Source organism: Scyliorhinus torazame, unplaced genomic scaffold (assembly GCF_047496885.1).
Source record: "Scyliorhinus torazame isolate Kashiwa2021f unplaced genomic scaffold, sScyTor2.1 scaffold_1083, whole genome shotgun sequence".
NCBI classification, from domain to species: domain Eukaryota; kingdom Metazoa; phylum Chordata; class Chondrichthyes; order Carcharhiniformes; family Scyliorhinidae; genus Scyliorhinus; species Scyliorhinus torazame.
Window position 1 is genome coordinate 746 of NW_027308810.1, and position 67,811 is coordinate 68,556.

The following is a 67,811-nucleotide window of genomic DNA, read 5'->3' on the forward strand; positions in this document are numbered from 1 at the left end:
CTAGTCCACCTCCAGGGGCCATTCTCCAGGCTGGAGAAGTCTTCCAATGGAGTCTCTAAGTAATAGTTTCTAATTTCATAAGTCACACTGAGGCGCATGGGGTAAACCACGCCAAATCTAACCTTACTCCAATGCAATGCAGCCTTGGCCTTATTAAATGCAGCCTGCCTCTTTGCCAGCTCCATTCCAACATCTTGGTAAATTCTCACTGCATGGTCTTCCCATCTGCAAACGCGATGATGCTTTGCCCACCATAAAACTCTTTCCTTGGCCTGAAAGCTATGGAAGCGCACGATGATTGCATGCGGTGGTTCACTTGCACGGGGTTTCTGCCTCATCAACATGTAGGCACGATACAACTCATGAGGGGTCACTATTTCCCCCCTCCCCCACCATCTTCCAAATCAACTGCGACATGAACTTTGTCAGGCTCGGGCACTCCAGGGCCTCTGGAAATTCAACCACCCTCAAGTTCTGTCTATAAGACAGACTTTCCATGTCATCCTCCTTGGCCCTTAATATTATATTACTGGCGGCACTCATGCCATCTCCCTTTCTAATGATCATTCTGCCTAGACAGAGCTACCCCCACCTCTTTCAGCTCCACACCCTGCACCTTTACCACCTCGTCCACCTGAGCCAAGGCTGTTCGACTCGAGGATATCGCCACCTCAGTCGCTTTTCATGGTCCCCCGACGTAATTTCTGTCGCCCCATCACTAAGATCTCAACAGTTAGTGCAGTGGACCCTGAAACTGCAGCACCTCCACCATTTTCTTTTTTCAGACCGGACTCTCAAACACTAATTCTTTCTTTTTCTGCTGCCTCGTCCGATAGTTATCACCTTGGTGTGGGATACTTAACCCATTGATAAAAACAACCCTGAGCCCAAATTTCCTGCAAATATTGGGTGAAAAGGTCTCAAATAAAGTTCTCTGGTGGGAGCCACTTCATGTGCGACTTCTCCCCCTAAATATTGTTACCAGAAATTAATTTTTATGAACTTCTTGAATCAAAGAGCTAAAGAATCAGAATTTTTGCATTTTCTCTATAATGCCCATGAATTTATACCGTCACATATTGCAATCTAATTTCGAGCATTTTGTTTACTTGTGTTAAATGCGATTTCAAACTTTTGAGTACAGTTGGATTAAGTGCAATATTGTAGTGCAACATCAGTATTTTGAACTAAAATGCAGTAGCAACAAACTGAAACGTGAGCCTGGAATTTATTGTAATGGCTGTATTGGCAAATGCCACACGTGAACTATGTTCCTTGATCCTCCAATGGTGAATAAATGCCACCATATGTTGGAAAATAATTAGAAACTGCTGCGATAAACATTGCAGTGGATCAGGAGTGACACAGTCAATGGTCAATTACTTTTGGATTTCTACAAGAATTTTGAGCAAAAATATTGTCTATCCATTTATGTTCTGTAGAATAGTGCTGAAAGAAATGAACAGGAAATTATTATTTAGGCTGGCAACACATGAACTACATCTTCATAGATGATATTTAGAACAAAATATAGTTTTCATTTGAGTTCATACATTTAATTAGCAATTGTAAAAATGGTTAAACCTAATGCAGCAGAATATGTTCTTTGTTTTAACTGCTATTATGTGAAAACCTACTGTAGAAATACAACAGAATTTTAAAAGGTGAAATAGCAATGGATATTGTCACAGGCAGAGTTGCGTGTTTTCTTATTGTCCGTGATCAATATATGTGTGGTATGCGTACTTTCTTACTCAGAGTAGTTGTCCCAATTTTAGCAGCAAGTTTAGAGTTTTAAAATAAAAGTTATTTGTTATCATATACTTTCCCCAGAGGTTTAGAAAAATGTGACATTTCTCACTCAACTCACCCACATTATCACCGTCAAAAATCACATACAAATGAAGAAAGAAATGCAATTACAATGCAGATTTTTCTGTCTTTCATGGCAGGCCGATAGTTTTGGATGAGTTGATGTTTTAAATGGAGCGAAGATCTTATAAGCTGAGTTTTTGTAGTGGAATTGCCAGAAGGTTGGATCTCAGGTGAACCTGAAGTTGGAGCAGATTGGGGAGAGTCCTTCTTCCACTTTCAAGGTATTGCTGCTCATTACCTTGGCTGCTTACTTGACTACAGCTGGTTTAATGACTTTCTGATTATCCACTCTCCAGAACAGTTTTGGGCTGTTTTAAAAGCAGACCAGAAACAGAGCCGACTCATCCATGTGATCTTTTACAAGTCCAAAATCCTTTTCCAAATAAGATAGGTGGCCAGTTCAATTATCCATCCTGTGTGATGATTTTCACACATTGAGAGTTCGTGACAGTTAGTGTTCTTACATTTGAATGATCCATTCAACTTGAAATTACCCTTTTGAACTAATTTCAGGTAAAAGTCATTAAGTCAACGTAGTCTGGAAAATTTATTTTGTCCCCTCGTGACAGGGAGTCTCAGGCAAGATAAGTCAGGTGATCTTTAGATGGCCATCTTTTTGCAGCCTTTTTACTGACAGAGTTCATACTATACAGAAACACGGCAATATCAACACAAAAATGGCACAAAAGGGCTTTATAAAATAGTCGAAGTAGCAATGATGATTGAAAAGGCATTACTTGAGCAAACATGCCATTAATTTTAGATTGTGGCGGAGTTATTTAAATTTAAACACAATTATTTAAATTCCTTGGAGGAAACAGCAGACCAGCACAGAATTTCTAAGAAATTATGTTGTAAAGTAGTAGTGTGAGTCACTTGCACTGTATCTTCATTTGACTTCTGGCAATAAAACAGGCCCCACGACATAGATGTGTCATTATAACAGTGCTGGTCTCCAGCAGTTTCTGAGCCACGGTTCGTTGCAGAACAGAACAGTCATGTCCAATGTTATAACCCTCAGTGAGGTCACAAGAAAAGGACAATTAGATTCCAGATGACCTCTCTGAATACCAGTTCCCCCTACAACGAGGGGGCGGGTTTCCCCCTCAACTGAGAGCTCAGCTCGCTGGTATAAAAACCCCTGGTCTGGGAACAGGTTGGGGAGGTGGCCCTTCGGGGAGTGGAGAGTGTAATATTGTGAACAAATAGAATCTTTGTTTTATGGCTGTCCATGTGTGCTGCTTTAGCGGATTCTACATCCAGCAATAAGAATTAATATTAAAAACAAAGTTTTAACTTCAAGGTGATTGGCAACATGAGGAAAACATGGTTAGAATCCAGAATGCACTGATTGAGAGTGTGGAGGAATCCGATTCAATTGCGGCTTTCAAAAGAAAGTTGGATAGTTAACAGAGAAAAAAAATGTAAGGCGATGGGGATAAACGCGGGGGAGTGAGACTAGATTTATTGTCTTTCAGAGATTTGACATGGACACGATAGGCCAAATAGCCTCCTTCCGTGCTGTACCAACGCTATGGTTCTGGGATTTATGGACAAAAGAGTTGAACTCCGGAAAGGTGAGAGTGACTGCCCTTGACATCAAGGCAGAATTTGATCAAATGTGGCATTAAAGAGCTCTCGCAAAACTGGAGTCAATGGAAATTGGGGAACGCCCCACTGGTTGGGACCACAAGAAGTGCAGTTCAGGCAAATAGCTTAGTTGCTTTAAGAAGGAAACTAGATGAATGCATGAGGGGGAAAAGGAGTAAAAAGGTATGCTGAAAGACTGAGTTGAGATAGATGGAAGGAGGAGACTTGTATGAAGCGTATTTTTCAGCACAGAATAGTTGGGTAAAATGAAGAGATTTATTAAAATGGTTTGAGGGATGAAAGATTACATTACAGAAAAGACTGTGAAAGCTGTGGCTGTTCTCCTTATAGTTGGGAAGGCGAAGAGGAAATTAGTTGGTGTCTAAAATCATAAATTGTTTCAACAAGAGTAAAAGAGGAACTGTTTCTACTGGCTTACGGTAGATAACTTGAGGTGATTTAAGGTAATCGACAGAAGAAACCGAGGTAACAGGAGGAAAAGTTTTATTGCGCAATGAATGGTTACAATTGGAATACATTGTCTGATAGGTTGGTGGATGAATACAGATTCAATAGTAGCTTTCAAAAGGGAATTGGAGAAATTCGAAAAAAAGATTGCAGGGATACTGGAAATCTGGGAAGTAGGACTAACTGGATTGCTCCTTGAAAGAACCAGAGCAGACTCAGTAGTCTTTAATGATTCTATGAATACCTATTTCTGTACAGTGTATCTTGCGTAATTTTATGTGATAAACTGTTGTTTAATACAAAATAGGGCGGCACGGTGGCACAGTGGTTAGCACTGCTGTCTCACAGCTCCAGGGTCCCGTTGCAGCCTTGGGCGACTGTCTGTGTGGAGTTTCCACTTTCTCCCAGTGTCTGCGTGGGTTTCCTCCGGGTGCTCAGGTTTCCTCCCAGTCCAAAAATGTGCAGGTTAGGTGGATTGGCGATGCTAAATTTCCCCTTACTGTCCAAAAAGGTTAGGGGATAAGGTGGAGGCGTGAGTTTAAGTAGTGTGTTCTTTCCAAGGGTCGGTGCAGACTTGATGGGCTGAATGGTCTCTTTCTGCACTGTAAATTCTATGATTCTAATGAGGTGGGGGTAGAAAATGTAAGTTACGTAACCTCGAATTTGAACAGTGGATCGGTCATTTGGACACATAGGCACAATGGATCAAATGTCTTCCTCTGTGCTGTACAATTCTGTGATCAAAAATTAATTTTGAGTAGGATCTTGTACACACTAACTTAATTACTGTAAATATGAATGGTTTGTTCAGGGAAGCCAATTTCTATTAAAGAGGTGGGTTACAAATTGTAAGTTTCATATTTCAGTATGACTCGCCCACCCAGTGGCATGCAGAGCTTGTTTCTACTTGATGTATCCCCAGTGTGATGGCAGACCAGAAATTCACAGAATTGGAGAAAAAGGGCTTGCACTTAAATAGTTGTCCTGTTTTACAGCTGTAAGCTGTTTTACAGGCAATTAAGTAACATTAAAGTGTGGTCACTGTTGTAACATAAGAAACAAAGCCAAGCAGTCAATTTGCATACAACAAACTCCCAAAAGCACCAAAGTGATAATGAATTTGCAAACAGATGCTAAATGGAAGTCAGGTGGGAGGAGTGGATAATGGGAAGAGAAAAAGTAAAAACATCAATGCATGTTTGCCGTGGCTACTTTGTGTGGGCATCATTTGATGTCTGGCTATTCAAAAGCACTAGGAATAGAACATCCTTTGCCCATTTTTCTGACAGAACATAACTCAAAGGAACACCAATTGATTAAAAAGGAGAAAAGGTAATCTCTGAGAAAATTAAAGAATTGCTCACGGTGTGATCTCGTCACTGATCGGGTCTCTATGGATTACTCATTCTAAACTGGATATAGAATGTTGTAAGATAAGATGGAAGGACTCGTTCCTACTTACCTCTTCAGTCTCTCAACATCTGGAGTTATGTGGTAGAGAAATCCATCTGGTTATGAAACATTTTTGCTTTCTTTTCAATAATTGCACTGTTAAGCATACTTTGGGTAGAGGATTCAGTCGGCAAAACAAGTCCTCAAACATATCAATATAAATGAATATAATTTCCACTTTGAAATGTCTATGTGGAGAAAAGATAACAGCTGAAGCAATTCCATACAAGTAGAAACTGGTGCAGTTACTTCAATGGGAAAGTGAATAAAAAATTTCGGTAAAAACAAACTAGAATAGAAAAATGTAAATGAGCAGAGTATTAATTAGTTTCAGTGAAAAGGAAACTTTCAGATGTTTCATTTAAGAATAATGAGCACCGCAACTACTTTTCAATATAGTCACAAATCTCCCAAGATACTGTACTTTTTTTAAACTATCTGCTCTTATCTTTTTTAATGAGCTTTTCTGTGCAATTACTTTGATCAGTTTGAGATACACAGATGATAAATGATGTATAAAAAAGTTGCATCTCTCTTTTGACATTTCAAAACTATCCATTGCTGTAAAGTAATTAAAATGGACCTTGCAATGAACTGTCAGGATTTGACTAACAATTAGTTCCCAGATTTCAAATGTCAACTGCACACACAAATCAAGAATCAACCAAAAGACTCCACTAATGGCTCACTGAGTTTATCCAATGAGTAATTAAACCATAGAGAGTAGTAAATTCCTCGGTTCAATCTGAATTAATGATCTCTGCCAGGTCAATGGTAAGGGTACTGAGAATGGGGAAGGGGCAGAAATCTGGCATGATGGTGGGCGGCACGGTGATGCATGGTTAGCACTGCTGCCTCACAGCAGCAAGGACCCAAGTTCGATCCTGGCCCTGGGTCACTGCCTGTGTGGCGTTTGCACATTCTCACTATGTCTGCGGGGGTCCAACCCCCACAACCCAAAGATTTGCACGAGGTGGATTGGCCAAGCTAAATTGCCCCTTCATTGGAATTTAAAAAAAAAAGAAATCTGGCACGATCCCTGTGGTGGCTCAAGGCAATACCAGGTAGACGGTAGTAAGGAAGAACAAGTGTTTATTGGCAACTAACAACGGTAAATTATACACAGGCACAGAGTTTCTATACAAGTATTAATACTCTGGCTCCTGAATTCACTCTGACCAGAACCCTGCCCCCCCCCCCCCCCCCCCCCCCCGGGCCTTGTGCTTCCTCCTCATTGGTCTGGCTTGCATGCTCCCACGTGATATGCCTCGAGTCATGTGGACTGCTACAACATGACCCTTAAAGGTCCACAATCCCCATTCCTGTTATGAATCAGCAAGTAATGCTGGAACGAAGTACACAAATATGAACATTGGATGAGGTCAGATTGGGCTAGGTTATGTTGCTTCCACAGTCAAATAGCCTGCCAATACTCATCAACAGGTGTACATTTAAGATGTGTAACATTTAAGAGAGGTTTAAGAATACTGTCAAGCACATACAGAGCTCTAACCCAGAGGGGCTGCAATCCTTCAAAGACAAAAAAACTTTCACAATTCCTATTTAAAAAAAAAACTATCCCATCCCCACGTCATGCATGTATCTCAAATACTTTTGGTTCCTCTTTCTGACAGTTTTCTGTCTCTCTCTTATTTCGCCTGCTGTACAGGCATGGTCTTGCTCCTCCTCGGCCATTTCAAGGGGTCTTTCCTCAAAGGGGATGAGGCATCTCCCGCATTATTCCGGATGGCCTTGCCTTCTCATGCCTGTTATGCCCAAATTTATCCTGCAATGAGACAGATGGGGAGAATGTAGGCCGGAGTCCTGCCAGTTCAGATGGTGATGAGGCGTGGCATGTGTGGGACTTAGTGGGAGCGGGGATGTGAGAAGCAGAGTAGATCCTGGGGGAGGCTCTTGTGGCTGGTGTTGGTAACCCACGAGGTGGTTGGATAAGAGATCACCTTGGAGGTGCAAGGGGGTACAGCGAGAGATTGGAGGTGGCAGACTTACACTGGCCGCAAGAAGGATGTCATTCATATTTATACTGCACTGCTGCCTCCTCCTCTTCTGCAGTGAGCTGGCACTGACTTGGGCTGCCACTGCCTCTCAGGCAGGTCTGGCCACCTTGCTGGATGGACGTCTGTACAACTGTGGATAGAGGGCATCCCGCTCTCCATCAAGGCCTCCGGTCAGGGTTCCCTTTGAGAAATGCAGTGCTGGCTTCCTCTCAGCCATCCCCTCGAATGGATCTGGAACAAATGCTGGGGATGCCTTTATATGGAACTCACCAATGATTGCAAAAATTAAGTTGCCCTGTGGGAGGCTGCTCAGCTGGAGTGTGCGTATTTGTTGGAGGTGCTGTGTCAGTTCGGGTTTGGCCAGGGGTTTGTGGAGTGGGTTCAGCTGCTGTGCAGGGTGCCGACAGCTAGTGTCCAGACAAAGGGGACAAGCTCGGGGTATTTTGTGCTGCATCGGGGGGAACGAGGCATGGATTCCTGCTCTCCCTGTTGCTTTTCGCTTTGGCAATAGAGCTGCTGGCAATGACACTCAGTGCGTCGATAGATTGGGCGGCGCGGGGGGGGGGGGGGGGGGGGGGGCTGAACACAGTCTCGCTGTATGCAGATGGTCTTTTGTTATATATCTTGGACACGAACCACCGGTGATGGCGGGCGGGAGGCGGCCGCACAATGGAGGGCTCCCGTTCGGGAACGTCATTTTCGGGGCTTTAAGACCGGTCCCAGGATCCACGGAGGCGGCAAAAGCAGGAAGAAAGAGTGAAGGCACAGTGAAGAAAAATGTTGAGGATGAGTAAAAAACGTCCGTAAAGAAAACAGCTGAAGGTCCATCGGGGAGTGGAAAGGTCACCGCGGGGTCCCCAAGGAAAATGGAGGCTGGAGCACCAGGGGAAGCCGCATTGCTTACGGCTGAAGAAATAACTAAGGTGATGGCTGCGGAATTCGAAAGGTAGTTTACAAGATACATGGAGACAATGAGGAAGGAGATGTGAGAGGTTTTGAGTGCGCTGGTGGAGGAGGCGATTTCCCCGGTGATGACGGCGGTGGCGAGCACAGTGGCGGAGTGCGAGAGCAAGGGGAGGCGCTGAAGGAAGTGGAGGAGACATTATTGCAGCACGGTGATCAACTTGCCTCGATGGGGAAGGAGATGCGGAAGGTGATGGACATTAACAAGGATCTGCAAGGAAAAATGGAAGACCTGGAAAACAGATCCAGGCGACAGAATTTGAGGATTGTGGGGCTGCCCGAAGGAGTTGAAGGACCGAGGCCGATTGAGTATTTTGCTGCGATGCTGGCGAAACTATTGGGGGAGGATCCCTCCCGATATGAACTGGATCGGGCTCATCGGTCGTGGAGGCCTGTACCAATGGCGAGTGAGCCGCCAAGGGTAGTGACTCTGTGCGTCCGTAGGTACAGTGTGAAGGAGAAGGTCCTGAGCTGGGCCAAGCAGAAGCGGGTGGTGCAGTGGGCTGGAGCTGGTATATGCGTATACCAGGACTTTACGGTGGAGCTGGCGAGGAGGCGGGCTGCCTTCAACCGGGTGAAGATGGCACTGTACATTAGCAAGGTGCAGTGCGGCATTGTATATCCAGCGAAGCTGAGGGTGACTTACAAGCTCAGGGACTTTTATTTTGGAACGGCGGAAGCAGCGGAGGAGTTTGCGAAGGCAGAAGAACTGTGGCAGAACTGAGAAATTGAGAAATGGCCATGTGCCGATGTGACCTCATGATTGACTAAATTTTCTTCTTTTTTGACTCGAAAGGTCAATGGTGACCATGGGCGGTCCCGGACTCCTTTTTCTTTTTTGTTTATTGTTTCCACCGTGGGGGGGTTTGTTTTATTGGATGCATATTTGACAGGTGGGCCGTTGTTTGGGGTGGTGGGAGGATGGGATCATTGGTATTGTTAAGGGGATTGATTTTGTATTTGTTACCGTTTACTGTTTGTGGGTGGGGTGTAAATTTTGAAGGAAAATGTGAAAATGGAGAATAAAAAAATTGAATAAAAAAATAAAATAAAAAATATCATGGACACAGCAGGCAGCTTTGAAAGAATCATGGCGATCTTGAAGGAATTTGGCCGGTTTTCGGGATATAAATTGAACATGAAAAAGAAAGAGGTGTTCCCAATTAATCCTAGAGGGCTGAGAGGAGGCTAGGGGAGTTGCCGTTACAGGTGGTGGGGGCCCGTTTTTGGTATCTAGGAATTCAAGTAGCGCAGAGATGGGCGCGGCTAAATAAATTGAATTGGCATGACTGATGGAGGGAATTAGCTGCCCAAGTTCTTGTTCGTGTTCCAGAACCTCACCAATCTTTGACCCCAAGTCCTTTTTTAGGAAGGTAAACAGAGTAATTTGGGGGTTTGTTTGGGCTGGGAAGACCCCGCGGGTAAGGAGGGTAGTTTTTTGGGGGGGAGGGGGGGTGCTGGCATTGCCAAGTTTGATGAATTATTATTGGGCGGCGAACATCGCAATGGTGAGCAAATGGGTAGTGGAGGAGGGATCGGTGTGGGGACGGATGGAGGCAGCATCGTGTAGGGAGACGCTTGAGGGCACTGTTGTTGGCGCCTTTTACATTCTCACTGGTCCAGTACTCCGGGTTCCCAGTGGTCGTTTCAGCGTTGTGGAGCCAGTGCAAGTTTATGTTGGCAGGGCTGGATGTGAGGTTCCGGGGGTGGCGGATAGAGTACTTCCAGAACTTGTTTTTCGGGAGCAAGTTTGCAGGTCTGGCAGCGTTGGAGGAACTGTATGATCTGCCTCAAGGGAATGGTTTCAGATACCTGCAGGTGAGGGCTTTTGTGAGGAGAGAGATGCCGTCCTTACCGGGGCAGCCGCCTCCGGTGTTGCAAGACAAGCTGCTATCAGAGGATGATATTGGGGTGGGGGAAAAAGTGTTGGACATCTGTCGAGAATTGATGGAGAGATAGGGCGTTCCAGTGGAGGAGACCCAAGTGTAAATAAGGGGGGGGGGGGTGCAAGATGTGGCAAGAGGCCCTGCTGAGGGTGAACGCGTCCTCGTTGTGTACGAGGTTAAACCTCATCCAATTTAAGGTGGTGCATAGGGCCAACATGACGATTGCGAGGATAAGCTGGTTCTTTTCAGGGGTGAAGGATCGGTGTGGGTGGTGTGCTGGGAGGCCTGCAAATCACATCCACAGTTCTGAACATGTCCGAAATTGAGGGGGTTCTGGCAGGGGTTCCCGGGCGTGATGTCCACGTTACTGAGTAAGGGGTGGCCTTGGGTCCGGAAGTGGCAATATTCAGCGTGTCAGAAGATCCGGGAGTTCAAGTGGGGGGAGAGGCCGACGTAGCTTAAGATGTAGCCTTTCCCTCCCTGATAGCCCAGAGACGGATCTTGTTGTGCTTGTTGAGACTGGACTTGGAGACGCCGAAGACGGCTATGGGACGGCAAAGGGGGGAATAGGTGAGCGATCTGGCAGAATTTCTGCATTTGGAGAATGTCAAGTTCGCCTTGCGGGGGGCGGAGGAGGGGGTTTAATATTCCGTGAGATTTCCTACCAATGGCGTCGGCGGGATTCACACTGATTTTTACACTGGAACCGAACTGCCAAATTTTGGTTAGATTCCGTCCATAAATTCCCTGACATATTTCAGTATGGGAAAGGGTAGATCTAAATTCAGTATTGAAAATCATTTCCTTTTCCCAAGCCCTAGACATCTGCACATTTCAGCAAATCCTACACTCATGCTTAAACAATACCAAATAAGTTAGAGAAAGAGCTACTATAAATAAGGAACAATTTATACATAATTTTGATCATAAGTGTCAATAGCAATGGAATAGACAAAAGCTGTGCTTTTTAGATAAAGTTGTTACGATCGACGGGAAGATCCCAGAATGGAACCGGGACTCAAAAGATGGCAACTCTTACTTCTTATTATAAAATATAAAGGAACAGGGTCGCAGGACCACTAATTAGTTTGAACAAGAATTAAATATGAAAACTTAGATGATACAGTACTCCTTTACTCCCTCCTTAGCTTCACAAATGTACACAGAGTTTAAGGTTAACAAGGCGTACAAAGTGAATTAAAAGCTACAATGGTCTCAGTAACACAAAGTCCCTTTAAGCACACAGACTGGCTGTGGTACCAAAAACACTCACCACTCTGACTCCAAGTGAACGTCTACGGATTTCTCCTCAAAATTCCCCCACGTGATCTTTATACCATGATCCACTTTGTCTTGCTGAACTCTGGCTTCCAAACAAGTGAGTTCAAATTTCACTTTCAAAAAGACACACTTGGAAGTCTTCTTTTAAACAATGCCTACTCTCAACTACGTCCATCAAGGATTCAGTTACAGGTTTTACACCTTCCCTCTTCAGGATTTCTTCACAGCTGCTTTAATTAAATGATTTCCAAATTGTATTAAAGTTCCATCAGATTTTTGATTTACTTCTGAAGTCTGCTTCCCCACTTTAAATCTGGTTACGATAGCGGTCTCTTTCACTCACACTTTGCCTTCTTTTCCCGTGAGCTCTCTTGCACAATACCTTGGTCTCTGTTCTCTTAACTTCAGTCTTCCTAAGACATTCTTTCTGTCCCAATTCTCTGGTTATCTGGTTCTTTGGGAAGTTTGCCTCTTTGCAATTCCCTTGTCCTGTCCGGCTTGTCTGTTCCTGGCAGAGTTGGAGGATGTTCATTCAAAAGGTGTCCCATCTCCAACTGCAAACAAATTCAGCTAAAACTAAATTCAAAAGGCCTTTCTATACTAAAAAGGGCCCCCAATTGCTAAGCAACAACCACACGCCACTACTAGCTTATTTACTTTACATGCCGTAACTCTCTCTAAGCACAATAAAAACAGTCTGAACTGAACAAACCCCCGCACATACAAACATGTTTGCCCAGCATGAATCTAACTATAGGTTCACCCATCTTTACAGAAGCATGAAATTAAATCCACTTAAAATTATACCTTATTTTCGATGTTTACAATGCAAATATAAATCCCTTAAAACTACCTTTGTTTTCCTAACAAGCTGATATTGGATCATTTTAATACTATTCTCTAAATAAAAGATTAGATGACTTCACTCTTCCCTATAATTGAAGCAATGGAGATTTTGGAGGGTTCAGTACATCATTTGGCCTTCAATATTAGTTAATGAAACCCAATGACCTTTGGATCTTATTTCTTCATGATTTCCCAAAAATCAACCAATCTACACAATTTTGGTCAAATATTTGCTGGCCTAACCAATGATGCCCACATCCCTTGAAAGAACCTAAAAAAACAAATCCCATTCTTACAGTTCTTTTATTCAATCCTGGCAGTCATTTTAATTCTATGCCCGTCACAAGATAAAACACCATGAGCGCAATTTACCGGCCATACTGCACCCAAAAAGCAGCGCTCTGCAGTGTGATGTGGCCTGTAACTGCTGAGAGACCCCGCTCCCGGGATCTACACCCTTACCACGCCTCATGAGATCGAACACGATCTCACGAGAAGTCGCCCATTATGGATGGGATCACTTTTTGACAAATCCACATATTAGAGGGAGGCAGCAGTCATTGTAATAATAATCTTTATTATTGTCACAAGTAGGCTTACATTAACACTGCAATGAAGTTACTGTGAAAAGGCCCTAGTCGCCTCACTCCGGCGCCTGTTTCAGTACACCGAGGGAAAACTCAGAATGTCCAATTCACCTAACAAGCATGTCTTTCGGGACTTGTGGGAGGAAACCGGAACACCCGGAGGAAACCCACATAGACACGGGGAGAACATACATACTCCGCAGATAGTGACCCAAGCCGGAATAAAACCTGGGTGCCAGGCTGGCAGAAGGTGCCATTAGCATTTTTGCACTGCGGTGATCGGACCCAGGGTTGCCTTGTGCACGAAAGGTGGGGTGCGGGGTGGTTCAAGGACCCCCTTATAGGTGAGTCCAGCTTTGGGGGTCATGTCTGGGGTTCGAGAGATTGAGATGCCATTTAAAATGGTGTCCCAACCTCTCCCTGCACTGAGGAGTTTTGGCAAATGGATTTCTCAGTGCAGGAAACGGAACTAACTAGGGCCTCGACCCTGCGTTCCCCACTGAGGCCCCTTATCTAAACAGAGTTGCGTTAGATTGCATTGTGTTTCTCAGTAAGCTCGCTATGGGACATAGTTCCCATTTGGTTTGATCGCACGCCATGTTTCAGGAAATATTTTATTAGTTCTGCCTATGTTTGCCTGTGATTTCATATAGAATCTAATCATACTCTATGTTGAAGGGAAGAAAAAGTTAGATATTAGATTTGGATCCAACCTTTCCATCAAATCATTTTAAGTGTCAGTTATTAGAGTTGAAAATTCTAGGAAAGTGCATAAAATATAAACAATATGGGGCATTTTCACCTTCACCACTGGTGACTAATCTAATACTGCATATCTTCTTCTCCCTGTAGAACCTGCCCGATTTGCATTCTATTGATTACCCAGTAAGTGCAAACGTGTCATTTTTCCATTCTAGAAATAAATTAATATCCTTCACTATTGTATATTAATAACAATCACGGCATATCTTCGATAAACAGATTCTAAATCCGGTTTAGGTATCAGGTATTTTAACCATGAAAGTGCTTAGAATTCATCCATGTCAAATAAATCCTCGATACGTTGGATACCATTCCGGTTCTTTTCTCTGGAATTTAGCCTGTTTTGTGAAGATGGGATTTATCCTATTGAATGCCTTTAGGAATTTAAATAGATTTCTTCAAGTGACTTAATCCTGAAAACGTGCCAGTATGGTCTGACAACAGAGTGCCTTGCAGTAATGCAGGATGTTCCCCAAAAATAAGGTATGGAGAGAGTAGAGTAGTAGAGCGTATAACATAGAACATAGAACATAGAAAAATACAGCACAGAACAGGCCCTTCGGCCCACGATGTTGTGCCGAACCTTTGTCCTAGATTAATCATAGATTAACATTGAATTTACAGTGCAGAAGGAGGCCATTCGGCCCTTTGGGTCTGCACCAGCTCTTAGAAAGAGCACCCTACCCAAACTCAACACCTCCACCCAACACCAAGGGCAATTTGGACATTAAGGGCAATTTATCATTGGCCAATTCACCTAACCCGCACATCTTTGGACTGTGGGAGGAAACTGGAGCACCCGGAGGAAACCCACACAGACAAGGGGAGGACGTGCAGACTCCGCACAGACAGTGACCCAAGCCGGAATCGAACCTGGGACCCTGGAGCTGTGAAGCAATTGTGCTATCCACAATGCTACCGTGCTGCCCTTGAGAACAAATAAATCTACACTATCATTTTACTGTAATCCATATACCTATCCAATAGCTGCTTGAAGGTCCCTAATGTTTCCGACTCAACTACTTCCACAGGCAGTGCATTCCATGCCCCCACTACTCTCTGGGTAAAGAACCTACCTCTGATATCCCTCCTATATCTTCCACCTTTCACCTTAAATTTATGTCCCCTTGTAATGGTTTGTTCCACCAGGAGAAAAAGTCTCTGACTGTCTACTCTATCTATTCCCCTGATCATCTTATAAACCTCTATCAAGTCGTCCCTCATCCTTCTCCGTTCTAATGAGAAAAGGCCTAGCACCCTCAACCTTTCCTCGTAAGACCTACTCTCCATTCCAGGCAACATCCTGGTAAATCTTCTTTGCACCTTTTCCAAAGCTTCCACATCCTTCCTAAAATGAGGCGACCAGAACTGTACACAGTACTCCAAATGTGGCCTTACCAAAGTTTTGTACAGCTGCATCATCACCTCACGGCTCTTAAATTCAATCCCTCTGTTAATGAACGCGAGCACACCATAGGCCTTCTTCACAGCTCTATCCACTTGAGTGGCAACTTTCAAAGATGTATGAACATAGACCCCAAGATCTCTCTGCTCCTCCACATTGCCAAGAACTCTACCGTTAACCCTGTATTCCGCATTCATATTGGTCCTTCCAAAATGGACAACCTCACACTTTTCAGGGTTAAACTCCATCTGCCACTTCTCAGCCCAGCTCTGCATCCTATCTATGTCTCTTTGCAGCCGACAACAGCCCTCCTTACTATCCACAACTCCACCAATCTTCGTATCGTCTGCAAATTTACTGACCCACCCTTCAACTCCCTCATCCAAGTCATTAATGAAAATCACAAACAGCAGAGGACCCAGAACTGATCCCTGCGGTACGCCACTGGTAACTGGGGTCCAGGCTGAATATTTGCCATCCACCACCACTCTCTGACTTCTATCGGTTAGCCAGTTCGTTATCCAACTGGCCAAATTTCCCACTATCCCATGCCTCCTTACTTTCTGCATAAGCCTACCATGGGGAACTTTATCAAATGCCTTACTAAAATCCATGTACACTACATCCACTGCTTTACCTTCATCCACATGCTTGGTCACCTCCTCAAAGAATTCAATAAGATTTGTAAGGCAAGACCTACCCCTCACAAATCCGTGCTGACTATCCCTAATCAAGCAATGTCTTTCCAGATGCTCAGAAATCCTATCCTTCAGTACCCTTTCCATTACTTTGCCTACCACCGAAGTAAGACTAACTGGCCTGTAATTCCCAGGGTTATCCCTAGTCCCTTTTTTGAACAGGGGCACGACATTCGCCACTCTCCAATCCCCTGGTACCACCCCTGTTGACAGTGAGGACAAAAAGATCATTGCCAACGGCTCTGCAATTTCATCTCTTGCTTCCCATAGAATCCTTGGATATATCCCGTCAGGCCCGGGGGACTTGTCTATCCTCAAGTTTTTCAAAATGCCCAACACATCTTCCTTCCTAACAAGTATTTCCTCGAGCTTACCAATCTGTTTCACACTGTCCTCTCCAACAATATCGCCCCTCTCATTTGTGAATACAGAAGAAAAGTACTCGTTCAAGACCTCTCCTATCTCTTCAGACTCAATACACAATCTCCCGCTACTGTCCTTGATCGGAACTACCCTCGCTCTAGTCATTCTCATATTTCTCACATATGTGTAAAAGGCCTTGGGGTTTTCTTTGATCCTACCCGCCAAAGATTGTTCATGCCCTCTCTTAGCTCTCCTAATCCATTTCTTCAGTTCCCTCCTGGCTATCTTGTATCCCTCCAATGCCCTGTCTGTACCTTGTTTCCTCAGCCTTACATAAGTCACCTTTTTCCTCTTAACAAGACATTCAACCTCTCTTGTCAACCATGGTTCCCTCACTCGACCATCTCTTCCCTGCCTGACAGGGACATACATATCAAGGACACGTAGCACCTGTTCCTTGAACAAGTTCCACATTTCACTTGTGTCCTTCCCTGCCTGCCTATGTTCCCAACTTATGCACTTCAATTCTTGTCTGACAACATCGTATTTATCCTTCCCCCAATTGTAAACCTTGCCCTGTTGCACGTACCTATCCCTCTCCATTACTAAAGTGAAAGTCACAGAATTGTGGTCACTATCTCCAAAATGCTCCCCCACTAACAAATCTATCACTTGCCCTGGCTCATTACCCAGTACTAAATCCAATATTGCCCCTCCTCTGGTCGGACAATCTACATACTGTGTTAGAAAAGCTTCCTGGACACACTGCACAAACACCACCCCATCCAAACTATTTGATCTGAAGAGTTTCCACTCAATATTTGGGAAGTTAAAGTCGCCCATGACTACTACCCTATGACTTCTGCACCTTTCCAAAATCTGTTTCCCAATCTGTTCCTCCACATCTCTGCTACTATTGGGGGGCCTATAGAAAACTCCTAACAAGGTGACTGCTCCTTTCCTATTTCTGACTTCAACCCATACTACCTCAATAGGGTGATACTCCTCAAACTGCCTTTCTGCAGCTGTTATACTATCTCTAATTAATAATGCCACCCCCCCACCTCTTTTACCACCCTCCCTAATCTTATTGAAACATCTATAACCAGGGACCTCCAACAACCATTTCTGCCCCTCTTCTATCCAAGTTTCCGTGATGGCCACCACATCGTAGTCCCAAGTACCGATCCATGCCTTAAGTTCACCCACCTTATTCCTGATGCTTCTTGCGTTGAAGTATACACACTTAAACCAATTTCCGTGCCTGCAAGTACTCTCATTTGTCAGTGTTCCCTTCCCCACTGCCTCATTACACGCTTTGGCGTGTAAAGGGGTAAAGGGGAAACTTAGTATATTAAGAGAGGCAACTATTAAAAGATAAAGCGAGAAAGCCAAAATTGAAACTAGTTCAGCTAGACTAGGAAAGCATTCTGGGATAAAACTCTGAACGATAGGTTGTTAAATAAAAATACACAAAGTAAAATATTACCCTGCTTGGTTAAAAATAAGTGAAAATCTTGAACGATCTAAATGCAGGGAATAAAATTTATGTAACACTCATCTAGCATTCAGAACTGCGTAAACTTCTTAAAATTCTGAATATTTAGTTACATTTCACTGGTTGCTAAATATCTATCAGCTTTACTGATACACCATCAATTACACATGACGAGTGATGAATGTAACTGAGGCTTTAATACACTAAACAGCAAGCCTCCTGCCTCTGAACTTGAACTGGGTCCGGAGGCAGAGACTTGCCACCTTCATACAGAAGCCCGAGGGGAGGAGCCACAGGCAGAGCCAGGCATGCACAATACAATACAGTACATAATGCAATAATGTGGTTTACCACATTTACTATTGATGAAACAGCAACAATATTTGCTTTTTATTAACTTAACAGAGTGCAAATCTGTGACCATCTATCTGCTGGTCGAGTCAAAAGTTCCTGCAGCACTGGTTCTGTGACACGTCCAAGTATCTTTTTGGTGATAGATTCTATGCTGAGGGTATGACCACTGTCATCTTTGCCCTCTCTTCTGGCCTCCTGGTGCCCAGGGCCCTGCCCTTCCTGCAGAGCATATTGTTCCCATCGCACTACACCCAGGATCAGAGTTGTGTTCCCATTGACAGCTGCTGCCTTCCTTGTGGTCAGGTGACCCCCACCCCAATTGTGCCTTGGAGCCATGCACCAACCCCACCCCCACATGTTGCCAGGAGGGTGACAATCCTCTACACTGCCCGAGTGTGTGCTAAACACTCTTCCTTAAACCTGTGCACACCCAACAGCATCTCTGTGCTTGCCTTTGAGTCATTCTCCCTATAAGCACCCACCTTATTTTTTAGAGCAGTCATGATTGGCTTCCTGCTGTGTTGCTGCCTCCATGCATCTGATCTGTCCATGAACCAGTGTGCAGCACGTGACCCCACCAAGATTTCAACATGCTCCTCAACAAACACTTTAACAATTTTAATTGCACCCATTAGTGGAATGGGTGGGTTCTCAAGGCCACATGACCTGTTCTGATGAAACTCACTGGTGATGGAAATGGCGACTTGATGCCATGGTAGCCAGCCCCAGTACTTTGATCATCTCCCTCCCTCTCATGGCAAGACCTAAAAATCCAGTCCCTCATCTCTTTTGTGGAGGCAACATGCCAATGTTTGCAATGCTTCAGTTAACCAAACTCTTTACATTAAATATTACAAAGCAACCTTGGCATTGCAATAAGTTACATTAAATAATGATGGAGCTCCACCTTCTGTTAAAACTGCAGAAAATCACTATCTCCGATATAAGGTTTTCCATTCAAATGAGAAATCACCACAGTTCAGCTTCTTGCCATGTTTACATACTGCCATCTATCGGTACAACTAGGTAATTTTACAGTATTGTGTATGGTTAAAAAGTGTTTTGAATTACAGGGATAGATTTTAATCCTCCTCATCAGCAGGAATGACAGGGAATTAAGATGCTGGAGCACGAGTGGAGGCAAGCAGTATTTTGAATGCATATCTCTACTTCTTTCTTCTACCCATCTTAAAACAGGCACACGAGGACTGCTTGGGCCTCATTCACATTGGACAGGCAAATAAAATGCTGTTGTGGCGTCAGATGCATTAAGTTACAGATTCAGGAGTTCTGCACAGGGAAGACCCTGCCATGGAATGGCCAGAACAGGTAAGGAAAGTTTCAAAATACTCAGCAGGTCAGGCAGCATCTGTGGAGGGAAACGGGTTACAGGGTGGAATTTTACATTTTTGTGACCAAGTGCAGTTCCGGTGGCACCTTTCACGCTGACCAGAATGGCAGGAACATATACCTGATTCCACACTTGGTAGCTCATTAATTATATACAGAGGAGTATCGGTGTGACGGATAAGAGAAATTTTCATATTTTAAAGTTTGCATTTAGTATTGTGGCTGTGAGCACAAAGGGAGAGAATCATTGATTTTTACAGGGGAAATGTAATCTTTTGTAACAAAAAACACAAGAATGTAGTGGGCTTTTGGATTGCAGGTGGCATAGTTAATGGGAGGGGCGAGGTTTGTCAGGTGTTTCTGGAAGCTGGGCAATCATGGTTTAGTTTACACTTCAAGGATTCTCTCTAAACAAGTAAAATGTTGTAACTGTTAAATGCAAGTTATTTCTTTGTTGCTAATTTAAATTAAAGTTTGTATTACCGTAAAAGTCTGGTGGTCAGTGTTATCACTCCTAATGCACAATATAATTTTCTCACAATTTTCCAAAGTAAAAATGTGTGTTCGTGTCCAGAATCCCATAACGAATTGGGGTTCTCGCTCTTGGACCTATAACAATTGCGTTCTTGGCCAGGATCTTAATGAAAAAAATTTGGGTTTTGGTCTGGATGCATGACCCGAGACAAATCATGTGGTGGATCATGAGCTGATTTGTCCAGCCACCACCAACTGGCAGCTTCGAAGGTCCTGGCCCCATATTTAAATGGCGGTCAAACACATGCGTTTCACGTTCTCCAACCCACCTGCCTCATGTTTGCAAGGTACAAGGAAAACGCTGGCAGCCTCAAGAAGGCAGCTTCAGCCAGCAGACACTGATCAGAGACGTCTGCAAAGACATTTCCTCTGCCCCAGGGATGGGTCAAGGAAACAAAGAAAACTCACCTATCCAGCCTGGGAAGCCCTCACCCAATATGTCAGCACTGCTGGCAACCATACACAAAGCACCATCTTGTGCAGGAAGCAGATTAATAATCTCAACCATTCCACCAGGGTAAGTCATCTCAACTCCCTCCGCTATCTAATTTTCATCATCGCACCATCTACTGAAACAGGGATTGACACTGTTCTCTGCAACAGAGGGCACGAGTCCAGACTGCTATTGTGCGGGCCCATTGCCAGGGTTCGGGACTCCGCGCTGGAGAGGAATTTGCAGTGGGAGTGGGAGGATCCCATTGTTGTGGTCCATGGAGTTACCAATGACATTGGTAGAACCAAGAAAGAGGTTCTGCATAGAGAGTTTGAGGAGCCAGCTACTAAATTAGACAGCAGAACATCCAAAGTTATAGTCTCTAGATTAATACCAGAGCCACATGCAAATTGGTATTGGGTACATAAAATTAGAGAGCTGACTGTTGTTGGAGAAGTGGTTTCGGTTCATGAGGCACTGGCATCAGTACTGGGGAAAGTGGGGGTTGTGCTATTGGGATGATCTACATCTGAATCATGCTGGGACCAGTGTGCTTGCATACCACACAACAAGGGAAGTAGAGAGGGCTTTAAACTAAATAGAGGGATGGGATGGTTCTGGAGTGGGGATACGGCTTACAATGCAAAAGGGTATGGCAGGATTGCAATTATTTAGGTAATGATATCCAGAGTATGACAGGAAGGTACAGATAAAAAAAATACAAATAGGGTCAAAGGGGGAAAAGACGGTTAAAAAGGTCAAATTAACATAAATGACCATAGTGTTTGGTACAAAATAAATGAATTAATGGCACAAAATTGATGTTAATGGGCAGCCTCCTTCCTGGCCTGAGATACTGGGTCAACCGCTTCTTCTCCATGGATCGAGAAAGGTCTCCAGTTCGGCATCCGTGAAACCTGGGGCCACATGTCTCGCTGCCATCTTGTTGGCTGGGATGATGTGTGGCGATGAAGTGTGTATATGCGGTTGCAGCTTGTCAGCCTCCTGAGTGTCAATCACAAATCTGTTGAATCCAGTTCTCACTGGAATTGATTGTGTTCCACGTGGCGCCGGTGAATCGGTCCAGGAGCGGCATCAGTTTTGCTGTCAAGGAACTCCACAAATTCTGCGTTGGCATCAACACGCAGTCTCAGAAATGAAGAATTCAGCCCAGTGTTTTCCAGCTTTGGGAGAGGAGGTCGTTGCTGGGTGGAGCTCAGTTTTGACCTGCCTGATTCGTGCTGTCCAGCAGTGCCAGAAGTAACTGCACGACCTCCACAAGGCGTCAGGACGAGTAGGCAACACTGTTCCCCGGTACTAACTGTCGTGTTGGGTGTTCCGATGCACAAACGAACCAACACGGTTGTAGATGGTACAACTCTGTTTTATTATGCTGTACAATAATTACTATTAACTTCTGGCTGTGGTTCGTACTTCACCAGCTAACCTGTGGACCCAGCCCTAGCACTATCTTAGTGAGGCACTCAGCACCTGGTGTATGTCTGGGTGGCACGCTGTGATTGCACCATGATATGTTAATATGGATATCATGACATCCCCCCTTTTCACAAGGATATGTGCTTACATGGTAATAAATATTGGTGTGTACTGAGTGCATCTGAGTATGTGTGCGCAATATTTACAACATGTACATGAGGCTAAACGATATACAGAGGAAGGTGAAAGGTGCAACAGAGCAACGAGGTTGTACCACAAACAAAACAAGTGCAATCATCAAATAGCGAAAGAAAACTCCTGGAACGACAAAAAAGAAACACGTTAACATTATTGCACAACAAATCAGTGAGTCCAATGTGCAAACAGGCTCATAAGTCCAGTCTATTAGGTGAGCGACGAATTCGGGTTGACCGTTAGGGTGGCACACCATTCATTGCCCGGATTAATGCTGTGCACTGGCATCGGCTGGTGGGTCCTACTTGGGGACATCCGGTTCCTGTCTATCACCGCAACGCGGAAGAGTTCCCGGTCGTCGGTATCACCGGTCTGCACATCGTCAGGGTATGACTCAGTGTATGTGGGCTCAATGGCCAGCACGTCCCTGTGAGGCTGGCGGAATTGCGGAGGGTTGGCAGGTTGAGCTGCTCGACAGCAGGCAGCGTAGTGGCCCATCCTGCCACAGCTGAGGCATTGTCGCGTTTTGGCTGGACATTGCCCCTTTAAGTGTGCGGATCCACAGTTACCGCACGTCGAGACGTCATGGCATTCGTCGCGCCACCGCGCATGCGCGGTGCGGTCCTGCGTAGAGCACGCCTGCGCATAACGTCCTTCTGAGTCGACGTCCCCTCTTTTGGCGCGTACAAGCGCAGGAGGACTCGGAAAGCGCGCAAAATGGCCGCCCTCGTCCGGGCCGCGGGCCGGGAGGAACTCGATCGATTGGACCCGGTCGGCCTCGTAGGACCCCTGCCATGCTGATTCGGCCGCCTGGAATTGGGAGTACCGGCTGGTCGCGTTTTCGTGGAGGACGCAGGTTTCGATGGCGGTGGCTAGGGTGAGGCGCTTTATTTTGAGGAGCTGTTGGCGTAGGATGTCCGAGGTGGCCCCAAAAACTATCCGATCCTGAATCATGGAGTCGGAGGTGGCTTCATAGCCGCAGGACTGCGCGAGGATACGGAGGTGTGTCAAATAAGATTGAAAAGGCTCATCCTTACCCTGCAGACGCTGCTGGAAGAGGTACCTATCAAAGCTCTCATTAACTTCCACGCTGAAGTGTTCCTCAAATTTTCGAAGGACCGTCTTGTACTTCGTCTTGTCCTCGCCTTCCGCGAATGCCACGGAGTTGTAGATGTGGATGGCGTGTTGCCCCGCCGTGGAGAGGAGGAGGCCGATCTTCCTGGTGTCCGATGCACTCTCCCTGTCTGTGGCTTCTAGGAAGAGCTGGAAGCGCTGTTTAAACAGCTTCTAGTTGACGCCGAGATTTCCAGTGATTTGGAGCGTCTGCGGCAGGCTGATGGTGTCCATGGCGCAGGATGGCGGATCTCTGAAGAGGTGCAGGTACGTCTCACAGTCGCTGGCGACTTTCCAGTCCTGGTATCATGTCGTGTTGGGCGTTCTGATACACAAACGAACCAACACAGTTGTAGATGGCACAACTCTGTTTTATTATTCTGTACAATAATTACTATTAACTTCTGGCTGTGGTTATTACTTCACCAGCTAACCTGTGGACCCAGCCCTAGCACTATCTTAGTGAGGCACTCAGCACATGGTGTATGTCTGAGTGGCACGCTGTGAGCTCTGTGCTCTGAGCTATCTGCTGTTCGAATGAGCGGGATCTGTGGTGTTCCCTGTTTTATAGTGCGTGTACTCTCACTGGTGATTGGCTGTGATGTTGTGTGTGTGTTGGTTGGTCCCTCTACCTGTCCATCAGTGTGTGTGTGTGATTGCACCATGATATGTTAATATGGATATCATGACACTAACCTCCCCCCAGACCCTCCCCCGAATGCCATACCCACCCCGAATCACTCCCTAATACAACATGGAGGGTAGCAGAACCCCCACCATGAACCACATGCTGGCATCATACTGGCGCTATGGCTTGGTGCCCTGGCCACTAGCTACCCACCTCCTGGGCTGCATGCATTGGACTGTCTAACTGTCTTATAATAGCTTATACCAGTGTTCTTCAAACTTTTTTTCCGGTGACCCATTTTTACCAATCGGCCAACCTTCGGGACCAAACCCGGCCGACGTTCGGGAACCTCCCCGGCCGAGGTTCGCGACCCACGCCGCCTGACCTTCGCGACCCATGCCGGCCGACCTGAGCCACCCACCATTTTCTCTTACCTTGTTTGCTGATAAGAATGGAGGAAATGGTTTTGGGTCCCTTTGGCCCTCGTACACACTCCTCCAATGGAACCTGTTGGATGAAGGTGAAGCCTTCTGGTGTCAGAAAGTATGGAGTCTCCATCTGCCCAAAGTTCTGCATTTTTTTCCTGTAAAATTTTATCAAATAAAAAAACCCTGAACTTGTAAAAAAAAAAAATTAAAATTAAAATTAATAAAATAAATGAAATAAATTAAACTTAAATGAATAAAACAAATGAATCAAATGAATAAACCCCCCCCCCGAACTTGTAAAACAAAAAGCTGCTACCGTTTAAAAAAATAGCGGCAGCACTGATATTAAAAGCGTTATTAAAAGCCGGCTGCTGCGCGGGGATTTGCGCGATCGGGAATGCCGCGAAGGACTGCTCCGCGACCCTCCCGACACCTGCCCGCGACCCACCCCGCGGGTCGCGCCCCCGAGTTTGAAGAACACTGGCTTATACTCATCAATTAAAACTCTATTCTCTATTTTATAGGCACCAGCAAATCAAGCCCCCAGATCACATCAGAGGATGAAGAGGTTCACAAACAACAGCACTCACCCACACCCTACACCAGTGCAGAGACACATACCTTGATGGGCACAACTCTAGATTAGAGTCAGGGTCATCTTCTAGAGGACATGTCCCCACAGCAATTGGAACTGGAGATGCAACAACAGGCGGCTGAACATCATGCAGGAGACTCGTCAATCATTCGGTAGATAAGAGGGCATGATAGAAGAGTTTGTCCACGTTCTGTCTAATACCATGGCTCAGACACACATGCAAGTGCCTTGAAATCGCCATGGAAAGGTTGGATACCACCTTATAGACCTCAGCCCTGCACTCCATGGCCACACACCTTGGTGGGCACCATTAGGATGCAGGCTACATATGGACCAGGTACCTTGACCTCCTCCAGATGCAGAATCTCCTACAAGAGTCAGGCTGGGGCCCTTGGACACCTACGGGAAGTATTAGGGTCAACTGGATCCCCCAGGGCCTCCTCTCAGGACACCCCAAGGGTATGCCGCCGTTTGCAGAATCCTCTGCCTTTACACCCACCCACCAGCAGTCCAGGAGACTTCTGCTGCCGAGCAGGAGACCCTCATCAGGATTCAGGTCACAAGAGGACATCCGCCAAGGGTTATCACAAGCATCAGGACAAAGCAATCGGAAGGCTGTCCCCATCCTAAAAGAGGTTGGTGTAAAACCCGGAGTGGATTCACTGGTCGAGGTGGAGCCTAAGCTTTGTTCAACAGAATCCGTTGGAAAACGGGGAGTAACGTCCGAATGCAAACCACTAATGGAAAGCATAATTACAAGAGAAAGTTTTTAAGCATGTTTTGGGAGTGTAGTGCGAGGGGGAAGGGCCAAGTGCAGACATAAAATTAAAAATGGTACTGTAAATTGTAAAAATAAAAAGACACGTAAACCAGGTTAAAGCAAAACAACTAAGAGAATGACGTAATGTATGGACTAATTGTACTCGGTCTGCTGGTCTGCCTGACAAGAGGCTGTTACTTCAATCGTTACAGCCAGCGAGAAACAGGCAATAGTGGGTTGCTTTACATACGGTCCAATTCTCCTTTCCAAAATAGGGAAGAGTGGAAAGAAAAACAATCACTGCTCCTAGAAGACTAATGACAATGAATCATGATGCTGCTATTTGTTTGCTGGAGTTTTAATTTCCTCTAACTTGAAAATCTTACAATAAGGTCACATTTCATCCTTCATTGATAAGCACAGATCATATTAGTAAAATGAGCATTAATATTTACGATGGTTTAAGAAAAAGAGGGTACAAAGGAAGGGAAAAGGAATATTTATACTTGACCATTCTCATTCCCCAGATGTTTCAAAGCACTTCCTATTCAGTAAAATACTTTTACAAAGAGTCATAAATATCCAAGAGGTAAGTCTTCTAACATTAGGATTAAAACATATTTGCTGTGGCATTAATTTGTCCAATCTCAAATTAGGGTTATTTTTCCATCTGTGATATCCTTATTAAGTAAGCCAAGTTTAATCTTCAAAACCAATTATTTTCCTGGAGTGGTAAAAATACTTGCTAAGATGCATCTGTAAGAAAAAATATATATGCTCATCTGTCTCAAGCCATACCAATTTAGTTCCTCAACTCAACTGAATGTTCTTTCTTATAAATACATGTATACAGAACAGAAATGATGATGCACTCTGGAATATTTGCCGATCCATGGTACCGTTGTAATTTTCTCAGCATTTTACCTGATCTGCAAAATTTTGGTATTCTTCTGGCAAAATCCAAGAGCGAGGGTAAAACTTGTATTCTTCAGGGAATAATTCTTGCATCGTTCGAACAGCCCGACTAAAATTGATTTTACGCACTAGCTCCGTCATGCCTAAAAGGAGTAAAGGAAACTGCAATTATGACGTGACGTGGTTGAGTTCAACAGATTAGCTTTGATACAAAGTACTTTAAACTCTATTATACTAAAAAGCAAATATAGGTTAATCAAAAACAGCTGAAAAACAATATACTTCCAGCATTTTTAAAACATTTTTATTAGAATTTTCCAATTTGTCATATAAAATACATAACATCAATAGAATGATACAATTCTTATGTACAATTTACATGCTCCCCTTTCATTCTCCCTCCGTCCTCCCTTGCTCCCCCTAGCCTTCTGTTAATCGGGCTCCATTTTGGGCCCCTTCTTCCATTGTGGGCGTTGTAGTCTTTTTCATTTTGTAATTGTTGTTGTTGCCCCTATGGCTTTGTTGGAGGGGGCACTCTGCCCCCCCCCACTCTTTTCCCGTGGCCCCTCCCGGTATTTTCCTGGATTCCTTCCTTACTGCCCACCCCACCTTGTTCCTATCTGTTCTGTGTGGTCATGTCTGCCCTCATTGGTTCCCCCTCCCTTCCTACTCCAGCAGAGGGCAGTAGAGCGGAGCTGCTGATTGGTTGTTGCGGGGAAAATTTGCATCAGTGCATTGCGGTCACTGCATCCAGAAAGTGTACCTGAGCAAGACACCCTAGGTGTTCAAGTCAAGGCAAGGATCCAGAAGAGGGCAGTAGAGCGGAGCTGCTGATTGGCTGCTGCGGGGAAAATTTGCATCAGTGCATTGCGGTCACCGTATCTTGAAGGTGGTTTGTGGAGGAGCTGTTTCCCTCCCTACCTCCTCCTCTAACCAAAAAAAAAGACAATCACTGTAAGGATCCCAGCCGAGTAAAGATCAAAAGGGAGACTCGAGGGCAGGTAGAAGTAGAAAGAAGTTGACCCGTGACGTCACAGCCTGCAGTGAAAGAGCGCGAGGAGAGCTGCGGGGACTCAGTGAAAGAGCGCGAGGAGAGCGGCGGAGACTCAGTGAAAGAGCGCGAGGAGGGCGGCGGGGACACAGGATAAAAGAGCGCGAGGAGAGGGGCGGGGACACAGTGAAAGAACACGAGGATAGCGGCGGGGACACAGGATACAGAGCTTGAGGAGAGCTATGGGGACAAAGGATAAAAGAGCGCGAGAAGAGCTGCGGGGACACAGGATAAAAGAGCGCGAGGAGAGCAGCGGAGACACAGGATAAAAGAGCGCGAGGAGAGCGGCGGGGCACAGGATAAAAGAGCGCGAAGAGAGCGGCGGGGACACAGCTGCCGGAGAAGCGGCCTTCAGATTTTTTGGCGGGAGCAGTGGCCAGGGCTCTGTCGGGAAGGTAAGTTGTCCTCTTTAAAAACTTACCTTGAAGAGTGACATCACAACAAAGCAATGACCTGATTGGCCGGTAAGGAAAGTGCTCCAATTAGCAGTAGCTGGGAGAAATTTAACTCTTCGTGCGTTGGTAAGTATTGTGATTGGTAAGTAAAATCTTTATTCCTTTCACTTATTCATTATTTGATATTATATTTGTAATCAGTTAAGGTAAAGTGTAAAAATGGCAAGAGATCCCAGACCCATGTTATGCTCCTCGTGCTCAATGTGGGAGTTCAGGGACGCAGCCGATGCCCCTGACTCCTTCATGTTCAGGAAGTGTGTCCAGCTGCAGCTCCTGTTAGACCACATGATGGCTCTGGAGCTGCGGATGGACTCACTTTGGAGCATCCGCGATGCTGAGAAGGTCATGGATAGCACGTTCAGTGAGTTGGTCACACCGCAGATTAGGATTTTGAGGGAGACAGGGAATGGGTGACTAAAAGGCAGAGAAAGAGCAGGAAGGCAGTGTAGGTGTCCCCTGCGGTCATCTCCCTCCAAAACAGGTATACCGTTTGGATACTGTTGGGGGAGATGACTCACAAGGAGAAGGCAGTGGTAGCCAGGTTCATGGCACCGTGGCTGGCTCTGCTGCACAGAATGGCGAGAAAAAGACTGGCAGGGCTATAGTCATAGGGGATTCAATCGTAAGGGGAGTAGACAGGCGTTTCTGTGGTCAGAAACGAGACTCCTGAATGGTATGTTGCCTCCCGGGTGCATGGGTCAGGGATGTCTCAGATCAGCTGCAGGATATACTGAAGGGGGAGGGTGAACAGTCAGTTGTCGTGGTGCATACAGGCAACAACGATATAGGTAAAAAAACGGGATGAGGTCCTACAATCAGAATTCAGGAAGTTAGGAGATAAGTTAAAAAATAGGACCTCAAAGGTAGTAATCTCAGGATTGCTGCCAGTGCCATGAGACAGTCGGAGTAGAAATTCAAGAATAGTCAGAATGAATATGTGGCTTGCGAGATGGTGCAGGAGGGAGGGGTTCAGATTTCTGGGACATTGGAACCGGTTCTGGGGGCGGTGGGACCATTACAAATCGGGGGCAGGACTGGAACCAATGTCCTATGGGGTGCTTTTGCTAACACTGTTGGGGAGGTTTTAAACTAATGTGGCAGGGGGATGGGAACCAGATTAGGAAGTTAGAGGTCAGTAAAGAGGCAGTAACTAAAGCCAGTAAAGTACTAGATAATAAACTCAATGTGACTAAGGGGAAGAGTAGACAGAGATGAGATGATGAACGCAAAGGGACAGGTGGTCTGAGGTGCATTTGTTTCAATGCGAGAAGTGTAGCAGGTAAGGCAGATGAATTTAGGACTTGGATTAATACCTGGGAATATGATGTTATTGGTTTTACTGAGACTTGGTTGAGGGAAGCGCAAGACTAGCAACTAAATATCCCAGGGTATAGATGCTTCAGGAGGGATAGAGAGGGAGTTAAAGGGGTGGAGGAGTTGCATTATTGGTCAGAGATGATATCACAGCTATGATTAAGGAGGGCATGATGGAGGATTCGAGCACTGAGGCAATATGGGTAGGACTCAGAAATAGGAAGGGTGCAGTAACATTGTTGGGACTTTACTACAGGCCTCCCAGAAGAGAGCATGAAGTAGAGGTACAAATATGTAGACAGATTATAGAAAAATGTAGGAGCAATAGGGTGGTTGTGATGGGAGATTTTAACTTCCACAACATTGAATGGGACTCATGTAGTGTTGGAGGTGTAGATGGAGCAGAATTTGTAAGGAGCAGCCAGGAGAGTTTTTTAGAGCAGTATGTAAATAGTCCAACCCGGGAAGGGGCCATACTGGACCTGGTATTGGGCAATGATCCCGGCCAGGCGGTTGAAGTTTCAGTCGGTGATTACTTTGGGAATAGCGATCACAATTCCGTAAGTTTTAGAATACTCATGGACAAAGACGAGAGTGGTCCTAAAGGAAGAGTGCTAAATTGGGGAAAGGCCAAGTATAAAAAAATTCGTCAGGAGCTAGGGAATGTGGATTGGGCGCAACTGTTTAAGGGTAAATCCACATTTGAAATGTGGGAGTCATTTAAGGAAAGGTTGATGAGAGTGCAGGACAGACATGTCCCTATGAAAATGAGGGATAGAAATGGCAAGATTAGGGAACCATGGATGACGGGTGGAATTGAGAGACTAGCTAAGATGAAAAAGGAAGCATACATAAGATCTAGGCGACTTAAAACTGATGAAGCTTTGGAGGAATATCGGGAAAGTAGGACAAATCTCAAACGCGCAATAAAGAGGGCTAAAAGGGGTCATGAAATATCTTTGGCTAACAGGGTTAAGGAAAATCCCAAAGCCTTTTATTCGTATACAAGGAGCAAGAGGGTAACTAGAGAAAGGATTGGCCCACTCAAAGACAAAAGAGGGAATTTATGCGTGGAGTCAGAGAAATGGGTGAGATTCTTAATGAGTACTTTGCATCGGTATTCACCAAGGAGAGAGACATGACGGATGTTGAGGCTAGGGATGGATGTTTAAATACTCTAGATCAAGTCGGCATAAGGAAGGAGGAAGTTTTGGATATTCTAAAAGGCATTAAGGTGGACAAGTCCCCAGGTCCGGATGGGATCTATCCCAGGTTACTGAGGGAAGCGAGGGATGAAATAGCTGGGGCCTTAACAGATATCTTTGCAGCATCCTTGAGCACGGGTGAGGTCCCAGAGGACTGGAGAATTGCTAATGTTGTCCCTTTGTTTAAGAAGGGTAGCAGGGATAATCCAAGGAATTATAGACCTGTGAGCTTGACGTCAGTGGTAGGCAAACTGTTGGAGAAGATACTGAGGGATAGGATCTATTCACATTTGGAAGAAAATAGACTTATTAGTGATAGGCAACATGGGTTTGCGCAGGGAAGGTCATGTCTTACAAACCTAATAGAATTCTTTGAGGAAGTGACAAAGTTAATTGATGAGGGAAGGGCTGTAGATGTCATATACATGGACTTCAGTAAGGTGTTTGATAAAGTTTCCCATGGCAGGTTGATGGAAAAAGTGAAGTCGTATGGGTTCAGGGTGTACTAGCTAGATGGATAAAGAACTGGCTGGGCAACAGGAGACAGAGAGTAGTGGTGGAAGGGAGTCTCTCAAAATTGAGAAAGGTGGCTAGTGGTGTTCCACAGGGATCCATGCTCGGACCACTGTTGCTTGTGATATACATATATGATCTGGACGAAGGTATAGGTGGGCTGATTAGCAAGTTTGCAGATGCTACGAAGATTGGTGGAGTTGCAGATAGCGAGGAGGACTGTCAGAGAATACAGCAAAATATAGATAGATTGGCGAGTTGGGCAGAGAAATGGCAGATGGAGTTCAATCCAGGCAAATGCGAGGTGATGCATTTTGGAAGATCTAATTCAAGAGCGGACTATAAGAGTGGAAAGTTTTTTATGCAGAGGGTGGTGGGTGCCTGGAACGCTTTGCCAGCAGAGGTGGTAGAGGCGGGCACGATAGCATCATTTAAGATGCATCTCGACAGATATATGAATGGGCGGGGAACAGCGGGAAGTAGATCCTTGGAAAATAGAAGACAGGTTTAGATAAAGGATCTGGATCGGCGCAGGCTGGGAGGCCGAAGCGCCTGTTCCTGTGCTGTAATTTTTCTTTGTTCTTTGTTATTCACTATTGGCTTTGAACAAGTCTTGGAACAGGCTGATGAATAACCCCCACGCTTTCTGGAAGCACACGTCCGACCCTCAGATGGTGTTTTTGATCTTCTCCAGGTGGAGAAATTCAGACAGTCTGCCAGCCAGTCTGCAGCTGTGGATGGTGCTGATCACCAGCAGAATAAGATTCTCCAGCGTGCGATTAAGGAAGCAAAGCCAGGGCATCCGCCCTCTTTCCCATATGTAGTTCTGGCTGGTCCGACACCCCGAAGAATGCCAGTCTCGGGCACAGCTCCACCTTCACCCCACAACCTTGGACATCGCTTCACAAAAGGTTGTCCAGAACCCGACAAGTCTCGGGCAGGCCCAGAAAATGTGGATGTAGTTGGCCAAGTCTCCCTGGCACCGTTCATATGTCCTCCACCTCCGGGAAGAACCTGTTCTGGTTAGGTGTGATCTGTGCACCACTTTAAATTGCATGAGGCTTAGCCTTGCGCTGGTGGATGAGGTGGAGTTGGCCCTACTCAGAGCTTGGCTTCAGATCCCCCACCCTACTTCTGTCCCTGGTTCAGAGGTATTGGAGCGGTTTAGGCTAGGAACGGGAATCCCTGGTGGGTGAAACTCCTGTACAACGCCCCGAGGTAAGCTTTCGGACTAACACCACAGCTCTGTATACTTCCAGCTGCACAGAGGCACCAGGCAGAGATTCCTACTGTCCCCATTCCTGTTCACCTGGAATAAGACCTGTGCCATCCACAAACATATTCCGGATGATCGAAACAACATCATGGTTTTGGCAGAAACCTGACAGAGGGTGATGACATCTTTCTGCTAACTGGAGCTTCTCCACCTGGCTCTACCTTCCCCCCTCCCAGACTGTCAGAGGTGTTAGGGCAGCACGGTAGCATTGTGAATAGCACAATTGCTTCACAGCTCCAGGGTCCCAGGTTCGATTCCGGCTTGGGTCACTGACTGTGCGGAGTCTGCACGTCCTCCCAGTGTCTGCGTGGGTTTCCTCCGGGTGCTCCGGTTTCCTCCCACAGTCCAAAGATGTGCGGGTTAGGTGAATTGGCCAATGATAAATTGCCCTTAATGTCCAAATTGCCCTTGGTGTTGGGTGGAGGTGTTGAGTTTGGGTATGGTGCTCTTTCCAAGAGCCGGTGCAGACTCAAAGGGCCGAATGGCCTCCTTCTGCACTGTAAATTCAATGATAATCTATGATTAATCTAGGACAAAGGTTCGGCACAATATCGTGGGCCGAAGGGCCTGTTCTGTGCTGTATTTTCTATGTTCTATGTTCTATGGTGTGGTTCTTAATCATGAAAGCAGTTTTATCTGTTCCATTAATGCTCTGGCACTTTCCTCTCCTTTGTTTATGTTGCCTTGCTCCACTCTCTCTTGCTTATAATCTTCATTTTCTATAATTTACCCAAGTACTATGCTGATTTTCTCACCAAGATATCGTCAAAGCTTTCTTCTCTCAATCTCTGAATCCAGTGTCATCCTCCTCGGTTTATCATCCAGGTTCTCCCAAGTTCACTGCTCTCAATCCATATTTATAGCCTTAGACCTTGCAATCTCACATGGCCTCACTACACTTGTCGTATCACTGATGAGGCAATCTCTGATCACTTCCTTACATCCCTCTCAATCTACATCCTCCTTCCAACTCTTGCTTCTGTATTTGCTCATGGAAAAACAACTCTTCCAGTTTGTTTGCAACTGCATTTGAAAAATTTGAACTGCCGAGCCTCCAATCGCTATGACATTTCTGCAGCCAGCACATCTTCATCACTACCTTTGATGCCCTGGTCCCCATTAAAACCATGACTCTCTTACTCCACCTTCCTCTTCCCCACCTCCTCCTTTCAAGGGACGCAGACAAATGAAAATAATAATGTGGGTTAGCCATCAGATCTGGCAGGATCAAAGTACTGTCAGATCTTGTTGTCATCTGCTAAAACTGCTCACTATCCCAGGATTATCCTGGAATACAAAGATAATCCTTGGCTTCATTTATCTGTTGTAAAATATAGGCTGGAAGTATTTTCAATCATCTTCAGCCAGAAGTAACAAGTGGATGATTCACCTCCACCTGCTCTTGAGGGCCCCAGCATCACAACTGCCAGTTTTTAGCCAATTTAATTCACCTCACCTGGTCTCAAGAAATGGTGGGGACACTGAATACAACAAAGATTATGGGTCCTGACAGCATCCTGGAAGTAGTACAAAAGATTCAAGAACTAACAATGAACTAAGCCAAGCAAGGTGGTATGTCCTGTTGGCAAAGCAGGACAAATCCAATCTGGCCAATTACCGCCCATCAGTCCAACGGAAGAGGACATCAACACTGCTATCAAACAGCAGTTAAGAGTAGCGCCAGGGGCTTCAAAGAGTGTGAGAGGGGGAAGAGGCAACAGTGGACCAAGTGGCTTGTTGCTGCTGGGGCTCAAGACTGTGGACTGACCACAGTTGGAGAAATTCCAAGTGGGATGTCACAGGAAATCAACAAGTGAATGGTTTGTGGATATTTTGTTCCTTTAGCTTAAAGACGAGCACAAATTCTGGTTTTATTAGCTGTAAGTTTTAAAGACTAGCACAAATTCTGGTTTTATTAGCAGTAATGTTTTGTAGTAGCAACAGTAAAGCTCATTGGGAGTACTCTGGTTTATTAATCAAAATCAGTATATTTTTAAAAAAGTAATACATTAACATATGGCAGGGCAGATGATGTGTTGCGACTGCTGAATATGGGAGTTCCAGTTTGGTCCAGGGCAAACATGCCTGAACTTGAGGAGTTCTGGCTCAAGAGTCATTGATCTAGGTGCTGAGCTGCAGACACTGTGATGCATCAGGGAAAGATAAATGTACCTGGACAGCTGGTCACTCTTCAAGGGCAGGAGGGTGACAGCGAGTCAGGTAGAGAAGGGGATTCAGCAGGTAGTGATGGAGGAGTCTCAGCCCCTGACTTTGTCAAGAGGTACGAGATATGGATGAGCAGTCTGGCCGTGGCACCATGGTGAAGAATGCCATTCAATTGAGGAACGTGAAAAGAAATGTCGGAGATGATACAGTCAGAGGATAGGTCCTGTTCTCTACAGCAGCGACTGGAAGTTCCAAAAGTAGTGTTGCCTGCACAGTGCCAGAATTTAAGGCCATCTCCTCAGAACTGGAGAGGAATTTGAGGAGGAGGATCCAGATGTTGCATTCCAGCTGGGAACAAATGACATACATAGCAGTCCATCGGGGAACAAACAACATAGCAGAACATAATTTTTGTTAGAGAAAACATCAGAGGGTAATAACCACTTGATTGTTGCTGAGCCACCCTATTGACATAGGGTCAAGCAAATTGGAGAAAAATCATACGGCTCAAAGAACGGTGTGGGAAGAAAGGGTTTCAATACATGGGATACTGGCTTCAGTACTCAAGGGGAGAACCACAAGAGCCAACGGGCAACAAAAGAAAGAGCGCACCTAGTGGATGCCGCCGCCGCCGCCCCCCCCCCCCCCCCCCCCCCGCACCAATTGAAGGTGGATTAAAGTTTAAATTCAAAATAACTGATTGAAGTACAACTTCTACTTGTTCACATTTTTAATTTTTAACACTTTAAATTTGGTGTATCTACATGATGGTGGGATTTGAAATAACTGCACATTTCACTGATGGAAAGAGTTGATGTCAATTTTCCATTAAAAAAGTTGCCAATCTGACAGCACAATTGAAAAACGGGACATGTAAGGCGTATTCAGAATTAGACCTTAGCCCTTAATTGAGTAATGTTGACGAGTTGCAAACATGTTTCAACCAACTTGAACAACAACAAAAAATTACTTTGAACTGCTCCTAAAAATTGAATACAGCAGCTTTTCTGCATGTGATTAAGTTCAGCATCCTGAAAGGTTTTACAATTTAGAATTTATGAATCAGGTCAAGTCAATAGCGAGCTGCTTAGTTAGTTCATTGACACAGGTGGGGTGATCCACTGGCTGCACCACTTCAAAGGTCCCTGATTTACCATTAAATTCATTGTGGTGTAACAAATTTAAATTGGAGCAATTTAAAATTGGTTTGCCAGGAAATTTTGAAGCAAGTTCATAACAAGATCAGGAGACAAAACGGCATTTCTTTGTGTGGTGTAAATCTCAAAGAATGTTGTAAAAGGCAAGTTTGATGATCTTGAAAGTTTTAGCACAATCTATGTAAACAAATTGCACAAAGCCTATGGAATGATGGGACTTCATGGACAAATAGTTTCATTCCATATCTGTAGTAGCTAGTCCCTTGAAGGTGTAGCCACCTGAGTTGGCCACTTCCCGACTTAAAATGGAGAACCGCAAAGGCTGAAGGGAAATTCAGCCAACATAGGCAAAGACTAGTAAATACAGAAATCATGTATATTGGAATCTGCAAAACAACCAGACAGCACTAAAACCAGCAGCCATCTGCATAGTACTGTTGCAGCAATGTGTGACTCCCAGGCACAATGGCAACAGTTAAGGTAAACAAAGCCAAGCCAGATCCCTCGGCGCCAGCAGGAGCCAAGACAAAGGAAGGCCAACGAACATTTAGGGGCCGCCTAGCGATCAGGGAACCGCTCCATCATTGGAGAAATCGATCCAAGTGATCGGAACGCAGTCCAATCACTTGGAACAAGGTACGGGGTCCGCCCCAAAGGGCAGGAAGCCCCTGGGACAATAAAGTAAAGCCCCCAAGTTCAAACAGTCCTTCATTCAGCAACTTGAATCACCCCTTGACAGTGACCTGCCTCGCTGCCTCCAACCAAGTAAGTCTCAAGTCAACGCTCGCTACGAGATAGGCGCTCCTAGCTATCAGTCCATACCAGCTTTTGAATCCTGCAGACTCAGGACCTGAACGAAAGGCCATTTGTTCCCCTGACCTGGTGGGCCAGTCCGAAGCTAAGTGTAGGCCTTCTAGTGATAGGAATAGCCTAGAAAATAGTGTTTATGCATGAATAGTGATTTACTGTGTATAATAAATGTGCTTTGATTTGAATCTTACTAATTGGTGTGTTGAGTTATTGATCATTACTTGAACTTGAACCTCGTGGCGGTATCATAAAGAGACCTGGCGACTCTAGAGCAAAGGTTAAACAAACAGAGCAAATTACGATTTAAGAGCCAACCAAAAGTTAGCAACATATTACTGGCGACATCCTGACGGGACCAGATCGAGAAGTGGCTTAACCACTCCAGGAGAACCCAAAATTTGAATTAGAAATCCAATTGGGAACAGAAAAACTACAAGTGTTCAAGCAGTTCTGATCAATCCTCATAATTCGGAAGTGTGTTAATGCATGCGTAACTAACAGGGCGATAAAGTAAACGGATAGATTATTGTTGCGACAAAACTGTCGGGAGGTTGCATTCCGGAAAATAGTGAAAGCCGTACCCCGTAATTACAGCACCGCCTTAATACCCATTGTTCCAAATTTTAAGAGAAGTATTTAGAGAGGAAAGATGGCAATGCAGACAATGCAACGCCTCATGAACCCCGAAGAATTCATGGTCGCAGCGACCAGCAGTAGAGTAGGACAGTGTCCCGTTTGGGAATAGGAAATCAGAAAGTACCTCAAAGGGAAAGGATGGCCCCATTGGAGCGAATTCTGTGATAATGAGGAAACAGGTCCCGGGAGTATTGGACATACTTGGTGGGAGAACCTGTCAGAGATTCATAAGAAAAGCTTGGGAAAAGCTCGCAAGCCGATGGCAATCGTGTCCTGTTTAGCACAATTGCGAGGCACAGAGGAGGTCGTTCGGACACTCCGTAAAGAGATAGAAGGAGTACATCGAATGAGCAAGGTCGATGTGAGCAAGATAGAGAAAGAGAACCTAGAATTAAGAAGGAAGTTAGCAGCAAAGGACGGAGAGGTGGATGATGCCAAGTGGGCACACCAGTCTTGTCTGGCGCACCTAAGCATCTTCCAGACAGTACGAAGCGGCCTATCAGAACACGCAACCTGCAATCCTGGTAAGAGAGGAAACAGAGAAACAGGTAGAGGCATTGCAAAGGCAATGTAGTGACCTGAAAGCAGCATTACGAGCACTCCATACTACCACCACGGAGCACAGACAAAGCTCACTAGATCACGCAAAGTGCCGGAAGCAGATTGCAGAACTGCAGTCTTTACTTTCAGTTCAGAAAGGATTCCAGAGCACCTTTGGATCCCAGTTAGATGAGGAAGACGGCCCAAATTGGGAAGAATTAAATGAGACCGCGCATAGATATGTTCAGGGAACATGTGCGCAAGGAAAGCCCCAGAAGAGAAAAGTGCCCCAACCCACGACATCGCAGATAGTTCAGGCACCAATGAATCCAGTAACCACCCACCGCACAGTCACATTGAACGGAGATACTGAATTTTTTTATACCACCCCCTTAGCCGTGACCCAATTACGGGACGCGTGCGAGAAAATCACACCGTTCCTCCCCACCTCAGACCCCCACCACTTCTTTACTAGAGCAAAGCAGCAGGCAACCATGTCCGGCCTGGGTAAGCGTGAGCACGTGAAGCTCAGTTTTGAGCTTCGACCCTTCGGTCGTAGCAGCCCTTCCCAACCCACAGAATGTAGGAGGAGGCACCCTTGAGGAAATGCACGCAGCGATCCTAGACACGATTGGCTACAACAGAGGTGACCCCGTAGAAGGCCTGAATAAGTGCAGGCAGAAAAAGACAGAACACCCCACAGCGTTTGCTGGATGCCTGTGGATCCATTTCACAGCAGTCTTTGGAAATTTAGAACGCGCCCATTTGTCCCAAGACGTTATGGCCAAATGGACCCGCACCCTTATCTCCCATGCCACAGAGGCAGGACAAAAAGCCTGTACGAATTATGACCCCTCAGAGGAAGCCCACAATGAGAAATGGGTTTTAAAAAGATTGTCCCGCACCTGGGAGCAGTCTGTACAATATAAACCCGCAGTTAGGAAACCCGAGGAACAGCAGGCAGAAGCAGACATCCAAGCGGTGAAAACGCATCAGAGCCCTGCATGGGTGAGCGAAGGCTGGAACAGCCCCCCACAAAAGCCACAGGAGCGTTACAACTGTGGACAGTTAGGACACTTTGCATGAGAATGCAATGCCCCACAAAAGCCACAATGAGCCCAGCAGGCAGGCACTCTGAACAAGAATAGGACAGAGCCCATACATAGTGTGAGCACCCGTTCAGACCAAGCAGACCTGAACGGAACGGACTGACGGTGTTCGGGCTCCCCCAGTTGGGTCTGCGACACCCTTTGGGATAGGTCCTGCCAACCAGTAGTTGCAGCAAAGATACGGGGGCAGCCCATCGTATTTCTCTGGGACTCAGGAGGGTCCCCCGCACCACAATCAATTCCTCCACCATATTCCAGAAAGACACGTGGCCCATTACAGCCACCATCACCCTCAGCGGCTTTACAAGCCACTCACAACAGGGACACATCACAGCCCCTGTACCCATTCAAATCGGCAACGTCACCACCAAGCACCCCATAGTCTTAGTCGACCTGCCCCTCACAGCAGAACACATTTTGGGCATCCATTTTATGAATTCCCACAACCTGTCCTTTGATCCAGTCAACCAATGTGTTTGGAGAATGGCAAAATCCGCAAGAGCCCCCGCAACGCTCACAATAGGAGGATATGCAAACAAGATTATTGCAGTCGGCGAATTCTGGTTTGACCCGACCACAATTAGCACAGACAAGCAGGTTAGGGCAGTTCTGCCGAAGCACAGAACAGCATTCGCGACCCACAAACACGACTGTGGTCGGATGACTGGTTCCGTTCAAATCACAGGACCCGACCCTAGACCCCAAAAGCATTTCTGATTTCCCCAAGAGGCAGAGGGAGAAATCGCAAACGTTATCGACAGCTTATTAGAGCAGGACATACTCAGCTCAGTAGCCTCCACTAATAATGCCCCGATTTGGCCAGTGAGAAAGCCCGATGGATCATGGCGACTGACCATCGATTACCGGGAACTCAACAAAGTCACCCCCGCAGCAGCCCCCACGGTAGCCACAAGTCCCGAGACCATGCTCAAACAGGGACTCAACTCACAATACTTTACGGTTTTGGATGTCAGTAATGGATTCTGGTCCATTCCATTGGCAAAAGCGTGCCAATACAAATTTGCCTTCACTTTTAAAAATCAGCAGTACACGTGGACATGCCTTCCTCAAGGATTCCACAACTCCCCCTCCATTTTCCACCGACAGCTGGCAATGGTTTGTCGAAATTTTCTCGCCCCGAATGACTGGTCCAGTATGTGGACGACCTATTACTGCAGACAGACACCAAGGCAGAGCACATCGAGCTTCTGGCCGAACTCCTGGAACTCCTACAGAAAATTGGTTGTAAAGTAAACCCCAAAAAGGCCCAGATTTTGGAAAACAAAGAGATATATTTGGGTACGATTATCACGCATGGTAAACGCAAGATCAAGCAGAAAAGAATTGACTCGATTGCCAAATTGCCCCTTCCCCAGAATGTTTCAGCCCTCCGGTCGTTTTTAGGACTGGTTGGCTACTGCCGAAACCACATTGACGGTTTCGCCAGCAAGGCAGCACCCCTGTCGGAACTCCTAAAGAAAGGAGCCCCTTGGGAATGGCTTCCGCAGCATACGGATGCTTTGAAAAGAGTCCTCATTGCACTACAGGTTACAGACCCGCTTTCCCCTTACGCTATAGAGATAGTTAGCACCGACCGCACCCTTTCGGCCGTGCTCCTCGAGGAACGGCACAAACAATTAAGACCCGTAGTTTACGCCTCCAGAGTTTTAGATCCTGTGGCGCAGGGATTTTCGGCCTGTGAAAGGCACCTGCTCGCAGTTTTCTGGGCAGTTTAGTATTTTTCTTACATAACCGGACTAAACCCCATCACAATCCTCACAGAACACACCCCCACCCAACTTTTACTTGACGGACGCCTCAAGGACGGTACAGTTAGTCAGATTAGAGCAGCCAGGTGGACCCTTCCTTTGCAGGGACATCACTGTTAAAAGGACCAAGACCCACACTTTCTTAGCCAATAACCTTCTGTACCAAGCACCCCCCATGAATGTGAAATCATCTCACCACACCACAACACAGGCCCCTTTATTGCCAAAACACCCCCCAGAAAGATAGGTAGTTCACCCCAGAGCCCCCAGCACACAGACACGTGCAAACCTCAGAATATATGTGGATGGTTCTTCCACTATATTAGAAGGGAAGCGCATTACAGGATGCGGCATTTATGTCGAGGAAGTGCAGGGACGCGCCCTAGAAGAAATATCACTAAACTACCAGGACACTTAGGCGCGCAGGCGGCAGAACTAGCAGCCGTGGCGTACATTGTGGATCACCCAGATTCCTTCCCCAGCCCAGCAGACATACACTCGGACAGCCTCTATGTCTGCAATAGCCTTACAGAATTCCTACCCCTGTGGAAAGCAAGAGGACTTGTTTCCGAAGACGGAAAGCCCCTCCCTTCAGCCCCATTGCTCCGCCACATTTTAGAAAAAGCACAAAACAGGACATTCAGAATCGTTAAAGTTCGAAGCCACCACCGTTCCTCCCCCACTAGAAATGTAAAGACCGACCCACTGGCAAAAGCAGGTTCCAGGCACGGATATTTTTGGACACCCCCCGAAAGCGCACCAGAAATGCAGTTCAGGTCTCGCAGACTAATATCGAGGATTTAGTGCAGGCCCAGAAGTAGGATAGCAATCTCAGGGAGATTTTGAAAGGAAAATTTATGGCACTTTACGATAGATTTAAATATGCGCTGACCACACATGACGGTGTGGTGTTAAAAGACACCCTTTATGTGGTTCCTGGACAGGACAAGAATCAGCTTATTTGTTTGTTCCATGACAGTCATGGGCATCAGGGAATTGGTCCCACTACAGCCCTTCTCAGGCAGCTCTGTTGGTGGCCAAGTTTAAAAGAAGGCGTAACGCACTACGTTGAGAACTGCCTTATCTGTGCCCAGAACAATCCGGACAGATACGCAAAGAAAGCTCAACTTAGCCACACCCGCCCCGTTAATGGCCCCTGGACTAACCTCCAGATCGATTTTATAGGACCATTGCCCCCTTGCAGGAATGGTTACAAATATGTATTAGTCGTCATAGACACTTTTACGAAATGAGTAGAGGCATTCCCATCCAGAACTAACACGGCAAAGACCATCGCAAAGATCTTAACCCACCACATCTTTACGAGATGGGGACTCCCCCGCAGCATTGAATCCGACCAAGGTTCCCATTTTACGGGACGTGTCATGAAGAACATCCTCACGATTCCAAAAATTCCACATCGCATACCACCCCCAGTCAAGTGGTATCGTGGAGCGCATGAATCGGACCCTAAAATCAACCCTCAGAAAAATGGTCCAACAAAACACCATCACTTGGGATTCAGTCCTCCCCTTTGAGCTGATGTTTTTGAGAAATACTGTCTCAACATCCACAGATTACACCCCGCACACTCTCATGACCGGACGCCCCATGAAAGCCACAGAATTTTTATTAGGATTGGACTTGACCAGCCCCGAAGTGATGGCCCTCACACACGAGAACGCAGTAAAACACCTAGTTGAAAATGTAAAAACGGCTCACCTAGCAGCCGCAGTAAGATTAGGCACACGGAAGAAACAGAGCAAGGCCTGTTTTGACAAGACAGTGCATTCAACTGAGTTTGAGGTAGGACAGCAGGTCATGCTCTCAATTTATAACCCCAGCACATTCCTGTCACTTAAATATTCGAGCCCGTATTCCACTGCGGACAAAGTAAGCCCCTCCGTGTATAAAATTAAGTACCCCAACGGAAAGACTGCGTGGTTCCATATCAACCAGCTTAAGGCATATGGCCCACAGTCCAACCACGCACACCACGTCATGCTCGATGCAGCAGACCACGCCCCGCCCATAGCCAACATATCCCTAACCTCCCCCAACACGCCCACCACATCCACGGACTCGCCCTCGGCTCCACCCCCAAACTCTAGACTCCACCCCGGTACGCCCACAGACAGCAGCAGCAGCGATAGTGACTGTGACTCAGACATTAGCCACAGCACGCCTCCTACTATCCCCAGGCAACAGGATCCACACCCAGCGAATCTGACCACGATTCGAGTGATCCCTTCCTCATCACTTTCCTCAACAAACCCCACCAAACCCCACCGCCCTACGATTACGACCCCGATTCCGTCCCCACAGAACTAGACACCACCTTTTGGCACTGCGACAACTCATACAGGCTCGTCCGGAACGACGAGATGGACCCCAAATCGCACCATGCAGCCCTATCAGTCCTTATACATTCGAGAATATGGCATCCGGGAGAAGATGACGACTTTGAGTCTGACTCCCAAAACGAGAACCCCTTTGCGACCCTGTTTGCAACCGATAACGGAGGTGTCCAGATGATGTTTTAAACAGGAACCGCTTGGGAGAAAACGGCGTTCTTTCTGATGGAACCTGCAGCATGTTGTTTAATGTTGTTTGTTACTGTTAGTGTTAAATGTTGTACGTAAGATCGGAAATTATTTTTCCACGGCCCCACGCCATATTTTTCGTCCGAAACCTTTGAGAACTTGCCCGCACGCTCATCGGCAGAAACCGCTGAGAGCTTGCGAAACCCCCCGTTCATAACTGCCCTTCTGGTTCGAAGGTAGAACCAATACGGCAACCCCCACGATGACTACATTTTTGCCCGTTCTTGTCGGTTGCTCAGGCAGTGGAGAAACGGCATTGGTCTCCGCCCTGCCTGAGGACACCCACTCTGGTCAGCTACGCTCGGGTATAGAACACACGGCATTGGTCGCCGTCCTACCTGGGGATTCCATCCAAATCTTACCCGTCGCGGCCCATACGCACCTCATTTCGGCACTTTTCGTTCAAAAAGTTTTGTTTTGTTTTCAGACAACCCCTAGGTTGCCATCCCGATGCTATTTACAACCTCAAACATTTGGATGGTAAATTGCACAGCCTGCGAGACGGCTCGCACTGTTTCAGTACTTTTAAGTGTGTCTTGTCCTCAATATTCGTTTTTTTTTTAATGAGGGAGTCACACATGGTGACAAATTGTAAAAGGAGAATTGGCACTAAAGAACAGACATACTAACAGACGAGATATTAAACCAAGATGGTAACAGACACTATGCTTGATCCCACAGAACCCCAGAAGCTCCAGGAAAAGAGATGAAACGGAAAGGAAGAGAAAAGAGAAAGAAGATAACAATGAAGACGGCATACGTGTTGTTCGTTATTGCAATTTGTATTCGGTTGCGCGTGAACGCAAACCCCCTGACCCCAACCCCCCCCAGCCGTTAATGATTCACTTCCCCATAGCACCCAGAGCCCAGTAACAGGCAACACCACACCATCATGGTGTGATAAGCTCATAACGTGGTACTCCCTTTCCTACGTAGTCGAATCCCTATTAGTGTTGGCGATACTCTGCAGCATCGTGCAGACTATCCGCATGAGAAAATGGAGAATGAGAGCCTACCGCGCTCGTACCCCGGTATACAGAATAAGATCCCCTATGTTCAATTATCCCCAGGACCCCGAACCCCTCGATCTATAATAAAGGACATTCGTTTGCATTCTTCTGTAAATAACAAAATGGAAAGATTTGACAACCCTGTGCTTGACTGCCAAGCCAGGAAAAATGTAAATGCTGCTTTCATTTTGTATTGTTTAGGAAGTTAGTACGATTGAATGTTTGAGTGAGTGTAGTTTCTTAAGGACAGTTAGAGGTACCGTTTTTTTAATTTTGTAAGGCATGTCCCTGTTTTGACATAGCGCCACTTAGAAATTGTTAGTTAAAATTTTTCTTGCATAGTTATGGTCAGTGTAGAGACCATAGAAGAGTACTCACCGGGTCAGGGAATGAAGACAACGCAGTTATGTGATCCTTTACGCTTCGCGTTAGGATCACAAGGAGGGTGTGTAGCCACCTGAGTTGGCCACTTCCCGACTTAAAATGGGGAACCGTAAAGGCTGAAGGGAAATTCAGCCAACACAGGCAAAGACTAGCAAATACAGAAATCATGTATATTGGAACCTGCAAAACAACCAGACAGCACTAAAACCAGCAGCCATCTGCATAGTAATGTAGTAGCCATGTACATAGCAATGTGTGACTCCCAGGCACAATGGCAACAGTTAAGGTAAACAAAGCCAAGCCAGACCCCTCGGCGCCAGCAGGAGCCAAGACAAAGGAAGGCCAACGAACATTTAGGGGCTGCCTAGCGATCAGGGAACCGCTCCAGCATTGGAGAAATCGATCCAAGTGATCGGAATGCAGTCCAATCACTTGGAACAAGGTACGGGGTCCGCCCCAAAGGGCGGGAAGCCCCTGGGGACTATAAAGTAAAGACCCCAAGTTCAAATTGTTCTTCTTTGGCAGGGTCACTCAGCAACTTGAACCAACCCTTGACAGTGACGTGCCTCACTGCCTCCAACCAAGTAAGTCTCAAGTCAACACTCGCTACGAGATAGGCGCTCCTAGCTATCAGTCCATACCAGCTTTTGAATCCTGCAGACTCAGGACCTGAACGAAAGGCCATTTGTTCCCCTGACCCGGTGGGCCAGTCCGAAGCTAAGTATAGGCCTTTTAGTGACAGGAATAGCCTAGAAAATAGAGTTTATGCGTGAATAGTGATTTACTGTGTCTAATAAATGTGCTTTGATTTGAATCTTACTAATTGGTGTGTTGAGTTATTGATCATTACTTGAACTTGAACCTCGTGGCGGTATCATAAAGATACCTGGTGACTCTAGAGCAAAGGTTAAACAAACAGAGCAAATTACGATTTAAGAGCCAACCAAAAGTTAGCAACAAAGGGATGTTCTCTACTGGAGAGATCATGTGATCCACTGGTCCAATCAGAGAAGGGAGTTGGAAATTCACTGGGATTTGTCCCAACAGTTGGACCCTGGAGCTGAATATGGAAAGACTGTTTTAAAACATTCTGTAAATAGTTGTTTATAGTTGATATAATGGAGTCAGTTCTTGAAATTATTACATTGGTGATGAGGTAAAAACCAACGTCCCAGATTGCAAGAATTTATGGAAATGTCAGATTGCAAGGACAAGCCTGCCTGCAAGGAAGAGAACAATCGAAATGTCTCTTTTTGGGAAACTAGAGCCATTTAATCCTGTTACAGAAGATTAGGTACAGTATGTGGAACGCTTAAAATAATTTTTCTATGCAAATGAAATAGAGGGGAGGAGAAGCAGAGTAGTTTGTGTTAACTACGTGTGGGGCACAGACATGCAGTCTGATGCAAAGCTTAACATTTCAGATGTTCCTGATGGGTACTGCCACCCCAAGCCCCCAGTAATTTCACAGCATTGCAAGTTTGATTTGACCGGGAGAGCTCCAAGGGAGACCATTGTAGCATTCGTGGCGGGGCTCAAGAGGATAGTAGAGCGTGTGATTTTGAGACTACGTTAAATGAGATGCTAAGATTGTAAGTGGCATTAACGATAAAGCCATACAAAAGACGTTTTTGGCAGTCTTGGAAGTAGATTTTAAAAAGACGCTGGAGATTGCTTTAGTCATAGAGCGCATAGAGAAAGGCCCCCAGGAGTTACAAAGCAGAGACCACCAGTTAGGGTACAAACTGCAGGCAACAGTGGTGCCAGAAGGCCAAGCAAGGAAATGAATATGGGCACTGAAGAGCCAGAAGGTACAGAAGATTAAGCCCACAACCAAAAGTGGCCCTGAGTACGCAGTGTTACAGAAGTGGAGGAAGCCAACCCCCAGACCTAGGCAGATTTAGGGACAGTGAATGCTGCAGGTGCGGGTAAAAAGGAAATTTGAGACACAAGTGCAAGTAGAAGCAGAGACTGCCTGGCACTAGTAGATCGAACAGTACAGCACCAGTGTGCTGTATGGAAGATGGTCCGGAGGCAGAGCAGAAGGCTTTGTCTGCCAATAACGTAAAAGCGGGCAAAGTGGCCCTGATCAGTGAAATTAGTGGTAAACGGAAGGGCATTATGGATGGAAGTGGACACCGGGTTCTCAGTCACCGTGATGGGGGGTGGTGGAGGAGGCGGCTTGCCTATACGGTACCTTCAAGGGGTCCACTCCCTGAGGTTGAAAAACACTGGGACCAGGCTGACGACATAAACAGGGGAGGCCATAAAAATAATTGGCACAACAATGACCCCACTGAGCTAGGGTCTTTCCTGTTTGTTCCTGTTTATTTCCTTATTCCCCCATTAATTTTGATCCATGGATGATTTATGGAGATGTCTTTAAGGCAGCCTGCCATTTTAATTCAAACAGAAGTAGTGTGAAACCTGTGCCTTTCATTCAATCCGGAATATCCAGAAAATGTGCTGTTTCAAACTGACACCAGTGATGACACGGATTGATTGATGTGGTTGGTGGCCAATAATTGGGCCCAAAAGGCAATGCTCTTCCCAGAAACAGCTGGTTATTGGATCTGTTCCCACTGTGATGTTTGTCAGAGTCACAAGGCTGATTTTGCTTTTAGTTTGAATTCTGGCAAGCAGAGGGGAGAGCCTAATATAACCCTCTCCATAAAGCCGCTGAAAGTGGTGAAAAGTGCACTCTTGAAACCACTAAAAATCTGACTGAATCGATCTACAGAAAAGTCATCATGGGCTGTAGAAAAAGACAAGGTTTTACTTAATCGCCAAAGAGACTCTGTGTATCTCTGAAGCTACAGGTACCTTAATGAATCCACACAAAAAAACTTGGAACTGAAGGCCTTGTTTGAAGTAAAGCTACTAAAGAACCTAACTTCTGAAGCAAAGGCTCTTATCTTTTGACTTTTATCCTTATTATTTTCACCCTTTTCCTTCCCTTCTGGGTTTGTCGGTTTTGTGTGTGGTTGTCGAGTGTGGGGCCAGCTGTCAAAGGATATTTAGACAACTGTATGCACTGCATATTTCATATTTGTTCTAGTTATAAATAAACAGTAATTAAGTTTAAACTTACAAACCTGGTGACTGTAATTATTGGGCAGCCAAGGGCCTACGATTTTTTTTTTAAAATAAGAATTATTGGTTAATTGACTTTGTTATACGATTCTGGACGAGTGGGCTAGAATTGACCGTGCAGTGTCATAACACCATCAACAGCAATCGGCTCAGCTGCCTTTAGTCATAGTGGGTGGTCAGAGACAGAACTTAATGGGTTTGACTAGCCCCAGAAGATCAAATTAGATTTGCAAGAGATTTTTAGCATGAAAGAAGGGGGCTGACTCAAGATAATCAGCGAATACCAAGAACTGGGGAAAATAAAAAGAGTCAAGGCGAGAGTTCATGTGAACCCAGAAACCAACCCAAGATTTTTCAGGGCGAGACCTGTGCCCTATGCGTTATTGGAGAAACAGAGTTGAAAAGGCTGGAAGACCTAGGCATCATTCAACCAGTGTGATTTTCAGAATAGGCAGCACATTATGCCAGTAGTGAAACAGGGTCAAACCATTTTCATCTGGGGGGATTACAAGCTGACGGTGAACCAAGGCCACGCAACTGTACAAGTACCCCATACCCAAAATAGAAGACTTGGATGTAAAACTGGTTGGAGGTTAAACGTTCACCAAGTCAGCCATGAGTCATACCGACCAGCAGCTGGAGCTCGATGATGCCGTGAAGGAATATTTGACCATAAACACCCAAAAGGGGTTGTACCAGTACACAAGCTTGCCCTTCAGCATGTGCTATATTTCAAAGAACCATGGAGAGTTTACTGCAAGGGTTGCCGGGCGTGTTGTGTATTGGATGACGTATTAGGAACAGAACCTACAGAAGAAGAACACTTGACGAATTTGGATGAAGCATTAAGGAGATTCCAGGAAGCAGGTGTACGCCTCAAGATACAGAAGTACACCTTCCAGGCTAATGAGGTGGGTTACATGGGTGATTGGGTGGACGCACAAGGGTTGTACCTTATGGAGGGCAATGTGAAAGAAATCAGAGGCACCGGACCCTAGGAATATCTCAGAACTCAAATCCTTTCTGGGGATGGTCAACTATTATGGGCAATTCCTCCCAAACCTGTCAACAATGCTTGCTCCATTACATGCATAATTAATGAAATGCCAGAGATGGGTTTGGAAGGCACCACAAAAAGAGACATTTCATTGGATCAAACAGTTGTTGCAGTTGTCGTGATTACTGGTGCACTTCGACCCCGCCAAGAAGATAATACTAATATGTGATGCATCCCCATATGGCGTTGAGGCAGTTTTATGCCACAGAATGGATGATGGGTCATAAGGAACTATGGGATATGCATCGAGAAAGCTTAACAGGTGCAAGAAGAGCTTTTCACAAATTGAGAGAGAGAGCCTCACTTTCACTGGGATATCAAAATGTTACACCAACATTTATATGGTAGACATTTCACATTAGTGATATTAAAGTACTGGACAAACAGGGAACCAACATTGTCGAAGGTGAAAAAGATTATATGGTATGGATGGCAAAACGAGAGAGCTTCAGAGGAAATGAAGCCGTTCCTGATCAGCAAAGACGAGCTTAGCTGCGAGGTTGGTATCATCTTCTGGGGATCGAAAGTGGTAGACCCAGGCCAGGAAAAGAGTTATTACTGGAAGAGCTACATAGTACCCACCTGGGCATGCCTAAAATGAAAATGCTAACGAGAAGCTACGTGTGGTGGCCTATTATTGACGCTGCAATTGAAAAAGTGGTAAAGCACTGCGATCAGTGCCAATTTCAGCACAGTTTACCTACCACAGTTCTGTTACATTCATGGGAATGTCCAGGTTGATCGTTAAGGTCCACGTCGACACTGTGGAACCGTTTATGGGCACAGTGTTTTTGTTGGTAGAGGATGCCCATTCTAAGTGGATGGAAGTGTTTGAGGAGAGATCCATAACTACTTACGCCACAAGTTTGAGAAGCTGCACCGGTGTTTCGCAATCCACGGGATACCCGAGGTCCTCGTTTTGGACAATGCAACAGCTTTCACTGATGCCAAATTTCAGAGGTTTATAACTTTTAACAGAATGAAGCATATCAGAACTGCACTGTACCATACTTCTTCCAATGGATTGGCTGAGAAGATAGTGCAGACTTTCAAGGCTCGCTTGAAGAAGCAACCACCGGCATATTTAAATACCAAGTTGACTAGGTTCCTTCTGTCTCTCCAGCTGAGCTGCTGATGGATCGTTGGCTGAGAACCAGGTTAAGCCAGGTGTTCCCAAATTTAGCATTGAGACAAGCCAGAGGAATCATAATTCTTTGAAAAGTGTAAGAGCACTCGAGATGGAGGATCCAGTGATTGTGAAGAATTTTGCTAACGGACCAAACTGGGTTCCAGGGGTTTTTGTGGCCAGAACAGGGCTGGTGTACTACTTTTTTTTTTTAAATTTAGAGTACCCAATTCATTTTTTCCAATTAAGCAGCAATTTAGCGTGGCCAATCCACCTACCCTGCACATCTTTGGGTTGTGGGGGCGAAACCCACGCAAACTCAGAGAGAATGTGCAAACTCCACACGGACAGCGGCCCAGAACCAGGATCGAACCTGGGACCACAGCGCCATGAGGCAGCAATGCTAAGGGCTGGAGTACTAAGAGGTTGAAGTACAGGTCAAAATTTTAATGAAGCATGTAGATCATTTGTGTAGGCAAGAGCTGTTCCAAGAGCCTGTGCTATAGCGTGACCCAAATTGTGGCAGCAGGAAGCGTAGTGGGATGCTGGAGGACTGAACTGTCGGATCAGCAAGTAACAGGCGAGAGTTATCCACCAGGAAACAGAGTAAGGTGAAACGTTGGTACGAGGAGTGAGTCGTTATGAAACAAGGCCAACAGTAACTACCTCAATGGAAGAACTTCAGTCATTGGAGCTCCTTTGCTCTATAAGTCATCACCAGACAGTTATTGATGGATGAGTGTAAAGTGTTCATGATCGTTATTGCTTTGACAACTGTGTAGTTTAATTATTCCTATGTGCAAAAAGAGACTTGAAGGGGGAAGGATGTAGTAGCTAACCCCTTTAAAGAAACTAGCCCCTTTTAAAGGGATGTTCTCCAAGGGAGAGGGTCATGTGACACACCAGTCCAATCCAGGACGGATGGGAATTCAGTGAGACTTATCCCAGCTGTTGTACCCTAGAGCAAAGTATGGAAAGACTGTTTTAAAGCACTGTGGATAGTTGGAATAAATTGTTAACTGGTGGAGTCAATTCTTGGAAGTTATTACAATATCCATGCTAGCTGTGCATCTCTTCTGCAAAGTTTTGGAAAAGACAGAACCACACCAGAAGAGGCAAACTTCATAAAACAATCACATAGTTGGATTTGCAATGGTTCACTCCTAAAACTTAGATTTTTTTTTATTGCCAATGAAATATTGAGGACTAAATAGTAAAGCATGCTCAAAATCAAAATGGATGTATATCTAATTTTCTCATATTAGCATTTTGTTACTTATGAAAGCATTGCTATTATAGCCACATTATATCCAAATCCATTTAAAAGTGAAAAAATACGGCGCATAAAAAGAAAATCCACGACAGCAATCTTAGAAGGCAACAAGTCAACTCTGCTATTTCCTGGAACTGCATGACACATTCTCAGAAAGAGAGCCAGTCACCTAATTTGTAACCCACACTTAATTACATTGAAAGCCCCGACAGCTACAAATGGTACTGTGGGTGCAATTGTATCTCTCAGGATTTGATATCTTAAGTTTAATTTATGATTTGTTTTTTGTTTAAGACAGTATCCCGTGATGTTCCTTTAATTTGTCCCTCCAGTTTATTTGATTTTAACTGGTTATTTGCTTTGCCACCAAAATAGAGTACCCCTCAGGATCTTAAATGTTTAAATCAAGTCACCTGTTACTCTTCTAAACTCCAGCAGATACAAGCCTAGTGTGTCCAACCTTTCTTCGTAAGACAACACTCCCATTCCAGGCATTAGTCTAGTAAACCTTCTCTGAACTGCTTCCAACGCACTTCCTTAAATAAAGAGACCAATACTGTACACAGTACTCCAGATCACACCATTACCATGCATAACTGAAGTATAACCTATTTACTTTGTATTGAATTTTCTTCACAATAAACAATAGTATTCCATTAGCTTTCCCAATTACCTACCGTGTCTGCATACTAACCTTTTGGTGATTCACGCACCAAGACACCCAGATCCCTAGGCATCTTGAGCTCTGCAGTTTCTCATCATTCAGAGAATATGCTCTTTTTTCTTTTGACAAAATGGACAATTACATTTTCCCATATTATACACCATTTGCCACATCTTTGCCCATTCGCTTAACTTATCTATGTGCCTTTGTAGCCCACTGAGGTCCTTTTCACAACTTTCTGACCTATTTTTGTATCTCGGCAAGTTTTTAAAAATATATATATTTTATTAAAGTTTTTCAAACAAAAATGTTTCCGTTTTTACAACTCAACAAGGGATTATACATTAACTGGTAAATAACATTATTTAAATAATCTCGTGAACTAACAATAACAACTAAAAAAAAAAAACAAATAGCAAAAACACAAAATAGTGCTCCCCCCCCCCCCCCCCCCCCCCCGGGGTTGCTGCTGCTGTCATTTCTATCTTTTCATTATCGTTCCGCGAGATAGTCAAGGAACGGTTGCCAACGCCTGGAAAACCCGAGCCGATCCTCTCAACGCAAATTTTATTTGTTCCAATCTTATGAACCCTGCCATGTCGTTTATCCAGGCCTCCACACTTGGGGGTTTCGCTTCCTTCGACACGAGTAGAATCCTACACCGGGCTACTAGGGACGCAAAGGCCAAAATATCGGCCTCTTTCGCCACCTGCACTCCCGGCTCTTCCGCAACCCCAAATATAGCTAACCCCCAGCCTGGCTTGACCCGGACCTTCACCACTTTTGAAATTACCCTTGTCACGCCCCCCCAGAACTCATGCAGTGCCGGACACGACCAGAACATGTGTGTGGGGTTCGCCGAGCTTCCCGAGCACCTCCCACACCTGTCCTCCACCCCGAAAAACCTGCTCAGTCTTGCTCCAGTCATATGTGCTCTATGTAGAACCTTAAATTGAATCAGGCTAAGCCTGGCACACGAGGACGAGGAATTTACCCTACTTAGGGCATCAGCCCATAGCCCCTCCTCAATCTCTTCCCCCAGCTCTTCTTCCCATTTTCCCTTCAGCTCTTCTATCATCGCCTCCCCCTCGTCCCTCATCTCCCGGTATATTTCGGACACTTTGCCCTCTCCGACCCATACCCCAGAAATCACTCTATCTTGGATCCCCTGCGTCGGGAGCTGTGGAAATTCCCTCACCTGTTGCCTCGCAAATGCCCTCATTTGCACATACCGGAAGGCGTTCCCCGGGGGCAACTTATATTTTTCTTCTAGCGCTCCCAGACTTGCAAACGTCCCGTCTATAAACAGGTCCCTCAGCTTCCTAATTCCTGCTCGTTGCCAACACTGGAACCCCCCATCCATCCTCCCTGGGACAAACTTGTGGTTATTCCTTATCGGGGAGGCACCCGTCACTCCCCTGTGTCGCCTCCACTGCCCCCAGATCCTCAAGGTTGCCACCACCACTGGGTTTGTGGTGTACCTTTTCGGGGAGAACGGCAGCGGCACCATCACCAGCGCTTTTAGGCTCGTTCCCTTACAGGACGCCATCTCCAACTTCTTCCACGCTGCTCCCTCTTCCTCCCTCATCCACTTACAGACCATCGACACATTGGCGGCCCAGTAGTAGTCGGTCAAACTCGGCAGCGCCAGTCCCCCTCTGTCCCTACTGCGCTGCAGGAACCCCCTCTTTACTCTCGGGGTCTTTCCTGCCCACACAAAGCTCGTAATGCTCCTGTCTATCTTTTTTAAAAAGGCCTTTGTGATCAGAATGGGGAGGCACTGAAACACGAAAAGAAACCTCGGGAGGATCACCATTTTAACTGCCTGCACTCTGCCCGCCAGCGATAGCGGCACCATACCCCACCTCTTAAAGTCCTCCTCCATCTGCCCCACCAGTCGCGTCAGGTTTAAGTCTATGCAGGGTTCCCCAATTCCTGGCCACCTGGATCCACAGGTATCGGAAGTTCCTTTCCACTCTCCTCAGTGGCAGAGCATCTATCCCCCTTCCCTGTTCCCCGGGGTGCATTACAAAAGGCTCGCTCTTCCCCATATTTAGTTTGTATCCCGAGAACTCTCCAAACTCCCTAAGTATCTGCATTACTTCTGGCATCCCCTCTACCGGGTCCGCAACGTATAGCAGTAGATCATCTGCGTAGAGCAACACTCGGTGCTCCTCTCCCCCTCTAAGCACCCCCCTCCACTTCTTAGAATCCCTCAGCGCTATGGCCAGTGGTTCAATTGCCAACGCGAACAGTAACGGGGACACCCTTGTCTTGTACCCCTATGTAGCCGAAAATACCCCGATCTTTGCGGGTTTGTGACTACGCTTGCCACCGGGGCCCCATATGAGTCTGACCCATCTAATAAACTCCTAACCGAACCCAAACCTCTTCAGCACCTCCCACAGATAGTCCCACTCCACCCTATCGAATGCCTTCTCTGCATCCATCGCCGCCACTATCTCTGCCTCCCCCTCCGGTGGGGGCGTCATCATCACCCCCAGCAACCTTCGTACATTAACATTCAGTTGTCTCCCCTTTACAAACCCTGTCTGGTCGTCATGCACCACCCCTGGGACGCAATCCTCTATCCTTGTCGCCATCACTTTTGCCAGCAGTTTGGCATCTACATTTAGGAGTGAGATAGGCCTGTATGACCCGCATTGCAGCGGGTCTTTATCTCGTTTCAGGATTAGCGATATCGTCGCCTCCGACAATGTCGGGGGTAGCATCCCCCTTTCCTTAGCCTCATTAAAGGTTCTCGCCAAGAGCGGGGCCAACAGATCCATATACTTCCTGTAGAATTCCACCGGAAACCCGTCTGGTCCCGGGGCCTTCCCTGCCTGCATGTTCCCCAGTCCTTTAATCACCTCATCCACCTCGATTGGCGCCCCCAGACCTGCCACCTCCTGCCCCTTCACCTTCAGGAACCTTAGCTGGTCCAGAAAGTGTAGCATTCCTTCTTTTCCCCCCCGGGGGTTGGGACTTATATAGCCTCTCATAAAAGGTCTTGAAAAACCTCGGTCACTTTCCCTGCTCTCTGCTCCATATTTCCCATTTCGTCCCCAACTCCCCCGATCTCTCTCGCCGCCAACTTCTTCCGAAGTTGGTGGGACAACTGCCGGCTCGCCTTTTCCCCATACTCATATTGCATCCCCTGTGCCTTCCTCCACTGTGCCTCTGCCTTTCCCGTGGTCAGCAGGTCAAACTCCGTCTGTAGTCTTCGTCTTTCTCTGTATAGCCCTTTGTCTGGGGCCTCCGCATATTTCTTATCCACCCTCAAAATTTCCCCCACTAATCTCCCTCTTTCCTTGCCCTCTTGTTTCCCCTTGTGGGCTCTGATGGCGATCAGCTCTCCTCTAACCACCGCCTTCAGCGCTTCCCATACTACCCCCACCTGAACCTCCCCATCGTCGTTGACCTCCAGGTATCGCTCAATACACCCCCTCACCCTTCCGCAGACCCCCTCGTCCGCCAGTAGTCCCATATCTAGTTGCCAGAGTGGGCGCTGCTCCCTTTCCTCTCCTAGTTCCAAATCCACCCAATGCGGGGCGTGGTCTGAAACGGCTATGGCCGAGTACTCCGTTCCTGCCACTTTCGGGATCAGTGCCCTTCCCAAAACGAAAAAGTCTATCCGGGAGTATACCTTATGGACGTGGGAGAAGAAAGAGAACTCTTTAGCCATCGGCCTGGCGAATCTCCACGGATCCACTACCCCCATTTGTTCCATAAATCCCTTAAGCACCTTGGCCACTGCCGGCCTTCTCCAGGTCCTGGATCTGGAACGGTCTAGCCCTGGATCCAGCACTGTGTTAAAATCCCCCCCCATTACCAAGCTTCCCACCTCCAGGTCCGGGATACATCCCAGCATTCGCTTCATGAATCCCGCGTCATCCCAGTTCGGGGCATATACATTCACCAGCACAACCGCCTCTCCCTGCAGTCTGCCACTCGCCATCACATATCTGCCCCCAGTGTCCACCACTATATTCTTAGCCTCGAATGATACACGTTTCCCCACCAATATTGCCACCCCTCTGTTTTTCGCGTCCAACCCTGAGTGGAATACCTGTCCCACACATCCTTTTCTTAATCTAACCTGATCCGCCACCTTCAGGTGCGTCTCCTGGAGCATGACTACATCCGCCTTCAGTCTCTTTAAGTGCGCAAAGACCCGTGCCCTCTTAATCGGCCCATTTAAGCCTCTCACATTCCACGTGATCAGCCGGATTGGGGGGCCATTCAGCCCCCCGCCCCCTCGTCGACTAGCCATCCCCTTTTTTAGGCCATCTCCCCATCCAGGTCCCGCGCACCCGTCTGTCCCCCAGGCAGCGCCTTCCCGCCCCGATCACCTCATCTCTTACCAGCTCCCCCTTGCACTCAGCAGCAGCAACCCAGTTAATCCCCCCCCCCCCCCCCCCGCTAGATCCCCCCTAGCTTGGTTACTCCCCCCATATTGCTTCCGGAAGTCAGCTAACTCTGGCTGACCTCGGCTTCCCCCGTTCACTCTTTGACCTCCCTGCGTGTGGGGCTCCCTTCCTTCCCGCGGCCGTTTTCCCGCTATAATTTCCATAGCGCGGGAAAATACCCGCGCTTTCCTCTCGGCCCCGCCCCTATGGCGCAGTTCCCTCATTCCCCTTCCCTGTCCCTTTTTCCACCGGCGCCCACATTTCTTCATGTCCCCCCCGTCCAACATTGCTGTACAATAGCCCTCCCCTTTCCCCACTTTACATTCCTGTACCACCACCTCGCTGCTTCTCTCCAAACATCAAACTCTCAAATCTAGTCCAGTTTCTCTTCTTGGATGAATGTCCATGCCTCATTCGCCGTCTCGAAGTAGTGGTGCTTGTCCTGATACGTGACCCACAATCGCGCCGGCTGCAGCATCCCAAATGTTATTTTCTTCCCATGGAGCACCGCCTTGGCCCGGTTAAAGCTCGCCCTCCTTCTCGCCACCTCCGCACTCCAGTCCTGATACACACGTATCACCGCATTCTCCCATTTGCTACTCCGTGCCTTCTTGGCCCAGCTCAGGACCATCTCTCTGTCCATGTAGCGATGGAACTTCACCACTATTGCTCTTGGTGTTTCGCCTGCCTTTGGCCTTCTCACGAGGACCCAGTACGCTCCCTCCACTTCCAGGGGGCCCGTTGGGGCCTCAGCTCCCATTAGCGTGTGGAGCATCGTGCTCACATAAGCCCCAACATCAGCTCCCTCTGCTCCTTCGGGGAGACCTAGAATCCGTAGGTTTTTCCTCCTCGAGCTGTTCTCCAGGGCTTCCAGCCTTTCTATGCACCTCTTGTGTAGTGCCTCGTGTGTCTCCGTTTTTACCACCAGGCCCTGTATCTCATCTTCATTCTCGGCTGCCTTTGCCTTCACTCCACGGAGCTCCATTGCCTGGACCTTTTGTGTTTCCTTCAGTCCGTCGATTGCCAGTAGCATCGGCGCGAGCACCTCTTTCTTAAGCTCCTCCACACATCGTCGGAGAAACTCCTGCTGGTCCAGGCCCCATACCATCTGAGCTCCATCCGCCGCCATCTTGCTTCTCCCTTCTCTTCTCTGCCGCTGCTCCAAAGGATCCTTCGCAATATGGCCACTACCGCCGCTCCTTTCCATACACACCCGGGGGGACTCCTTCCTTCGTCACCCCACACTGGGTTAGGTCGAAATAAAATTCCGTTGGGGCTCCCGATAAGAGCCCAAAAGTCCATTAGAACGGGAGCTGCCGAAACGTGCGGCTTAGCAGTGCATCACCGCAACCGGAAGTGCGTATCTCGGCAAGTTTAACAACCTTCATCCAAGTTATTTATGTAAGAAGATGAGACACCAGCACTGATCCCTGTGGCACATTACTCATCACATCTTGCAAACCACAAAATGGCCCATTTATGCCTACCACAGATTAGCAAGTAGTAGATTTGAATTACAATAGCGTATTCGGATATGAAAAGATATCTTAGATCACTTTTCCTATTATCTTGCCAATCGTCTAGCGATGCTCTTACCCCCTACACAATGAGCTTTTATTGTCTGCTACAGATCAAATTATTTAGTGTCCAGAATTACTAGATCACCCTTTGTTCTACTGATTTTCATACAAGGATAGACCTCTCAGTGAATGAAAGAGTTTCCTTTTGGATACTTTACAATTATTTCTTCTGACGCGCTAATCACAAAATTATACCACAAATAATATTTATGTTTACCGAGTAATAATTGAAATTCAGAATAGGAAAATAGGCTGATATACTGGGTGAAGCAACAGAATTGACATCAGAGATGTACCTGGATATTTGTTGACTTGACCTGAGCAGCTAACCTCACCATCATGGAAAGACACTCCATGCCAATAGATATCACAAAGGAGGCGACGCCCTGTTGGAAACTGGAATGTGGAAAAAAAAGACAGTTGACTTTAAAGAATGTATAATTGAACAGGTATAAAATATTGCATTTTACACATTTAGCTGGAGAAGTGCAAAAAAAAAGAGTTGTTCATGTCCTCAGATATCCTGAATTGCTCCAGGAGCAATGAATTATTTTCTGAGACACAGTTGTTCTTGTGCAGGCAGGGTTGCAACCAATTTAGAACATGCAGCTCCCCATGCTCAGCCGCTTCGGAGCTAGCATCATTAGGCTGTAGTAACAGAGAGCCAAGCATGGACCCCTCACCTACCTAGCCGCAGCCTTCACTCCCCAGAAAGGGACTGATCATTGTAGCCACTGAGTCACAAACTTCCCAGTTATTGCGATCCCAGCTGATGTTACTACTGGGCAGTCAGGTCCCAGAGGGAGGCCCAACTCTTTGATTTCTCTCAGAAGCCTTTGTCAGAGATCCACATCCAGGATTCCAACCTCACCTTTCCTCTCCCCTGGATTGCTAAGTGCATTCAAGCTTCCACATTAATCTCTCAGGTACCCAGCTATGCCAACAGAACACGACTGCTTCACAAACTGTCACCAAATCTTTGATTTATCTTGGATGTCTGGGTTCTCACCTAGCTGACTTTAAATCTGGTTCTTGCAGCTGTCTCGTTAGCTTTGGGCACATTTTCTGTATTTTACTTGGATTCTCCTGAACAGTACCTTGTTCAACTTGTTCCTTTTGTTTAAAAAATATTTTTATTAGGGTATTTGCAATTTTTATAATAATAACAATAACAGCAACATAAACATGGTACACTAAACATTTCCACCCCATCACAATCTTCACACACACCAACCATAAAGCAACAGTCTGGCCCTCTCCTCCCCCGCCTTTGGCATTCTGCTTCTGCTGACATTTTAATTTTCCCCGAGAAAGTCGTCGCTCGGTTGACACCTCCGGGTGAACCCTAACATTGACTGTCTTAAGGCGAACTTTATTTTCTCGAGACTGAGAAACCCAGCCATGTCACTAACCGAGGTCTCTACACTCGGGGGGCTTCGAGTCTCTCCACATTAATAAGATCCGTTTCCGGGCTACCAGGGAGGCAAAGTCCAAGACGTTGGCCCCTGGACTCCCGGCTCTTCCGCCACTCCAAAGATCGCCACCTCTGGAGTCGGTACCACCCTTGTTTTGAGTACCGTGGACATCGCCTTAGCAAAACCCTGCCAAAACCCTCTCAGCTTCAGGCATGCCCAAAACATGTGGACATGATTTGCTGGGCTTCCCGCGCACCTGTCTTCTACCCCGAAAAACTTGCTCATCCGGGCCACCGTCATGTATGCCCAGTGGAAGATTCGGCTTCCGGCGGGGGAAGAGAGCAGTCGCGGATGGAGGAGCTCCTGGAGGGGAACAAAGTTGCGTCCCGCTCCTCGCCGAGAACTTGCAGCCAAGCGCGCAAATTCACCCGTTTGGCCCTCCCCCACCCGCAACAAAAGAGTGGGGACGAAGGAAAACCCGGACTCCAAAGCCAATTAGAGCAGGAGAGCTGGGCACTCGGGAGAGGAGCGATCCACCCCCCCCCCTCCCCGCCCCCCCTCCTCCCCCCAACGCACGGCAGCAGAGCGCAGGGCAGGACGAGTGGCGGCCCGGACCAAAGCGGGGACTGAGCCAGCAGGAACGACCAACGAAAACCCCCCCCCTTCCAGCAGGAGAGTGCAGGGTAAGACGAGCGGCGGCCCGGACCAAGACAGGGACCAAAGCGGGGACCGAGCCAGCAGCAGCAGAGACCGTGTAGCCAGCAGCAAGGACCCCCACCCCTACGGCGACCACCACAAGGCAGGAACAAAGAGGGACTCCCGGCCAGAAGCCTCTCTCTCTCGCTCTCTCTCGACCCTGGGTGAGTGAGGGAAAAGAAAAAAGAACTTCCCCTTTTGCAAAAACAAAACTCTGAAAAGAAAACTTTTAAAGAGAATTTTTTTTTTCCACTTTAAAAAAAAACAAATTCTCTTGAAAAGAATTTTATTTTTTAAAAGTGGTGAAGGAGAGAAGGGAGGGGAAAAGAAATAGGGCGGAAGAAAAAAAAAAAGTGGGACAAGAAAGGGAAGGGGAAAAAAAAGGGGGGAATAAAAAATGCCAGAAGGGAGCCAAAGCAGAGGGAGAAGGGGCACCAAAAGCAGACGGAGCAATGCGCGAGCTCGTTCAGACGAGCTAATCAGCACACAAAGTGGCGGAACAGAAGGTTCACCGCAACAAAAAGATCTGGTACATTCCCCCTTGGCCAGGGGGGGAACTGGAAGGCAGCCTTTGCCGAGGCGCTGAGGGAACATCAGCAGGAAATCAAGGCAGAGGCTAGGGCAGGCATAGAGGCCGCAGTGCAGGCAGCAATGGCCAAGGCCCTGGCGGAGGTGCAGCACGCCCTGGGCAGAGCAGAGGAGCCCAAGAGGAGAAGCTGGAAGCCCAAGAGGCGACCATTAAGGAGCTGGAGAAAACCACGACTGACATGAGCAACCGGATCACGGCCCTGGAGAAGGAGGTGGCGAGACTGGGCACAACACAGGAGAGCCTGAAAGGCAGAGTGGATGATCAGGAAAACCGCTCGAGAAGGCAAAATGTCAGGATAGTGGACCTACCAGAGGGGGTCGAGGGCAGAAACCCCACGGCATATGTGGCCGAGATGCTGGGCAACTTAGTGGGGAGGAAAACTTTTCCCAACCCATCAGAAAAGGACAGAGTACACCGGTCGCTGCGCCCGAAGCCCAAGGCAGGAGACCACCCGAGAGCAGTTATAGCTAAACTGAAAAGCAAACCACTGCCCGAGGAACCGCTTCAGGTGGGAGACCAGGACCCAGCACGAGGGAACGAGAGTAGCGGAGAAGGGAGAGCAAGCAAGAGGAGTGCAGGGTGGGATGGGGGAAGAGCAGGCAGAAAACCTCAGAGGCCAGGCAAGGGAGAAGCGAGACAGTAACTCCCGAGAGGGGGGCCACAGCACTAGCAGGAAAGCTAGCACTAGGGGCATGCAACAAAGCAGGGCCGCAGCGCGCACCCAATAGGGGGGAAGGCGCCAGGCAGGGGGTGGGGGGGACCACTTAACAGAGGCGGGAGAGCAAACGGGGATAGGAACAGGGGAAAGAGTGACAAAGGAGGGGTGTACGGGAAAGGGGGGAAAAAGGGGGAGGGAAAGGGAGAGACCGGGGGTTGGGAGACACAGGGAGGGAGAGTCCATGGGGGGGGGGGGGGGGGGGGGGGGAGGGAAAACGGTCAGGGAAGCCGGGACAAACAAGGCGAGAAAAGGAATAGCAATAGAACAAAGAACAAAGAAATGTACAGCACAGGAACAGGCCCTTCGGCCCTCCAAGCCCGTGCCGACCATACTGCCCGACTAAACTACAATCTTCTACACTTCCTGGGTCCGTATCCTTCTATTCCCATCCTATTCATATATTTGTCAAGATGCCCCTTAAATGTCCCTATCGTCCCTGCCTCCACTACCTCCTCCGGTAGTGAGTTCCAGGCACCCACTACCCTCTGCGTAAAAAACTTGCCTCGTACACCTACTCTAAACTTTGCCCCTCTCACCTTAAACCTATGCCCCCTAGTAATTGACCCCTCTACCCTGGGGAAAAGCCTCTGACTATCCACTCTGTCTATGCCCCTCATAATTTTGTATACCTCTATCAGGTCGCCCCTCAACCTCCTTCGTTCCAGTGAGAACAAACCGAGTTTATTCAATCGCTCCTCATAGCTTATGCCCTCCATACCAGGCAACATTCTGGTAAATCTCTTCTGCACCCTCTCTAAAGCCTCCACATCCTTCTGGTAGTGTGGCGACCAGAATTGAACACTATACTCCAAGTGTGGCCTAACTAAGGTTCTATACAGCTGCAACATGACTTGCCAATTCTTATACTCAATGCCCCGGCCAATGAAGGCAAGCATGCCGTATGCCTTCTTGACTACCTTCTCCACCTGTGTAGCCCCTTTCAGTGATCTGTGGACCTGTACTCCTAGATCTCTTTGACTTTCAATACTCTTGAGGGTTCTACCATTCACTGTATATTCCCTACCTGCATTAGCCCTTCCAAAATGCATTACCTCACATTTGTCCAGGTTAAACTCCATCTGCCATCTCTCCGCCCAAGTCTCCAGACAATCTAAATCCTGCTGTATCCTCAGACAGTCCTCATCGCTATCCGCAATTCCACCAACCTTTGTGTCGTCTGCAAACTTACTAATCAGACCAGTTACATTTTCCTCCAAATCATTTATATATACTACAAAGAGCAAAGGTCCCAGCACTGATCCCTGTGGAACACCACTGGTCACAGCCCTCCAATTAGAAAAGCATCCCTCCATTGCTACCCTCTGCCTTCTATGGCCTAGCCAGTTCTGTATCCACCTTGCCAGTTCACCCCTGATCCCGTGTGACTTCACCTTTTGTACTAGTCTACCATGAGGGACTACAGTTCTGTATCCACCTTGCCAGTTCACCCCTGATCCCGTGTGACTTCACCTTTTGTACTAGTCTACCATAGGGCTACAAAGTGCCACAACAAAGGGCTCAAAACAAGGAATCGCTGCAAGCACCCACCCAGTACGGTCTCTGGGCAAAGGGAGACCCCAGAGTGCAGGGGACTACCTGCGTGGTGGACACACAGTAGGTGGCTATGTCGGGTGCCCCCTGGGCAAAGGGAAACCCCGGAGCGCAGGTACCCGACCGCATGGAGAGAGCAGTGACAGCGGCCATCCTAGACGGCCCCTTAACAAAGGGAAACCACGGAGGGCAGGGGCGCGTCGACCAGGTAAATATGGTTAATCCCACAGGAGCGAGTAGACAGAAGCCCCCCACCAGGATAGTCACCTGGAACGTAAGGGGACTCAACAGCCCAGTGAAAAGATCCAGAGTCCTCACCCACCTAAGAAATATGAGGGCCGACATAGTCTTCCTCCAAGAGACACACCTGAGAGAGCAGGACCGACTGCGGGTAAGAAAGGGCTGGGTGGGGCAAACCTACCATTCCTGCTATGGGACAAGGGCCAGGGGGGTGGCAATACTGATCAAGAAAAGGGACGATGTTTAGTTTTCCTTCTCCCCAGTACACAACGTATACACCAGAATTGACTTCTTTGTGGTGGGGAAAACGGTGCTTCCGGGTGTAGACAAAGTGGAATACTCTGCAATTGTGATATCAGACCATGCTCCACATTACATGGACGCGAGGCTGGAGCCGGGCAGGGCCCCACATGAGAGGTTGGACATTGCCCAACTAGCTGACAAAGCCTTCAACAAAAAGATATCGCAGGCCATAGCAGAGTACACGGAGAACAACCAGAACAGGGAGGTCTCATCCTCCACGTTCTGGGAAACGCTAAAGGACGTACTCAGAGGGGAAATCATCGCTTTCAAAGCGCGAAGAGATAGGGAGGAAAGGGCAGTTAGGCAGCAGCTGGTCGACTCCATACTGGAGGTAGACCGTAAATACTCCAAGGCTCCAACCGTAGAGCTCCTGGCGGAGAGGAAAGAGCTACAAAGGAACTTTGATCTGCTCTCCACCAGGAAAGCAGTGCACCAACTTCGCCAGGCACGTGGGACCCTACACGAACACGAACACCAGCTGAGAAAGCAGGCAGCCACCAGAGAAATTGCACAAATCAGGGATACCAGAGGCACATTAGAAACAGAAAAGATCAACAAAACCTTCAAGGCCTTCTACCAAGGTCTGTACACCTCAGAGCCCCCAATGGGGGAGTCCGGATGAAATGGTTTCTTGATGGACTGGACATTCCAGTCGTGGGGGAGGGCAGAAAACGGGGCCTGGAAGCACCATTAGCACTGGGAGAGATCATGGACAGCATTAGCTCCATGCAGGCGGGGAAGGCGCCGGAACCAGACGGGTTCCCGGCGGACTTCTACAAATAATTTGCAACAGCATTGGCCCCGCACCTGCGGGAGATGTTCACAGACTCGCTACCTAGGGGCACACTGCCACCCACGCCAGCACAGGCCTCAATCTCGCTGATACATAAGAAAGACAAAGACCCAACGGAATGTGGATCATACAGACCCATCTCACTGCTGAACGCAGATGCCAAAATACTGGCCAAAATCTGAGCCAAAGGCTAGAAGACTGTGTACCAGAGGTGGTCGCAGAGGACCAGAGGGGCTTTGTCAAAGGTAGACAGCTTACCTCGAACATCAGGCGCCTGCTGAACATGATAATGACCCCCTCCGGGGAGAGAACACCAGAGGTTATCGTCTCCCTAGACGCAGAAAAGGCCTTCGACAGAGTCGAATGGAAATACCTCAGAGATATTGGAGCGGTTCAGGCTTGGAACAGGGTTCACCTCCTGGGTAAAGCTCCTATACAATGCTCCCATGGCAAGCATATGGACCAACAACACCAACTCCCGATACTTCCAGCTGCACAGGGACACCAGACAAGGATGCCCACTGTCCCCGCTGCTGTTCGCTCCGGCGATCGAACCACTAGCAATCGCGCTCAGAGCAGCAAAAAGCTGGAGGGGGATCAGAAAAGGTGGCAGAGAGCACAGAGTCTCACTCTATGCAGATGACCTGCTCCTCTACATTTCAGACCCACAAAGCAGCATGGACGGAATCATCGTGCTCCTGAAAGCGTTTGCCGCCTTCTCGGGCTACAAACTCAACATGAGCAAAAGCGAGATCTTACCGGTACACCCACAAGGGGGGGGGGGGGGGGCAGCATTAATGGGACTGCCGTTTAAACACGCCCGACACAAATTCCACTACCTGGGGATCCAAATAGCCCATGACTGGAAAGGGATCCACAAATGGAACCTCACCAATCTGACAAAGGAGGTTAAAAAAAGACCTGCAAAGATGGAACACACTCCCACTCTCCCTCGCGGGGAGAGTCCAGGCGATAAAAACAAACGTACTGCCCAGGTACCTCTTCCTACTTAGATCCATTCCGATCTACATCCCCAAGGCCTTTTTCAAAGCACTGGACAAACTAATCATGGCATTCGTATGGTGGGGGAAGAATGCTAGGATCCCAAAGAAGGTTGTACAAAAAAAAAAAAAAAATCCGGGGGGGGGGGGGGGCTAGCCTTCCAAAAGCTACAATTCTACCACTGGGCGGCGACGGCCGAGCGAATAAGGGGTTGGATCAAGGAGCCAGAAGCAGAGTGGGTGCGCGCGAAGAGGCCTCCTGCATAGGGATCACCCTCCGGGCCCTCGCCATGACAGCACTCCCATCCCCACCCAAAAAACATTCCAGCAGCCCGGTGGTGATAGCCACCCTCCAATCCTGGAACCAACTACGGCAGCAATTAGGCCGGACCAAAATGTTGGACAAAGCTCCCATCTGCAACAACCATAGGTTCACACCAGCACTGACTGACGTCACCTTTAAAAGGTGGGGGAAGGACGGAGGGACACTGACAGTCAGGGACCTATACACGGACGGCTGGATCGCAACACTGGACGAACTGACAGAAATTCCAGCTAGCCAGTGGGAACGAGCTAAGGTATCTACAACTCAAAAACTTCCTACGAAAGTAGACAAGGACGTACCCACATCCGCCACGCCTGACATTACTGGAAGAGTTACTGGACGCAAGCCATTAGATAAAGGAAACTGTAGCGACATTTATGACTGACTGGTAGAGAGGGCCGACACCATACTGGATTCAATAAGAAAGAAATAGGAGGAGGACCTGGGGATTGAAATAGAGTGGGGACTCAGGAGCGAAGCACTGCACAGGGTCAACACCACCTCCAAGTGCGCAAGGCTCAGCCTGACGCAGCTAAAAGTGGTACTTGAAGCTCACTTAACAAGAACCCGTATGAGTAGGTTCTTCCCGGAGGTGGAGTATAGATGTGAACGGTGCCAAGGGGCCCAGCCAACCATGCCCACATGTTCTGGTCTTGCCCCAGACTTGCGGGGTACTGGACAGCCTTCTTACAGGCAATGTCCAAAGTGTCGGTGGGGGGCATGCCCGAAAGTGGCAGTCTTCGGGGTTTCAGACCAGCCAGATCTATTCCTGGGGGAGGAGGGCAGACACCCTTGCCTTTGCCTCCCTGATCGCCCGCCGTAGAATCCTGTTCGTCTGGCGGTCAGCAGCACCACCTTTAAGCTGCAGACTGGCTGTCCGACCTCTCGGAATCTCTCCAAACGGATAAAATCAAATTCGCCATCCGAGGGTCAGACGACGGCTTCCACAGAACGTGGGAGCCATTCACCCAATTGTTTCGGGACCTGTTTGTGGCCAACGAACAAGCAGAAGAATAGCCAGGTAGCCAAGAATCAGGGGAAAGTAGCCAAAGCATGAGAGGGAGACTTAGACCGGGAATGGGGGGGGGGGGGGGGGCAGCTAAACCTAAGATATTTCATATATTTCTTATTCTGTGTACATAACGGTAAATATACTTTGTTCAAAAACCCAATAAAAACATTTATTTTTAAAAATGTATGCCCGGTGGACTACCTTGAACTGTATCAGGCTAAGCCTGGCGCATGATGATGATGATGTATTAACCCTGCTTTGGCCATCCGCCCACAGACCCGCCTCTATCTCTCCCCCCTAGCTCGTCTTCCCACTTGCCCTTGAGCTCCTCCACCGGAGTTTCCTCCGATTCCAAAAATTCCTGGTAGATATCTGATACCTTCCCCTCTCCCACCCTGGAGACCTGTACTGGAGACTATTCTGTCCTGTATACCCCGTGGCGGTAGCAGGGGTAAGGCCGGAACCTGCCTTCTCAAGAAGCCTCGTACCTGCAGATACCAAAACCCATTCCCTGCTGGCAATTCAAATTTATCCTCTAAGGCTTTCAAGCTGCGGAAGCTCCCTTCTATAAATAGATCCCTCATCCTCCTAATTCCTGCCCTTTGCCATCTCCGGAACCCACCATCCAGCCTACCTGGTATAAACCGATGGTTATTATAAATCGGGATCCAAACCGATGCTCCCTCCACTCTCATATATCTCCTCCACTATCCCCAGATTCTCAGAGCCGCCACCACCACCGGACTTGTGGAGTATAAGGCCGGCGAGAACGGAAGAGGTGCCATCATCAGTGCTCCCAAACTTGTGACTTTACATGGCGCCGCCTCCATTTGCTCCCATGCTGACCCTCCCCTACCCACTTCCTAATCATGGCTATATTAGCCACCCACACTACCCACTTCCTAATCATGGCTATATTAGCCACCCAGTAGTAATTACAAAGGTTCAGCAGCAATTTCAATTGGGGCTCCCACCCCTGCCACCAGATCCTCATCCACCCTCGGGAACCTCAACTGACCCAAAAGCTGCCTCATCCCCTCCACCCCAGCCGGAGGTTCCGACTCATACAATTTGCTTTCCCCCATTATATTCCTAAAAATGACCAAATTCCCCTCGGATCCGCATAACTTCCCCCATCCCCTCCAACGGGACTGAAGTGTACAAGAGCAGGTCATCTGTGTAAAATGAGACACGGTGCTCCAAACCCCTCCCCCTCCCCCACGTCCCCCCTGCCGAACCAGCCCTTTCCAGTTCCTAGAGGCTCTTAACGCCATGGCCAATGGCTCTATGGCCAGAGCAAACAGTTGCGGGGAGAGGGGGCACCCTTGCCTCGTCCCTCGGTGTAATTTAAAATACACCGACCTCAGCCGGTTCGTACGCACACTCGCTACTGGTGCCTGATACCGCACCCAGTCAATGAATCCCTCACCAAACAGTCCCAGCACCTCCCACAGGTAATCCCACTCCACCCGACCAAAAGCCTTCCCTGCATCCATCGCGACCACCACTTCCATCTCTTCTCCTTCTGAGGGCA

The 67,811-nt window shown here is 47.2% G+C and overlaps 1 long non-coding RNA gene across 1 annotated transcript; it reads right to left on the reverse strand.

Moving 5' to 3' along the window:
• Window positions 1-25,861: 25,861 nt before the first annotated feature.
• LOC140407006 (uncharacterized) lies at window positions 25,862-58,032 on the reverse strand. Its single transcript, XR_011939409.1, has 2 exons — window positions 57,931-58,032; window positions 25,862-26,577 (listed from the first exon to the last, which is right to left on the reverse strand). It is a non-coding gene; the product is annotated as an uncharacterized lncRNA (long non-coding RNA).
• Window positions 58,033-67,811: the final 9,779 nt, after the last annotated feature.